Below are 54,520 nucleotides of genomic sequence, written 5' to 3' on the forward strand. Positions count from 1 at the left end.
AGAACAGAGGCTGATTTGAGAGGAAGGGTTGGAGTGCAGACAGAGACAGGGCAATACCTCGGGTGGAGCTGCTTCTGTTCAGGGGCTCACAAAGGGCTCCCTCAGTGAGCTTCTGTGCTACTGCAGTGCATGGGATCACCCCGGTGAAGCTCTGCAAAGTCCAGTTGGAAAAGAGTCCAGACATGTGAGACGTTTTCATTTAGAGTTTTGCTGCTGACCAAACCAGCCCAGGTTTGATGCAGAAGTCTCTTTTGGAAAATCGTAACCTTTTCCTCTGCTGCCGTCGCATTATTTTTAAAGTATGATGCAACCCTCATACGCAAAATAAAGTCTAGCTTATAAGCATTTCCGTTCATATGTACAAACCCCAGTAAAAAAAGTTGAACACAATATATACACTGGGAAATATAATCCTGGAATACGTGTCAATAACGTGATTGTTCTGTAAAATAATCCTGCCCACGCTTCCCTTCAGAGATCTCTTCAGGCGAGGTGTGTCCGCGTTGGAGATGTTGGTTTGACTTGCCCTGGTCTCATTCTCCTCACAGGGGTCTGGGAAGGGAGGCAGCTCCATGTCCACATCCGTGTCGTGGAAGCAGCCGTCGAAAGCCATCGCTTGCACTGCGTCCATGCTGTACATTCCTGAAGCCTGGCAACAAAGGAGAGTTACTCTGTGTCGAGCAGGAGCCATTCTGGCAAATCACAAATGAATGAAACAGAAGGTAAAGAAAGCTTTCCCCTCGGTGTTGTTCTCTCTGCGGAGAGCATGTGGAGAACAGGGCTGTCTCACAGCATGGCTCTCTGTGGGGCCTGCCCCTTTGAGCGGGACATGAGCAAGGAAATGTCATCAGATGTCATAAAACACACTTGTCTGCCTGATTATTGCCAGCTGCTGGCTGGCAATTCGTGCCTCAGCTTCTGAAACAGAAGAATCAAACTCTCTCCTGTAGGTCTGTGGTGCAGGAGTTGTGGGAAATGACTTCAAACATTTCTGGGAGTAGGTTTTTGATGGGTTTATCCAGTCATGTGAGCAACTTATGCATCGTTTCTGTGTTCTTCCCCTCATGATATTCCAGCAAACGAGTTTACAGAGGGGATATTCTTCAAGCAAAGGCTTTAAGTGAGAGCTCCACAGAAAGCAGATGTTTAACTCATGACTATTTCTGCTTCAGGCACACTTTTCTAAAAGTGACCTTATCATTCATCTGATCTTGGGACAAAAAAGAAACAGGAAACGGGGAGGGATATCATATGAGGGCATGCTGAGGTCTAATTCAGAGAGAGGAGAAATTCCTTGATTGATAGGCATTTGAAAATAGAAGTTATATTTCTCTGAGGGGGAAGAAAGGGGACAAAAAAATATCCCTAACCTCTGCCACAAGAAAAGGGAGAGGAAACACAGACTTCTCAGGATCTCAGAGAGGAGGACACATTGTCTCCCTCCACCCAAGTGAAAAAAAAAAAAAAAAATAAGTGAGATACAGAGTGGAGAGAGGGAGATTGTTACTGTTCTGTTATCACAGTGGTGTATCAGGACTACTCTGGCTTCCCTGATGCTTTCAGAAGGCAACAAAACACAGAGGGTTGTACCTTGCCCCTTTTTTTGAGTTGTTTTCTCTCTTCAATTGTGGTGAGATAGTTCACTGCTGCGTACTCGATGACTGACAGGAAGACAAAAAGGAAGCTGATCCATAAATACACATCCACAGCCTTTATGTAAGACACTTGAGGCATTGAGGCACTTACTCCTGTCATGATGGTCGACATTGTCAGCACTGTAGTTATACCTGCCAGAGAGAAAAGACAGGTTATCACAGCTCTGGCCAGCTGGTTCTGTTTAGCTCATCCCCACTGCCTGGACAGCGCAGCTTTGTGAGGGCACGTGATTGACACCGCTTTAACTCCCTCACACAGGCTCTGAGAAGGGGAGTGAACCATGAAGGACCCATCACACACAGTGCTGAGAGCACTAAATCACCTCTCTGCTCAGAATGGCCATTGAGCAGCATAAGGAACATGTTTCTGTGACAGCTTTGGGCACTGCCACACACAGGTGAAAGCAGGTTTGTGGTCGTCCTTCACTCCCCAGAGCCAGGGTCGCCAATGAAAATCCTCTTGTCCAAGAAAGTCACTAAAGAATCGCCATTATCCCTCCCACCCCTTTCTCAAATTGTACTTCTTGAGAACATATATCAGCCTGTATGTCCCTGTTGAGACTCTCTGGCTCTCTAAAAATAACCTAGCATAAAAATGCTACAGCCACTGAAACTAAGAAAAAATTACTGTTTGCCTGAGCGTGACCAGAATTTCACCCTCATCTTTTCAATCTCTGCCCTTACATCAGCTATTCATCTCATTTTGGTTTGCTCCAGCTCAGGGAAAAAAACCAACACCAACTCAGGCTCTGCTTTTAAAGAAATCAGTGTAACTCTGGAAGTGAGAACATCTTGGCATCTGTGAGACAGCACTGTCAGCTGGGTCTCTGCAGCCCTTCTCCAGTTCTACACCAGCTCAAGTCCACTGGAACACAGAGTTCCAAGAGTTTTCCCCCTACCTCTCTGCAGCTTCTTTAGGTTGAAGGATGGAGTTTGAAATGCACCATTTGAGAGGAAATCAAATTACTTTATATAAATATACTCTAGGCTAAGGAGCTAGGCTTATTAAACTTTGTTGTTAAGGTTTCCTATAAATTATGCATGATTATGCTAATGAAATGTGCTTTATTCATGGAACTCCTGATGCATAACCTTCTGCAGAAATCCATACATAAAGGACATGATCAGCAAAACCATCTTGACAACATTAAAAATTGCCTGCTGAGAATTAAAAAGTTACTTTTAAAGATGAAGTTAAATTTCTTCTAAATAAAAGGAAATCATAGGTGCATTAATAAAAGTAGGTAGGAGGTACCAAAATTTGTTTACAGATTAACAAATAGATTTATATCTCACATATTAATAGCTTTAGGCTGTGCCAATAGAAAGGGACATGAGTGGCTACAGTACATTTTTTTCTAGATTGATGTAGTTACAGAGAAAAATGAGGGCTTTTTCTCTCTTTTAAGGATTATGGCAACATACAGTTGGCTTCTGGGAGCAGCATCAGTGAGAAAAAAGAACGGGAGCTTCTTTATTTTAACCTGACAGTTGCAGCACTCAGGTGCATTATGGTTGCCTTAGGTATCTCAACAAATTCCCATCTGATCTTCAGAGAGCCTGATTTTTTGAAAAAAATGTACTCATTCCAAGGAAATCAGCGTTATATTCACCATGAAGCCTTGGAGTGGCATCCACTGATTCGCCAGTGAGGAAAAAAAAAATAAACTTCTATAAAAAACCACAGTAATAGGTCCTCTTCTCCTGAGCTGAGGTGTCCAGAACTGACTTTTTGGCTTCCACAGAAGATGGTGTGCCTTGCACCGCTTCGACACCAAAGCAAACATTTCTAGGGTGTCCCACAATGAAAAGCTTTGCCACACAGGCAACTCTTTCCAGGCTGGTGGAAAGACAACAAATGTTTCTTGAGAAAAAAGAAGAGCTGCAGAGCTTTTCCATTGATTGGGCTACATTTGGTGTATGGATTATGATCCATGGATTTGGGGAGGGATCTGACTGCCTGTTCCTACCTGTCACTTTGCTGGGAAGAGGGAAGGAAAAAAATTGCAAAACCCAGGTTTTGCAATTAAGTAAAATCTATCAGGAAATCTGCAGAATCATCCCTTTTTGCTTTTGTGGTGTGCGAGCTGTTTCCAAAAATAGCAAAGCCAGTCTGAACAAACATTCCCTTTCCAAATGTAGACTGACTACAGGTAATGACAACAGAGGTAATAATGATGTTGTTCAGGCGGTTACCTGATGGTTTTGCTCATGTCCTGTGTAAATAAGCCAAGGTAACTCCAAACCCTCCCCTCTCAATTCTCTGTTTCCCAAAGAATATACAGCAAAGATTTACCTAATGACACCCTGGCAGGAACAGCTCTTCTATCAATCCAAAAGGAAACCCAAGACAGCATCACCATCAGCATGGCTGGGAAATAGGATTGTAGCACAAAAAAGAAAATATGTCTGCGGAGTGCAAAGTTGATAAAAAGTCGATTGTACCAACCTATTAGGAAAAAAAAAAGCGAGAGGAAGGGGTTGGGGGAGAAAAGAGAGAAGAGAAGAGAAGAGAAGAGAAGAGAAGAGAAGAGAAGAGAAGTAGAGGCAGAAGATCGAGAAGAAGAGAATGAGAGCAGAGGAAGCAAAGGAGAGAGATCGCGATCCTAAGAGACAAGCCGAAGTGAGAAGAGAAGAGAAGAAGGCAGAGAGCCGATTCTCCCTCGGCGAGACCGACTAGAACGTCGAGCGGAGAAGACTCCAGAGAGAAGAGAAGAGAAGAGAAGAGAAGAGAAGAGGTGTTATTTGTGAGCTCTGTTTGCTGGCTCCTCCTCCTGGCAGGAGCTGTGTATCCGCAGCGGGAGCAGTAAATGCCTGAGAACTCTTTGCCACCACCTTAGTTTTAACTAACTGTCCATCTTCCCTCATTTATGTGAGCGAAGGGTCACGGCTGCGTGTCTAAAATACTCTGTTACAACTGAGGCTGGGAAGCTGAAAAAAATTAAATAGACTTGAAGTGAACCTGCCAGGAGAATACAGACAGGATACAATTGTCCAGGGGTGTCAACACACTGCTTTCCTTGAAATACCTTCCTTTTTTTTCCCCTGGTGGGAGCTGACTGCCTGCCGGCCCGGCACTCACTTTAGAGGACAGGGTGCCATCTAGTGAATTTTGGGGCGTGCTCTGCCTGTGCAGCCCTGCATCCGTGCTGGCATTTCGTGCCACGGCAGGGAAACCAGGTTACAGGGAGGTAAAAGGCGAAAATGGGTGGCTGCACAGCATCTGCCTGGCCAGGACAGACAGAGGCATCCGTGAGCCTGTGATGGAGCAGTCCTGCCATCACAAGGAGTGACTCTATAAAGAAGAACGTTCAAAATGAACCCCAAATAATATTAAACATTCTCTTGTGTTTCAGTTGCGGAGAAGGGTTTTTTTATTATTATTATTTTAAAGACTGTTGTCTCTAAAATGGATTTAAATGGTTGCTCCTCTGGAGGTCTGGGGACTCCAAAAGCCTAAACACCACAGGTGTTGTTTACTGAGATTCACAGGAAAGGATATGCAGAACCTGAAATGCAGAAAGCTGCTTTATGGGAATGATGACTCTCATTAGAGAGGTGCTGTTTGTTCCTCCACTATTATTTACTTGGAGGGTAAATTTGCTTCCAACAAGAAACAAAAAAAAAACAAAAAAAACCAAACCAAAACAAAACAAAACAAAAAAAAAAAAACAAAAACAAAAAAAAAACAAAAAAACAAACACAAAAAACGCAAAAAAACCACAACCCCAAGAGAAAGTGGAACCTCCTGAGCAAAACAAAACCTCAAAGCCAAAGACAAGTGCAAGCCTACAAAGGACAGCATTCTGATTACCATATGTGCTACAAGCATTATTCAGGCACTTCCCAGTGGTCCCTGAGACTTAAAAAAAGTCTTTGCTTTCCCCTTCATGCTGCTGAATAAGCTCACCATCAGAACCTGTGCATGTTAAGTGCAGAGCAGTGACACTCTGCAAGGTCAAAGATGCTGTGAGGGTGCTGCAGAGCCCTGGGTGCAGGGGCATTGTGAAGGTGCCCTGCTGTGCACAAGGCTCTATTTGCTTGGCGTGAGTGGTTTTTTGATGAGAATAGCAAGGCAGAAAGAAGCTAGATGAGCTCCTGGAGCCCAGTCTGGTGGAAGATATCCCGGTCTCCTTCCTGCAACAAGGACAAATTTAATGTAGCTCTCAGCAAGGCACAGTTATCATAGCAGGGTATCACTCGCCCTCTTCTCACAGGACAGTGGCTCTTGAAAGGTGGAGCTCTGTTCTTAGCTGCTACAGGAGCAGGAGATAAGGGTGAAGAACCTTATCAAGCTGTGAATTCCTCACTGCTCAGGCTGCATCATAATTTAAACTGGGATTGCTGCACTCAGGATCAGCCACCGCAAGCTTGAATGGCCCTCTTGTGAATGCTAAAAGGAAACAACCTGTAAATAAAATACACCAAATAAATCTGTCTGCTGCTTACCTTAAAGGCTTTTTTTCCAAAGTGTTGTGCACGTCACGTATTAAATTGAATAATTTCTCCTTTATTCATCTGTTCTGATATAAAGGGCAATAACCAAACTGAAACGAATTGACTCAGGCTGTGAAGTGCACTAGCAAGAGTGCTGTGTTCTTTGGTTAAAAACATATGGTAAGGCCACTTACATAGAAAAGTGTTTCAAAATTTACAATTTCACGTAAAATACAAGGAAAACAAACCCCACCCTGCATGAAATCAAGACTACAATAAACTCCTAAAGCCTTGGGCACTTTGCCAGAAAGTATGGAACAAGATCTACAGGGAGAAATAAAAAATCTGTCTGGGGCAGATTAACCTGAATTTAAACTATATTGCACTGACATAAAGGGATTTTTTTTTCCCCTGCAATTTAATGTATAAACAAGAAAAATTAAGCAAATAATGAATTAGACCTGAACAGGTAATAAATAGTCTCATATGAAAATCCTCCAGTTAGCAGATTTTTAGTAATGTTACACAGCTCCAAAAGTGAGGATATTTTAGCCAATAAAACACACTGGAATCCCTCTTGTTTGGTTCCTAGTATCTGACCCTTTAGGATTTCCATTTTCAAGCTTTATTATACAGCCAGGACATAAAGATTCCTGTAAATTCGATACTTCAGTGGCTTTCAGAGAAGCACCATGATTTTGCAAGAGCTCATAACAGCATGGTTTTGGTTGTTGTGCATCTTTTTTTTCAGGTTCTTAATGCCAGATATGAAGTTACAAGTATTATTACGGCCTTTTTTTCCCTAAAACAAAGTTTTATATTGGTAATGCAAAGAGAACCAAGGCCCCAGACTGACAAACCTCATTTTACTTGATCTCTCGGCAGCCACTGTCATTTATTAGCAAAGAATTTGAATGTGAAAGACATTCTGCATGATTCTATCCTGTGCTTCTCTCTTCTGAGGAGAAGGGCTTACTATACCAGTACTGCTGTAAAAAGCAAGTCCACTGGAAGCACTGAATTCCTCAATGAAGAACTGGGAGAGGGAGATGTGCTCATCTGTGCTCAGGGACTTGTTGCCATGTTTCCAGTACAACATCAGGTCGTCTTCATTGTACGCATCTGTGAGAAAGCAGAGACTGAGGTCATAAAGTTACTGAAGTAAATCACTTCCTCTTTCCTTTCTTAGGGAGAGGAGACCACTCAACCAATCTGGGAAAACCCCAAAGAGACATTTTTTCACACCAATTTGTCAGTTGACATGGAAAAAGTTCGCAAAGACCATGTTCCATCTTGTTCCAAGAGCAGCAGCTTACAAGTGAGGCAGGGGTGAAACAGCAGATGTTTCACAGTAACACAAGCACCCATTTTCATTTCTCCAACAAGTCAAATATTGACATTTTATTTTACTTTTAGTCTGCACTTATTTTTTTTTTTTTCTCTGAGGGAAAAACCCTCCTGCTTTTTGGCAGATTTTTAGCTTTAGGCCTTGGAATAAATACCCAGTGGGAATAAAGCAGGGTGCATCATGGTTTTTCCACCTTCCCAAAGCTCACTGAGGTCTGGAAAGATCCCAAACTGCTTACAGTTCAATAAGTACATGCTGAAGGGTTCAGGGCACACATCAAAGTAAGTGAAAGAGGTATCATGCACAAGATGGAGCGCTGGTAAGATTGTACACGTGAAGAACAATTAGGAATTAAACTTACAGCTTTCCAGTTCTAAAGAACAGTTCTGTGTGTCCAGAGGAAACCTACTGAAATCCATGAAGCACATAGCAGAAACTGTTATTCTGCAGAAAGGAGGAGAAAAACAGAAATAAAATGAAAAAATTCACACTTTCTTAGCTGTGCACACAACTTAGTGAGATCCCCAACCAATCTGCTGTTTAAAATCCTATTGACTGAGGTTTTTTGCCCTTTTAGATGTTCTTAAATAGCTTCAAGATGGTGAAATAAAGTTAAATCAGTGAGAGATTATAATTTTTTTAAAAAAACTTAAATAGTCTTTATTATTAAATACATTAACTTTGATTTTTAAACCCTGTATCCGGCCTGATCCTTCATTAGCCTTTCACACATTTTCTTTGAAGGTTTACACCTATGAAGATTAACAAAGGGAGCTCACATTTCCTGACTTGATTTCTCATAGACTGAAGTAGATAAAATTACAGATTAGAGCAAATATTATTTCAAGTGCTGTTTTCCCAGCTGGAATGGTTATAATATTTAACTGTAAAAAGAGATTAGCTGCAATTTCTGGAAGATTACTCTCATCTTACTTGAAATGCTTTATATTGTAAAAAGCTTAAGGAAATCTGGGGAAAGGCTATTTCACATTCAACCTGCTTTTTCACAAATGTTTAGAGGACAAATATCCATTTGTATTTAATAAAGAACAACAAAATTGAACGTGCTAGGGGAAGCAGCTTAAATATGGTAAATATTGCCAAATTCCCCTTTCCTGTCACAGCTTGCATGTCATTTGACGGTTTAGTTCAATTTTTCTGTTTTGCACAAATGGAATCCCACAGGAATTTCAGTGGGGGTTGTACTAGTTATACAAGTGCCCTTTGAAAATTTGTGAACAGTAACCACCCTGTAGCTGAGTTTTTACAAATGCAAGACTTCACTGCCTTGAAATGAGATCCTAAGAGTGGGACATGCATAGGACTTCCAACATGGATGTTGTTTCCATCCTTCAGCAGTTGAGTAAAGGACCAGGGGAACAAGAAGAAAAGAAAGACTATTTTAGCAAGAGATCTGGATTTTTGTTTCATTTTACTTCAATAAAATCCTGGATGCCAGGGACTGAAGAAAAACTGTGAAATATGCAGATTTCTTGCATGTAAGTATTTGGAATATAATCTACTTACTACATGTAAAACTGGCAATACAAAAAGGTGTTTTAAGGCACATCTAAGGAACATTTCCTACTTCTCACTTGGAGAATCACTCCCCTTAGTGGAGGGGTATAGTTCCTCTGATCCCTCCTTCTCAGGAATTCTGGAAGTTAATAAAGCAATGGAAAGCACACTTCAACTCGTTGTTCCTTACTGTCAGTGTGACTCTTGAACAGACACTGCTTTAAAGTGGTGTACAGCTGTTGTTGCAAGGATTTCTGCAGTCCTCATGACAGAGGAGATAAATTCATTAATTGTTGGAACAATTATTACACAGCCACAATCTCAAATGCTTCCATAAATCTTCAAACTGTCCAGATTGGATGAAATATCACCTCTGTGCACACAGCTAATTAGTAACAAACTCTATTTCTGCAACGCACAGGCCTCAGGTTCCTTACCCTAGGGGGGAAATGCCTCCATTGAAACTATTTCTGCCACATCCTCCAAATCTCCTTCATAAAGCAAAACATTACCATGCAGAGGGAAGGGAGACACATTAATGACCTTGCTATTCCAGTTCTGGAATTGCTTCACTTTCCAGTTCCTTTTAGTCCCACAACACTGCTGGTATCAGCACCAAAAATCTGCTCTCTGTGCCTGTCTGGAGCCCTGGTTTGTATCACTGGCGTCTTAACTGGTAACTGGGAAAAAATAGCTGGGACAGTTTTAAAGGACTCAGGAAAAAAACATAAAACAACCAAACCCATGGTTTTTCCTTTGTAAATATTTTTTGGGCTTTACTGGACTCAGTAGCAATACTGCTAGAGCCGCTGGCAAGGAATTAACACTTGGTAAACTCCCTTGACAGGAAACAATATCTGAATGATAGGAAAAAATTACATTTTCAATCCTAAATTTATTTTCCCACTGGCACACTGGCCACCAGTTTCCCATTATGTGCTGCCAGGGGAGTAATGCCAGCCCAGTATGAGAATCATATGTGCAAGTATTTCTGGTCACTTCAATTACAGCCAATCCGTGACAACTGCAGTCATGGATTTTCTTAGGGAAGGGTATTTCCACACCTCAGACTGAAGAGGACGTTGCCATCGGGGTACACTCGGAGCATGATGTTCTCCACAGTTGTATCATGGATGAAAGATCTTTTGGAGTGCACAAAAAACACGTCAGGCACCCAGATCCTTTTTATCAGCCGGCCGTCGAAAGTCATGCTTTTGTTTTTGTTGCTACGGAATGAGAGTCTCTCGTCCTTCCAGTAGTGTCTGAGGTACAAAGTCATGGTGAAGTCCTTTGTTCCATTCAAAATAAAAGGAGACAATGTTTGTTATAGCCAAGTGCAACAGAAAACACTACAAATTATTTATGCAAAGGATCCATTTCTTCTCTGGACGTTATCTGAAAGATCCCTAATGAGAGGAAATCAAGTACAACTCATTGAGTTTGAATGTGAATATTGCTGAGATTTTGGTTGTTTGTCTTGTCCCGGATGTCTGAGGCTCAGACTTCATTTATTCTTAGATAAAACTTTTACATATTTCAGTGGTCTTCTGGACTGGGCCAGCTGTGCAGTGATAAAGAAGCTTTAAAACCAGCCAAAGGTAAATGGAAAAAAAAAAAAACATTTCCTCTGGAAATCTTCACCACCTTTTCCAAGAATGGACTGTGGTTCCTTTAAGTTTCCTTTACAAAGAGATTAATTTGAGTTCTTCATGAGCACTCGGTCAACTTTTAAAGATCTGTATATTTTGTCCAAATATTGTACAGGGGCTAAATTAGCACATTTATTAATGAAATATGTCATAAAGAAACAATATAATGAACATCATGAGAGCGAGCAATTAGATTTTACAACAATCACAGTAACTACAGTATTTTTAAATATAAAATATTATTACTGATATTTTATGATCCTATTTAGAGAAACATCACAATTGCAAATATACATGTGGGGAGAGATGGAGTGGATGTTGCAAAGCCAAGTGTGAGCTTCTGCACAGCCTGACTGCTCTGTGTTCACCTGCATAAATTTTGCATTATTAGGCAGACACCATTTATCTCAGCAGAACAATTGCTTCTGATAAGAATACTGTGAAGGGAGTATTAGATCTTCCCCTGAAATAGGATTTTATGGCCCTGTGATATGATTTTATGATTTGGGTAGGTTTGTAAAGGAGTTCATACTGACAATATTAGTGACAATTTGGGCTGAAGAACGAACAGCCTGCATTCCAGTACCACAGGCCCTAACTGCAGTGTCTCCTCCCCAGGACCATTTCTGGAACTGATGTTTCTCTTTCCATTTGTTATGATCACAGCTCCCATGCCACAATTACGGACTATTCAGATTTGCATGGGCAAAAGAAGCAGAGGACATGAAGCCTCATCAGGCAATGTGCAGAGTTCTGAGAAGTCCCAGGATGTTTATTGAATAGCTGGAGTTTTCAAACCACAGCACTGCCCACTCTGAGCTGTTCTCTGGTTCTCTGGCCCAGGGAGAAAAATCAACTCACTAGTTTGAATGCTCTTTAGGGTTTGCGTTCTTTAACTACAGTATTGTCTATCATCCATCTGGCTGTTTCTGAACCTCTTGTATTTTTAGTGACATTCTTTATTCCAGCTCCACTCACCATGTCAACTTCAGATATGCTGTCAATGCTCTCCACCTGCACATCAATGCCCACAGGTATTGGCGACCCTGCATGGGAACAGAAAGAGGGATGAGGAGCAAAAATCCCTATTTTTAAAGGGAAGACTGTGCAACACCAGCAGCAGGCAGAGAGCGCTCCATGCCAGCGTTTACTGCATTCTCTCCACCTCAGAACACTGAATGATAAAAGGCAACAAAGTGAGTCAAAATACATCAAAGATTGCAAAGCTTTCTCACCACTTCCAATGATTATTCACAAACAAGGTACTTACTATGACTCTTATTATCTTTAGTTACTGAACTGTTTAAGGTTTGGTAAAGCTGTTAATGAAAAAGCATTGCTCGCTCACTACCTCACAAGGGAAAAGCTGTACAGGCACTGATTATGTTCTGTGTTGGGCATTTACTGAGTGCATTTTTAGGACGAAGTTACTCCAAATCAATTAAAAATTGCAGCCAAATATGAAATTATTTCCTCTCTTCTCAGTGTGAAATATCTAGAAAGAAGGATCTAGTTCTACATGGGTTATGTCGTTCCACTAATTGATTAATCACTTCCTTACAGGGGAGGAAGGGAGGAGCATGCATATATGCATATACACACCACCATCCCAAGGGTATTCTGCATTTGCCATGAAAATCGGCAGTAATTATTGTACACGGGATTCCAATCACTTTTGTCAAAAAATAGCCAGCTAAAATACGTTTAAAGTACACATTTCAAAAAACAGGTTAAAAACATGAATACAACGAAGTCTGAATAGCAACAGCTTTTCTAACTCGTCTTTTTCTTGTCTTTTCCTTTTAGCCCTGTCAAGCCAAAATAGTCCAGGAACGTCACTCTTGTGATAACCAGCCACAAAACTGTGTCCCTTTTTGGAATTATCCTTAAAATAGCAGCCTTCGAGGATTACACAGCTGCCTCCAGTTCTTACCAGTAAAGATCTTGAACTATTTTAGAGGTATTTTTAAATCTGGCTCTGTAATCTCTTGATTTTACTTGTCTTTTTTTAATGGGGAGTCTGTCCCTGCACAGAACCGATGAAGATGCATTGTGCATGGGAAAGCAAGGTGAGATTTACTCAGAGTTAGCAGGGCACACTAGAAAATATTTAGGCACTGACAAGAGCGGAGCTCTTCGGCTCAGAAGTCGTGTCTCTCTCTGAGGAATGCTTCCCTCAGCCTCTTAGCCAAAGCCCAAAATAAGATTCACTACTCCAGACAGCAAAGTTTGTTAGTAAAACACCAGGCAGCACTTTGGAAAATGCTGCTGCTTCTGGAGAACAGAGACAGCAAAAGACAGCTGCCCCAGAGGTGGATGAACAAGAGTATCAATGAATATATTCAGCCAGACTCCTTCACACAAAGCAACAGAAGTTTTTATATCTCTTTTAAATGAGTTTTGCCCACTTCTTGCTTTGTCTTGATCGCAACACACAAATAGTTTACTTACACTAAATACTAGCTTGGACCAAACACTGGTACAAGAGTGCCTGGCTGTAATCTGAGTGGAGTCATCTTTTCTGTGTTCCACTGAAATCTGAATAATAAACTAAACACGGGTTTTAACCAAAGTAGAAGTCATTGTGGAATTTATATCTGATGTGAGCAACGTTCACTAAAGGCATTCACACATCATTTAAATGCAAACAATTTATGTTGAATTATGTGGGTGGAACAGGAGGAGAGGGAGGAGCAGCTCTCAAGGCCAAGAAAGGTCTTACCAGCTCCTGAGCCAAGGACAAATCTAAAGCACATAAAGTTAAATGTTCCCATCAACATTCTTCAGGCAAACAGGGAGCTACACACAGATCGAATCCCAGAATCAGACATCTGACTTTCTAAGCCATGTGTCACGTGTAGTGAGGAAAAGGCTTTTCCTAGTGACAGCTTCTCCAAGTGTGATGACAACAGTTCTAGTATTTCTTGGAATTTCAAAAATTACAGACAATTTCTTACCCAAACAAACATTATTCCAACGTGGGCAAAATTGCCATCAACAGTTCAGCTCCTCTGGGCAGATACAAAGGGAACTGATCACAGAACTAGAAATCAGTGGCAGCTTATGGTTATGTTGGTTGTATTCACACAAACCAAAGTGCCACTTATTCATAAATACACACAGAGACACTTGATTCTTTGAAAGGACAGCTTGTACTGCACTGGGAACTACTATAAAAACATGCTGGTGGTGACAATGAACAGCATAAAAGAAATCAAAACCTATGGCCAGGAGAAATACAGGGAACAATTCTAAAGTGAATTGAATAAAAAGAGAACTGTTACAATCAAATTCGTTCCTGATTAGGTAGAGATGCAAGAACTGCGAAACAAACTTCTTGAGCAGAGATTCCTCTTCGCTGTCTGAAGAAAGACAAAGACCTTACCCCTGATGCTTAGTGAGAAAACACTGTCCAGTCTAGCATTTACCTCAGAGAATTATTAAAGCATTATTATTAAATCCTGACCCGTTACTAACAGATCAGAGCAGCTGCGAACATTTCCTTCCTATTCTGACTCTACTTTGGCAACAAATGCAAGCAGATAATAAAGACAGTAAGCACTGCACATATAATGCAGCCCTGATCACTGTGCTGTTCAATTTTCTACTCTGGAGCACTTCTATATCGTTGTCACTAACGCCCCCAACAAGATACCTATTGGCCTCAGTCTGGTTTAATCCTTCATGGTTTTTGGGAACATTTCTATGGGTGATTAAAAATCAACTCCACTAGAAACAGGGATAATTAGCTATTGGGAAAATGCTGCTGGGAACTGTCATTTCTTCATCCCTTGGATTTGTTTTGTCACAAAACGTTGTTTTTAGAAAAAAAAAAAACATAATTGCAGTAAGATTTGAAAAGGTTCCTAAACCAGCCAAAATAGGAGAGCAATTCATCTACCTCTGTGTCTGCAGCACAGCTTTCTCCCTGCTAGACTGAGAATTTCAGTCTCTGGCTGACCATCAGACAACAGCATCAAATTCACTTTTAAAAAATAGCAACCAGAGCAAAGCTGTGGGTTTTATTTCCCAGTTTGACAAAACTGGGGATGGCAGAGAGGATTTTGTTATTAAATTGAGCAGCTTCAGTTGCTTCTCAAGGGTCACTACAAATCATTATTTTAGAGGGATTAGTTATTTTCACAATGGAGGCTCCACAGATTTTCAGGATAATTACTCCTCAGCAGAAAAAAAACAGCATTGTTTTCAGACAGGCTTATCTTCACACAAGCCATTTCCAGTCTTTTATTTTAAAGGTTTAAGCACAGCAAAAGAATTCCTTAATGAGCATGGGATTTTATTAATAGATAGTACATCAAGCAAATTCTGCAGTACCCTTTTTAGAAGGGATATTATGTTAAAAGGCTATCCTTTTAGCATTTTTAGGACCAATATCTACAGTAATAATGACTGGTTTAGTGAATTCTATAATATTTTTATAATAGCCAGACCTTTGGGCACGCAACAGATTGCACCTGAAGATCTATGGGATAAATGTTGAATTTAGAAGTAGCTGTATCCAGCTGGCTTTGTAAGAGTGTAAACTGGAAAAAAAGGGAAGGTCTAGAGAAAACTGCCAGTAGGAGATAGAGACCAGGGGAAAATTAAGATCTGTAGGTGGGCTTTGTTCTAAAAAAGGCCTGTGGGCCTGTAGAGGAAGAAAACTGGAGAGAACTGTAAACAAGCTCAAGGGAGGTGAAGCTTTGTGGATTTACTGACTTTCTTCCGGCAATGACAGGTACAGGAGAAGTACTGGGAACAGTATTCTTGTTACTACTGCATTTCTTTCTTACTTAAGTAAGAAATTGAAAGTGGTCTGGTATGAGCAGTAACCAGCTCTTGGAATGGAAGATTTAGCAAGGTGAAAGAAAAAAAATCCAGAGGAAGAATATTGTAGGTCTTGCCAATAATCAAAATATTTCCCCTCCCCTCCTGTCCTGGGCCCCCAGCTACTCCTTCCAGTAAGAGAGGTTAAAAAGCCATTCCACTTTTATCCATGAGAGTCTTCACCACAGTGAGAAGACATTTCTCATCTTTCCGGAAGAGCTGTGGTGCAAAAGAGAAAACCTGGTGGCAAAGAGCTGCTGGAATTGCAGCACTTTTTGAACATACACTGGGCCATATTTTCTTTCCTTTTCCTCCCCTTTTACCTTCATATGAATGTAAATGTTACTAATTTATTTTGAAGAGGGAGGAAGCATAAAGGGGGAGTGATATAACAGGAGTTCTGATCCTCTGAAATTTCAGAATGAAGGTTATGTTTAATTGCAGACTGAGATGCAAATTTTTAGTAAAGACTTCTAACTCTTGACCAGCTAAATGCTGTTAAATTATTTTCATCATTTCTAATGCTTGCTTGTGTTGCTATCTTCTATATTGGCTGAAAAAGAAGAGATCATCAATTTTAAAACTTTAACACACTTGTAGCATAGGAAACTACAGGTCCTTAAGACAAAATGTAAAAGAAAAAAATATATATATACATATATGCAAACACATACATACATCATGTGTTACTTCAACCAGTACTATGAAATAGTATGAAATAAATGATATGAAATAAATACTATGAATATAAATACTATGAAATAAGATAGTTCAGAAAATAAAAGTATATAGATAAATAGATGTACATTAAAAAAAAAGAAAAAAAAAAAAAAGATTTAAAGCATTTCTAAGGATTTGCTCTAAGACCTCTCTCAACATGGAGTTTTGGCTGCTATAACAGCCTGCATTGTGGCCCTCAGACCTGAGGTGTTACAAGTCAGGATATGCTGAGAAGTCTCATTCATTGTCTGTGCTCACCCTTTCTTGCTGAGTTTAAAACTTGGGGATAATCATTCCAATAAGTGCTGGCAGCATGATTTCATTTCTTGCTCCTTCTCCACTCCCAGTTCAAGCTGCCTTCTCACTTCCAAACTAGACCATGACATTACACAGAAGGCAACAACCAAACAACAACCACAACAAAAAAATTAGGAAAGAAAAAAAATCACCACCAACTTCCATCAACAATTCAAGAGCCTGGCTTAGGGAGTAAGCACGATGCAACAATGCCAAGTTTAGATTTTTAAAGTTTGGGTGTACTGAATTGTTGGTTTGTCTCGTTTAACCTCACTGTATAATGAACTGCAAAGTCACATTTTTAAATGTTATTTTAAACAGTAGGATCAGGTTGCCAGCAGCTTGCTGGGTTTGCTTCATCTCAATGCTCTGTGTTTCTGTGGCTTTGATCTCTAATCTGCTAATAAGCGGCCAATGTCAGGACTAAATTTTAAAATCTACTGCCAGAGAGTCCAATTCTGATTGTGCAGCTGGAATGGCACTGCAATCAACAGAAGAATGCCAAAATGCACTCAAAAATGGCAGCAGAGTTGTGTTCATTTGGTCAAAAAATGGATCTCTCACCTCCACAATTATTTCCAGTAACCCTGCCGCCAGTAGCATCAGCATCCAACAGCTCTACATTCATTTCCCCCCAGGATTTTACCTGTGCATGCTTGCTCAGTTTACAAATCAAATTCAGCATGTTTTTTCCTTTGTAAGTTAAATAAGAACACTAAAAACTCTGGGTCCTGTGGTCTGCCCATTTACATTGCAAGTATGGGGCTAGATGAAATCAAACAAGGCGGACTTAGGTGTAAGAGTTCCCTGAACTGAGGAATCTCCAGGAGGTTCCAAACCGCATGAATTTTCTAGCTGCTTTGTCTCTTAAACTGGTGCAAAGGGTGACTGACCTTCTCAGGCAAAGGGGCAGAGTGGAGCCAGAATAACAAAATCTGTCATTCCAACCCCCTGACATACCCACTATGGTGTCTATAGGAGAGGGGGGAAAAAAAAACCATCCCTCTTCTACAGGTAAAGAATAAATAGTTGTTTTTTCATCCAGTTTTTTCTGATCTATTTTCTGTTGTTGCAAACTGATGCATTGTGCTGAGCTGAATAAACCATGTGATGTGGCACATGACAGATACAAGCCCTTCATGAGCCACAGTCCAGAGCTGCTTCATTAAATCTGATGAAAACAAACCCAAAATTTCACCTGTGTTAACTGCACAAAGCCACACTGCTGTAAGTCTCAATGCAGTTCAGGGTTATGTTGTAACTGCTGGGGCAATGACTGTAGCAATAACATCTCTAATTTCACCCTCTCCTCTAGGTTAGTTTCCTTCTGCTGCACACTTCATCATCAGTTCTTCAGAGGAACCCACTCCCCATGTCTGCTGTGATAAAATAATCCCGAGGATGTTATTCAGATTCATGTTTCAGCAGAGAAATTTGTCCACTGATGAGGCCACAACTGTGTGCTTAATCTCTGCTGCTGCCTTATGAATGCCAAATCACTCCTTACTACTGCAACACCACTGAAATCAATGGTAGAACAGGAACTCTGGAGTATAAATTCGGGATTGACACTTGTTTCACTGTGACTTATTTCATTCTTTGGTGTAAAAATGCCAGTGGATCTGTTCTAGTCTAAGAGAGATTCACATTCCGCATACTAAGAGAGTTCTGAAAATCTGGAAGTGTGTGAAGACAAAGGTGCTTCCCATTGCCACTGTGGCATGTGGGTGACAGAGGAGAAGCAGAGCTGTGGCACTCTCCAGCTGAAAGCTATTTCTGAAGTCAGGAGTACAGCTGCAATCACACACAGGTCAGTGTGATGAGTGAGAGGTTTGTGCAGTGGAAAAACTACAGCTGGCTTCAAGAGGAACTGAATGGGCTCCATGAGGAGTTATCTACAAAAAAAAAAGGACAAGGAGAAAAAACCTGGGTGTAAAAAATCCTCACTGCCCATGGAAGATTGCAACTGCCAGATCGCAGGGTATGTTCTCAAAGCTGCTTTTATGCACATCACCACTGTTGTTTTCTGGGATGATCCAGTGATAAAGGACATCCCAAACCACTGTCTGCTTTCATGGAAATGCTACCTCCTTTCTGAGGTGACACTCTCAAAAATTTAAATTCCTTGTGAGGTAACATGAAGATGTGCAGATTAACAGACAGGATAGGTACTAGGCAGGAGGTAATCTGAATTTCTGTTGCCAAGAAACAGACTGTATCTCAGCTATTCAAAATCAGGCAAGGTTTTTGCTGTTTGACAAGACATTATTTCTATGGTAACAAGAAACCCTTTCCCATTCTCCCAGTGCATCCAGAGATGCTTTCCTTACCCATTCTCCCTCTTGGAACGATCAGCAGGCCCCAGATCCTAGCAGGTGGTGTCAACGAGAACAGCTCCTCAGACCTCAGCTTGCCTCTCAAATCTGTGTTTGTCTACACAGCTGATTATTGGTCCTCATATGTTTTATTTTGGCCTCATAATCCAGAGCAGGGCAGTCCATTTTCATGATTCATGAAAAGGGAACTGGTGAAGCAAAGGCTCAGACAAAGCTTATTAGTGGGGCAGCTTTCTCATTTTCCCTTCCATGAAGGAGAGTCAAAATTGAATCCAAACTGTGAACATCCCATTGAATACTCCCTTCATCCAGATGCAATTTAGTTAAATGAACAAATAATCATCATAGTGCTCAACAAGACAGAAACAACATGATAATAACCTGAAGGCCTGTGGGTGGTTTGTTTGTATTAATTTTGTACAGAGCAAACAGATTTAGGAACTTATGGATCATTTCAATCTCTCAAAACAAATCTGATGACTAAGTAATTTGCTAATTGCTACTGGGCTGTGCAGTTTACCGGGATACCTTAATCACTGTTCTCAGAGAACCTTATTCTAATACTATTTTTCTGCCTAGTTCTGTAAAGCAGACAATTTGAACAGTTTCTCCTATTGATACACTAAACACAGAGATGCCCCTTGTCTTTGACCATTTCTGCATTTCTTGCTTATCTCCTGAAGCACAACTTACCTCCAAATCCCGGTCTCAGTGCAAAGTCGTGGTCCTCTATGTGAAGAAGCTGCTCAGTCTTAAGTGGTCGGACCTTTGTGCTGTCAATTTTCCTCATTTTAATTTCTCGTTTGCTATGTTTAAAAAAAAAAAAAAAAGTGAGAAACTTAATTTATTTCTCCTGCCCTGACATTCACAGTGCTAGTGCAATGAAGTGGGGACTTGGGAAAAATGGGCAGCTGAATCTGGAATGTTAAGGGTAATAACTGTGCTAATAAAGCTGGAGAAAGATATATTGGAAAAGGTTGGGAAATGAGGTATGAGGGTGCCCAGGTCCATGAAGAACACCAAAAATTTATAAGAAGTCCCAGGAAGAACTACTAGATCCCCTTCTGCTCTCCTCAGAGATTGTAGCTATCGTGATGCAAGAGAATAGAGCTGTTTGAAATTATTATTCACATAAACACTTGCAAATCAACTTGGAAATAACACCACATGCCCATGGTTTAACCACTTCATACATTATCCATACTACAGAGTCAATTATTCCTTTTAGTATAAATGTGGTTTTTTTCCTAGGAGCTCAAATGGGTCAATAAATTTTTAGAAGGACTGAGAAAGGATGATCCTGGATCTAGGAACTTGCAGGGGGGCTGGCTTTAAGTGGAAAAAGAGTAGGCTTAGATTGGATATCAGGAAGGAGTTCTTTCCAGTGAGGGTGGTGAGGCCCTGGCACAGGTTGCCCAGAGAAGCTGTGGATGCCCATCTCTGGAAGTGTTCAAGGCCAGGTAGGATGAGGTTTGGAGAAACCTGGTCTAGTGGAAAGTGTCGCTGTCCATGGCAGGGGGGTTGGAGTGAGATGATCACATGATTTTATGTTTTATTGTACACATTAGGAATGCCTTTCTCACAGAAGTGTTGTCATGGTGAGGACAGCGAAACATTGGAACGTATTTCTTGGGCAGGTTTTGAGACTCCTTTCACTCAGGCTATTTTAGAATAGGTCAGACATTTATTTGTAGGAATGAATTGAGTACAGCTGCTTTGCCACCGGCAAGGGACTCTCCCTAGACACAATTTCTTTCATGCCTTCTGTGATTTTCTGGGACTTTGCTGCAAGCTACTCTAATTATTACTTTTGACTGAATGATAGAAATGTCTTCTGAAGATTGGCCTTGTAGTCAAACACTGCTTAAAGCAAGGTATGAAATACCTTAGGATAAGGTGTATGCCCCTATTTACTTATTTTTCTCCTTCTCCCCTTTTTTTCCTTAATAAAGAAGCCCAAAAAATCACTTTCACGTTACAGGAAGGATGAGGTGGCTGCCAGGCTACTCAGAATTGTTGGGCTTGAACAAATTCATTTAACTTAGTATTCTTGAATGTCTCTGGCAGTGCTGTCTGAATCAAATTACCAGGACAATTAGAAGGTCCATGAGGCATTTCAAATACTTTAGACTTTAGTTTTCTAAGTATGAAAATCATGTGGATGGTGAAATGAAAGCCCACGCTTCAGAGAATTAAAATTACCACAGAGCAAGCATGCATCAGGGTAGAATGGGCAGCAGAACTGAACAGCTGCAATGTTTTACGTGAGGAAATTCTGCTGCTTGGGATCCAGCAGAGGAGAAGATGATGAATTATGTTCAGAATGCCATGGCACAGCTAATAAAGTTGAGAAGCATGAGGTTATTTGTCATCTGATGTGCCAAGGAAAGTGCCTGTTTGATGCTCCGAGGATTTCAGAAGGAAGAAGGAGGTTGGAACTGATTCAGCTATTACAACTTCTCATAGAAGCAAGTCTGTGGCTGAGGAAGATATTCCCTGGACAAAAGAGGCAAAACATAAGCTACCAGGGCAGGAATTTTCTCATTAATAAGCCACTGGGAAGAGATCTTATGGGATTTTAAACCACAAAGCTATTTGGAAGGAATGTGGCCTGCTAACTTCTCAAGGTAATGAGCTTAAGCATGCTGGCCAGATTCTTGCACTCCTGCAAAGTATTTGGAAGCCTGTGGAAGTGGCTATCGTGCACTTCAGAGATCATCAAAAAGGGAAAAGAGCCCCAGAAATGAGAAATCACTTTGCTGATGAATCAGCAAGAGGGGTTGCAGCAAAGGGCATTCTTGTAGTGGTACCACAGAAAGAAACAGATTTGTCGGAGTTCACCCCAAGATACGATCAGAGGGATCACAAATGAATTAAGTTTCTTAATGCTGAGATCAAAGAAGGTGGGTGAGCTGTTACCCTGGCAGGACAGGTTGTAGTTTCACCCTTGCTCCTTTGAGAAACAGCCCAACGAGAGCATGAGAGTACCCACTGGGGAACAGAAAATCTTTTAAAACATCTGAAGAAAATAGTAATAGGGAGAAGAATGATCTATAACAAGCAAGTGTAAAACTTGTTGTACATTCCAAAGGAAAGGCCATTCCTACTTCATATTGTCATAAACCAAATTTCAGAGAAATAATTAGCCCAAAAGTTGCAGCAAAGATGAAATTGACCGGGTGGAGACTGGCTCCACCATTTGAGACAGGGTTGTATTGGATATGTGATGATAAAGCCCGGAAAGTCCTGCTCGGGATAAAGATCAGGCTTGTGCCCTTGGGGCTGTGCTCCCGAATATAACAACATTTGATCATCTTGAAAAACCAAACGGGAGGAAGAAAAGATCTCTTTAATCCCCTCACTGAGCATCCCACACTTTTCCATAATACAGCCAGAACTCTCCTTCCCTCTTACGGAGTGGTTGAACTGGAGAGAGCGATTGTAAGCATCTCAGCTGTCGTTGAACCTATTGAGTGGCACGCTGCAAATGCAATTCCAGCCTCACGAGAGGAAGCTGACAGTCTGTCCCATGCAGTTAGACAGGATAGCTCTCAGTTCCATACTTGCCACACAGAGAGGTGCATGTGCTACTGTCAACACCACTTGTTGTTCTTATGTAGACCAGTGTGGGAAAGTTAAGAAGGATGTGGATGAAATGTGGAAGGGGACTCAAATTTTACATGAAGTAGCTTCCACAAATGAAACCTTGAAATTTGACCATATCTTCCACACCCTCCCCTCCTGGTCACCAAAGTGGGCCTGGATAAAAGAAACATTTATAATAGCTGTAATTGTAGTTATCATCTGTGTAACAGCCTGTGGGTCAGCCAGTTGTGCAAACTGGTACTGTGGGTAATATAGAGACTAGACAAAGTAGAGTCTTGTTAGTCTCTAAAAGGAAAAAAAAAATATGCCAAGATGATTTTTTGCCTTTTCTTTTCTAAGTTTTATGTATCCTCAGTATTCTTAGCATGCATACTTGTAATTCCTCAAGTCTGATAACTCAGCATAGCCCTCGTATTTTGTTAGGCCAGAGGACCAAACATCCTAAAGGTCTCATAGTAGGAGGCTGGAAAGCCCAATGCTGTCTTGACAAACCAAGGCCTCCTCTAGAACATACCCTGCAAACTAGAGATTTGGCCCATCCAGGAGGAAATTCCTCATATGGGGGACTATCACACCATTCATCCAGGCCTCCCATCGGGGCATCCTTGTTAGATATTTGCTAATTTGTAAGGTCTGTCAATTGTGAATGTGATCTATCGTCTGTGTGCATTGCAGCGCATCCCACCTTGGCGAAGTGGTGCCCCAGTAAGGACCCTTACTAAAACACTGAGGTAAAAAACCCTTATCCTTTAACTGTGCCTGGTTCTCAATTTTCTAAGACCAGAAAAAGGCATCAACAGAAGCACAGCAATAAAACAGATTATATTTCAGTGGCCTCTCTATTGTGCTTTCATCAGCACACCATGGTCTAGGAATCTGAATACAGCCATGGATTCTGCACATTCATGATACACCAAATGTCAGGCTGCATTTGAGAGGAAAAGCCCACTCAGAATCCCAGAACTATTTAGGCTGGAAAAGACCCTTAAGATCACTGAGTCCAACCGTTAACCCAGCCCTGCCAAGTTCACTGCTAAACCATGTCCCTAAGTGCCACATCCACACATCTTTTAAACACCTCTAGGAATGGCAGATGAAGCAGTCCTTTCCATGGACAGCCAGGACTTGACAGCCCTTTTGGTGAAGAAATTTTTGTGAAACCATTAGCAGATGGTTTTGTGAAACCATTAGAAGACATATGCACCTAAGGAGAGGAAATCTCTCTTTACCTATCTGAAGTAGTAGTAACAAAAGAGAATTCTGGTACTGGTGTAGATCTAGGCAGTGATAAAAATTCATTGGTCTCAGGGAGGCACATGCTCAATAAACTACTGCTTCCACTTATAGCTGTGCTTTCCACAGCTGTACTTCAGGCAAGGGTCTACATTATGTAAATTAAATGGCAATCTATAATTACATTCCAAAAGAGGTCATAAAAAGCACTTGAAGTGTTTCAGATCACATAGGGAATTCACTTCTATATTAAATTCATGGGAGCACTAACTTTCTGGCTGAAAAAGAGTGAGGAATACCGTTTTGACAATTCCCTACCCAATACTATTGCATGGACCTTGGTATTTGCCAGAGATCTCAAAGAGCAGTCACTGCCTACAAAACCAAATTCAGAATTAATTAACAATGGACAAAGATGTGTCAGGCTTTTAAAGACAAATTTATCTGCTCCTACCTAGCCTTAAAAACCATTAGTGAATGAAAAGTCAAAGGTCTGCTCAAGGGTACTTAGATAATTTTTGGTTAAAGCATTTAATCACTTAATGCCATCATGCAGCTCCATAAACCAATGGCACGAGTGGGATTGATGTGGTTCGTGTCCCATCTGGTTGTTTTTAACTTACCAGGCTATCAAAAGTTTACGCTGGTTCAAGGAGGAATTGGACAAGTTCATGGAAGAGAAATCCACTGAAGATCACTAAATCTGCAGAAATTACGTCCAGCACAGGATGTTGCTGGAGAAAATCTGGTGACTTGGTACAGCTGCGAATATTAGGGGAAGATATCTTATTTGCCCTGTCCTTATTCACCCAAGGTTGTGCTTGCAAGCCCTTGTTATAAACTCAGTGTAGTACAGGGATCCCTGGAAAGATCCTGCTTGGCTGTTCTTCTGTTTTAGAGCTCTGCTAACGATGTGGTAAAAGTTCTTGTAGGAAACCAGAGAAAGGGGTTTTTTCCCCTGCCATCCTTTCATATTCAGAATGAAACTAGGTAAGTATATTAGAAGGATACTATTGAGGTGCCATTTATGAAAATAATACCCTGGATGCCATGGCTGTAAGTTTCTTTCCAGTGTTGTGTCCCCAGGGTACTCTGGCTACTACTAAATCAAAGGTATCCAAAAGGTAGAAGTTACAGAAATCTTATTCCAAGGGGAGTCTGTGGGGTAATCCAGCAGTGTGACCTCTTAAATGTTTTAAAACATCCATCAGGCCTTGAAACCCAGATAAATGAAATAATCAAAATTGCACAGTTCACTCTCTCACACAGACATGAAAATGCATTTCTAATTGTTCAGTAACATCAGCAATATGTACTGTCAAAAAACCCTAATATTTTGACAATCAAATGTTGGGGTTTTTTTTCCTTTGCTGTAGGAAATGGGACCACGAGAATAATCGCTTTCTCATGTACTTTTGGTTAATGCTTTAAAATCTTCTTTACAGGAGAATGCAGACAAACAGCTTTGGAGGGAGAATTGGGTTACTCTATTAAAACAGTGGAACTTGTAGGTTAAGTAACATTTTCACATGGGATTCTTTTTAAAAGGCCACACATTTAACCAAGGCCATCTGTCAGCTGTGTCCCTAAGAACCCTAGTGCTGGCTGAAAGATTGTTCCCCAGAAAGAAAAAGATGCTGGTGGAAAGTCAGACTCTGATGCAATGTACTGGAGGATAATGCAGCCTTTAGAACAAAAGTGGAGAATGAAACAAAGAGAAATTAAACACATCTGGATCCTTTGCAGAGAAAAGCTGATTTGCTGCTGTTAAGCTTTGGGATCCTCTGTGGCTCAGATTCTGCAACCTTCTTCCCAGGTCAAAATCACCAGGACCTTGGAAAGGAGGATGTGGGGTGCCAAAGCTTGCCTTGTGTAAAGAAAAGTGCCACACCAGGCAGCAGCAGCAGGATTCCTCCTTGCTCCTGTTCTTCCTTTCTGATAGCACACTTGTGCCTGTCTCACAGGATTGTCACAGGGATCCATTTGCACATACCAGTACAGATCTGTGATGATGGAGAGGACACTGTGTCGCAAGAGGATGTTCATCAGGATGCCACACAATTTCCTGTCTCCTACCACCAGGTTTGTGATTTTCTATGTCAACGATGGAGCAACTGCTCTCAGCTAAGGCAGAACAGGATAAATGCAAACAACAGCAGCATATGCTCCCCTCTTACAATAGACAAAAGTGTACCAGCTGAGCTTAAAATAGACCTTCATTGCCACTACCACTAACAAAGTATTTTGTCTTAACTGCTTCCTGCGACTGGCAAAGCGCCAGATGAAATCCTATGTTGATACTGGGGCTAGTTCTGTTTATTGTCCTTTGTTATTACAAGTAAATGTGCACCAGCACATGTTTGAAACAGCCTGCTGAATAGCTGAATAGCCATGCTTTTCATGAGCTTTTGGCTTGCACCGAACTTGGACCCATAACTTTGAACAGAAACCCAGAAGTCCTGAGTGAAATGGCACCTCTGGGCACCTCTGTTGTGTCGTCTGTGACCTTGCATTGCTGAACAGGATTTTATCGAGATGTGGAGGGTTCCAGAGATCTTTCACTGCTGGATGATTGCATGAAAAGTGATACAGGAGGTTAACAGCTGTGCATGCTGTAAAGCATGCAACTTGAGGGAAAAAAACCACCCAGTTTTAATACATCAGAGGAGTCCAGTTATGTTACTTTTCTTCAAAATGTGATATTGTACAAATAAATTCTGAGCTCCCCTGCTCATTTGAGTAGGGGGTCAAGCACGTTTTAAAATCTAACAGTTGTATCCCTTCTTCCTTAAACAAAGCTAGATATTCCTAAGAAAGAGGAATTTTTCTTGGATTACCACTGGCAGCCATTGGTCTGTTCACATAGTGTCAGATTAATCTGGAAACAGGTTGAAATAACCTCACATGGCAGATGTGAGCTGCCTTCCTGGAGGAAAGCACTGACACTTTGCCCAGAAATTTACAGGTAAAAACCTCTCTGTCATTATTCATTTTCAAACAGCTACTTGATTGAAAGGCCAAATACAGAGACAATCTTCAATGTCTAAAAGCATTAAATATAGCCCAGAAAGGGAACACGCTGTGTCATCACTACTAATAAGGTGTCATTCACCTCATTTAATGCCATAAAGAAGTCTTCTGTAGCTTTTTAGTGTATCTACTCTGCTGTTTAGGTAATGGAAGTCACTTTGTAACACTGGCATAGGACTTTGGAAGGCATTTTTGCTTCCTGTGATTTGAGTTAAAGGGGAGCAATACTTGGAGCATCACAGAGTAGTCTGGTAGCCTTGTATCACACCAGGTAAAAGAGCTGCCTGTGAGTGTGGGCGGGTACATAACTGCATATTTATCAGACATTCATAAAATCACAATGTGAAAGGCCTGGTTGTGAAAAAATTAATTAATACTTCACCATTTCTGTTTTGAGAACATCCTATCAATACTTAGGCATACTACAGATCCAGAAACTGGGAAAACAGGACAGTGAAGCAAAAGGGTGTGTTGAAAGGTGGCTGACAGCATGAAGTCTACCAGATGAACAGAGACAGATGAGGTCTATTTCTTACCTGTTATGTTTTCTCGAGAGTGGCATTTGTTGTCGACGATGAAGACGGTGATGCTGACTGTGAGAACTGTGCAGCACTGCTGTTGGCCATAGGCAGGTGAGGAACAGAAGTTTCATGACCAGGACCATCTCTCCCAAAAGAGAAATGCACCTGATCACCCAATCCACCTCGCTGACTTCTTATTTTTAGTGTTTTCCCCGTTTAGAAACAGCATAGCAGACAAAAGTTGCATGTGAAGCAAGGCATCCCTGAAGAGAGAAGACAGGGGCATCCCAGTTCTGATGTCCTCGCTGAGTTCCCCTCGTCTTTTGGCAAATCATAAATATTCCCTCAGCTCAACATCCCTGCAGCATCTGCTGTCCGACCAGGAGCACCTTGTTTTCAGCACTGTGGTAGGCAGGGCAGTTTGCTTGGCCAGGCTGCTTTCCTCTGATCCATTGCTGCCTCTCTTTCAGCAAAGGCGCGTTTTTAAATTCTCCATCACCCGCTCAGTAACCTCTTCAACATAGCCTGTGCAGGCAAAGTGATGTCAAACATTTAATCCCCCTTAAATCCCACACAAAACCATACAAAAATCTGCTTTAATGACAAAGGTCTCCAAATTAATCTTGCTTTCTATATATGTGTGTATCTGCTCAAAATCATCTTCTGCACAGATCGAGCTCCTTTGTTAACTGGCTACATTGCCCTGTCTCCCCAACCATTAACATCAATTCTGGCTCCGTCAGCTGCCAGCATTTTGTCAGTACACACACACTTCCTTCTGAACAGAACAATATCACACTACAAGCCCAAACTAAACATGAACTCCTGTTTTGATATTCCCCAACACCAGAAAATACAATTTCCCCCCTCTCCTTTTTCTTCTTCTTTTTACTAAGCTCTGCAGCTATTTAATTTGCCCTGAATTTACAAGGTATGTGCTTGTCTAAGATCCAGTATCCTTCCACCAACCCTCATTTTATCTTTATTTCATTTAGCCCTACCTGCTCAACAGAAGGTTGAATTGCAAAACATTTCACTGACAAAACGTTGTTTAAGCAGAAACTTGCACATGGCAGCTAGAAATGATGGTAAGATTTCTTACGGGCCTAAAACTGGACCATACTGGGGACACATCTTCTTAGCTGACACGGGCAAAATTTATCCTTTTCAAGCCATCAGCAAGTTCGGTCGTTATTAAAAATGATAGCATACATTTATTTTTCTATATATAAAAGATAAAATCGGAGAGAAAAATCAGAGATTTGAGACTGAAAGTTTAGGAAATGGAAATACCCCACCCCTATCTATAACAGCTGGAGGAGTCTCCAAGCAGGAGGCTTCTCCCTAAGTAAGACAAACCCAGGAATAAAAACAAGTCCAAGACTGTGTCTGCTGAGACTGTGAGCACCTGCACACCCTGGGACAATAATCCTGTCATGTGGGCATCCGCCTCCTCAGAAGCTCCCTGAGATTTCCAACTAACTTCACCTAGGCCAAGGGGATTTCCAGGTGGAGGTTACCAATGGACAGCTAATTCCCACTGTTAGATTGAATTGGGTGGCCCAAGATCAAAGGCTCTCAACCCTACTGTCCACCTGATTCAGCTGTTTAACAGTTTAATTCTTTCCTGTTCAGCAAACTTTGGGAAGACCATTTGCAGCCTGGCCCAGGGATAAGTCAGAGAGTGCTTCTGGTGAATTCACAGGATGGAGTTTCATGGCAAACATGAGCTGCAGCTAATAAAAGCTGCAACAGGTTCCACCGTTAATTTGCAGTATCATTTGGGTGGGAAAGGGAAAATAAAACAATAACTCTTATGGGAATTTATTCGAGGTGGAGATAAATAGGAGCTCCTGAGCCAGTCTGGTAAAGTTCTCTAGTGTCACCCAGCCTAGATATATCAAAGTATTAGCCCACTGATTAAATTACATGTAAGAAAAAATCCAAGAGCCTTTGGATCCTCTTCTTTCCCCACCCAAGCACAGGCCCAAGAGTAGCAGCAAATGAAATAAAAAGCAAACTGCACTGCAGGCTGTGTGATAAATATGTTACCACATTTCTGCACGTCTGGCTACCTGCACATCCATCAGAGTTAACTAATTTCCAGCCATTTTCCTCAGCTATAGAAGAATAACGTTTACATCCTGTCTTCCCTGCTAATTCCAGTTCCCATTGTTTCCAGATACCGTGGAGAACGCCGTGTTTTGGCTGTTAATGTAATCCTTAGCTGAAAGCACTGGCAGATGCTCTGGGTGCTGAGGTTTATCCACCAAGAGCTCTGTAGGGGAAGGGTGGTTACATCATGTCATGCTAATGTAGAGACATGATGATTTTGCGTGCTGACCTCAAGGAACTCAAAGGAGTCCATTAAAAATAAATAAGTAAAAACTGCTTTGTGGATTTATCTTCCAGCCGGAAAAGGGAGTGCTTAGAAGTGCTGCTTCAGGGATCTGGCTTTGCAGAAGGACTGGCACGTCCCTGGCCAAGCTGCACATGGCTGTGCCTCCGTCCAGGAGAGGGGAGTCTAACAGAGACACAGGAAATTAGAGGCTGTTTCCACTGAGCTATCAGCACCCTGCTGCTTTATTACTCCTGGCTGTAGCACCAACTTTACCACTAAGCTGTGCTGCCGAAAAGACTGCTCCGTGGAGGATTTCCAAAACATGCTGAATGCTCCTTTCACCATCCCTCCTAAAATCAGCTTTAGTCAAACAAACAAAAATTTTTTAAAAAGAGAAAGGCCTACATGCATTGACATATTCCACCACCTGCACCCATCTAATGTCATAAATGCACATTGGGAGGCCTTGCCTAAGCACACTGAAAATCTAAGCATTACCCCTCTATCCTATGGTGTATTTCCAGAAACAGTCTAGCCCACACGCATGGAGGGGCATTCTCTCCTGCAGAGGGGAATCAGAAACACTTCCACTGATGGGTGGAATATCAGTGGAATATCACTGAGGGCAAACCCACAGCAAGACAGTTTCTTCATGCTAGACCTGTTTTCATTTCCTCTGGGGAAGGGAGCATTACACAGAGCAGATTATAATATCACTATAAATTACCATTAAGAGAACAGGTTAATCTCCTAAGCATTTGTGAGTAATAAATTTCAAAAAGATCCCTCTTTGGAGAAGAGTAAAGACAAGATAATACACTTTGCTGGCACTGGGCAAGTTGCTGATCAGTTCTTGTGTTTAAACACAGAGCACTGTCACTTTGCTATCAGTAAAATTATTTCTTTAAAATGTTCTGTAGCCTATTAAATGTTTGCCATGCTTATCTTCCTGGGACTAAACCTGGCACATGGTAACAGTGCATCAGCTCATTGGAACAGTTTGCAAACAAGCAAGCAAGGAAAAGAAGCAAAGGTGAACACACCACCTGGTTTCAGAAAATGAGATGCCTTCTTTTAGTCAGCAAAATAAAACCCTTCTGGTAACTGCAATCTGCAGCTACAGACCCCTCTCTACCACAGATCACAGAGCAAAGCAGATTGACAACAGCTACTATAAAAACAAGAACAGAAGAATACCAGGGATGAAGAAATGCTTCAGAGGCTGGAATTTTGCAGAAGATCTGATCCCAGCTAAAGGCCATTTTAAACATATGGAGATGAAAGACCACAGCACACTAGCGCTTTTCAATCTGTAAATTGGCTGCAGTGAGAAGAGATGCAATGTGGAACGGGGAGTGTAGGTTTACATGGCAAGAATGTTTTTACTCTCCTAATCAGAGAATGAAATACAAGGAGGAAAACATTAATAAGTCTCCTAAGAGGCACTCACTCCTTACAAACAACCAGCAAATCACAGAAAGCAGATTAACCACATCCATGACTCTGACAGAGTGTGAATGCAACGCAGCAGCACAGGAATAGGCAGCATTTTGCTTTTCTATGGTAACAGACTCAGTGCAGAGCACTTAGCATCATATTATGGGGACTTACAAAATTAATGCTAGAATGAAGGACAGCTTGTCCTGCTTATATTAACACCAATGACAAACCAAGTTTCCAGAATTAAGATATCCATTCACATTTCCCAACAGGATGAAGTGGGAGGAAAGCAGGGACTGGGAACTATGATTCCAGTTTGCAGATCTCGGAACAGAGCAAGCGCCTTTTCTTCTCATTACAGAACAACCAGCTGTTATTTTCCACTAAGGTAAAGGGCAGTTCATTAAAAAGTACAGGTTATCTGAACAATTTCCTGAACACAGCTGCTGTGTGATACGAGGTCTCCTTGGGTGTCCAAGAATCTGGTCACAAACAGGGCATGGGGCCTGTACAAAGTTTGTTGGTTTTGAGAGCAGAACTGGACAGTTCCCACTAAAATAGCCAAAGACTGAAGACCAAATTCCACTCCGGAGACTCGTCCAGTTTCCTATTGTCTCTGTCCACTGCCCATTCATCCAAAGGACTGTTTTAAAACTGCTGTGTGGGATCCTCACAAGACCGCAATCCACCAAAGGCAGGTAGATATTTTCTCACATAAAACAGCCTCTAAATACCAGGCTTGAACAGGTGACTCTGTTTGGCACAGAGGGTCTTTCCTGCTTTTCCTTGAATTCACAAAACTCAGGCTTCTCTTTGCTCTAGAGCTGTGTTGGCTACATACTTTTTTGTACAATCAGACATTTGGTTTAAAAGAGTGACAAGAAAGACAAAGAAAACTCATACACTTCCCCTAACTCTTTGCATTCCCCATTTCCAGAGCCTCTAAATCAGGGATTCTTTCCCTTTCGTGGTTCTGCCCCGGAGAGAACAATCACTGAATTAATTTCATCCCTAAATCCCTTTACTTAGCTTCTACAGCAACAACCTTGAAAGCAGAACAATCAGTTTTGCTGCCTCTGGTTAAGGAACATCTGCATCTTGAGGGTGATCTCTGACAAAACAAGCGGATACGTTTTTCCCAGATTTACACTTCTCACAGCCTCAGTGGCAGAAAACTTTGCCTTTCTGCCACCTCACGCTGATCACAGGCATGGGATACAGCTACTCCTACTCATGTAGGAGTATGTCCATTTTTTTTTTTTTTTCCAGGAGCAGTTTCTAGAGTTTGTTTCTTTATTTCTGTAGGATTATTATTATTATTTTTAAAATCTTTTAGCTTCTTTCCCAAGTCAGGGAGGATCAAGGGGCTGACCCTTAAGCCTGAACAAGCCTCAGAAAGCTGTTTGCAGCAGCACAGTGTATCCCCAAGAAGAAGGCTACTTTGCCATATGTATGGCCTCAACACTGTACTTAAATCCCAAAAGCAATATACACTGCAGGAGATTTTTTTCCCCCTGATTTCCTTGGCAGTCTGGCCAACAGCACAGTCTCTCATCAGCGCTTACCAGTCAGATCCTAACTGCTACCTGAAGTTCTTGTGGCTCTTTTCCCCCCACAGACTGAAATAAAACAATTCAGCAAGTGTGTTTACTCTTTTCTTGCTGCCAAGCTGATGTGCATCGAGCGTTTTCTCCAGCATTCCCCATTTGCTGTCCAGGAGTCAACAATAGGAACTGATTTACAAAATGTATTGCATCTCTACAAAGCTCCTTTTCTGTCACCAATGAACATGGAAAGGAAAAAAAAAAAGTTGAATAGTGGGAAAAAACCTGGGCCTTTAAGCTTTGTCACTGCAAACTTTTTTCATCTTACAGTGAAAATAGAGACAGATTTATTGATTAAAGTCTGATCTCTACAGGTTGCAAAACAGCTTCAAAAGCCATCAGGAGCAACTCTCAGTGGCCGTTTTCCAAGCTTTTCTTTCCCACTGATATCTTCCAGAGAAACATATGTTAATATCACAGAGCAGGTGCTCATTTCAAACTGGGAAGCCAATTTTTACTGCAACTGTAGTCTTAAGTAAATATATATTTAAGTTTACATATATTTGAGGTTTAAGAGGAGGTAAGTGTATTTGTGTTTTCTAAGGCTTTACAACTTCTGTTTTCCTAGTGGCTGACAAAACAATGTAGCTAGAAATCAATAAATATCTGAACAATTCACGTTAAAATCTTGAAGGAGATGGAAGCTAAGTGATGGAAGAGCAGCAGAGAAGGTTGGTTGGAATTTGCTCACTGAATGCTTTGGGTTGAAAGTGACCTTAAAGACAATTTTCAAAACCCCATCCAACCTGGCCTGGAGCAATTCCAGCGATGGGGTATCAGCCCACCTTCTCTGGGCAACCTGTTCCAGTGCAGTCCCTGCCCTCACAGGGAAGAATTTCCTCCTGAAGCTCTAGCGCTTTCCCAAGCTCCCGTGCTCCTGTTCATCATTTCCCTGTTAACGTAAAGGTAATGCCCTACACACATCTGGGCTGGGAGATACAATACAGGTATGCTGGCTACACCATGTTCCGCCCCTAAAAGATACACGAAGCACAGCCGAGATCCCCAACAAAATGGAGCACCTGCACGGCAAGATCACCCTGCCGTGATGCCTTCAGTGCAGGAATCCTGATCTGGTAATTGCCTTCAGATGCAGGAAAAGCTGAGAGGGACTCTGGAATGTGTCAACATGGATTTCTGCAAGACAAAAAAAGTCACCCAAAGTGACAAGTCCTCCAGCTCTGCCTCCTCACCCTTGGGTGCTGACAAAGGACTCAAGACAGACTAACTCTCCTTTTGTCCTCCTTTTATTTTTGCGCGGAAAAAGCCCCGGGGCTGCTCACTATTTCACAAACCCCTTTGTTGTCCACGAAAAACAAATTCACTACACTGTGTGCAACACAGCAATGAGAGAGAGACGAGTGTTCACTTCAGGCCTGGCTGCTCCCAGGTATTCCACAAATCAAGCACCCAGACTATCAAAACTTTTTAGTATTTATGCATATTAGCAAACAAAGGAATTAGTGTTCACTGGCTACAAGTTACACAGTTCTCTTACTAATTAGCATTCTGTCTTCTCTTGGTTAGTGATCCTCTCGCTTCCAATGCTAATTAGTCCATATGCTCAGTCCTTCCCTTCTTTTGGGTCGGTGGTCCCTGAGCCAGTGGTCACAATCTGCAGGGATTGCCTTTTATCCAGCTTGAGCTGCTTCCGTTCAGCACAATTGCTGAGTTGGCTTTATTGCTTTCTTCCTTATCTTGCGGGTTCTGCCAGGTGTTCATGTGGCCTGTAAATTCTGCATTCTCTGCGTCCGCTGTCAGTGGCACATCCTTCCTCCCGAGCTTTGTTAACCTCTCCCCACACCCCAGAGCATCAAAACACGCCGAGCCCTAAACCTGAACAAGGCGATTCCACCGACAATTCGCATCACTTGGCGCTTGTTGGCCGCCCTGTTTCGCCGATTTGAGCAGCCTTGCAAGTATACAAAGACGAAACATCAACGAGCAGCCCTCCGTAAGAAAATTTTTACACGTTCCCCATTTTCCAACGCTTTCCCGCGGAAACGCGGCTGAACCGCAGGTGTCCCCCCCAGCGGCGCCCTCAGGCAGCCGACATGGCGGCCGTCCCCTCACGGCGGCCGTCCCCTCACGGCGGCCGCGAGATGGCAGCGCCCGCCGCCCCGACCGCAGCCCCGCCGGCAGCCGCGGCTCGGGGCTCCCTCCGGGAGGGGAGAGGAGGGTGAGGGCGGAGGGGAGGCTCTGTCCCGCCCGCGGCTCCGGTGGAGAGGGTGGTGAGGGGCGAGAAGGGCGGAAGGAGAGAAAATGGCCGCCGCAGGGAGAGCCCGCTGGAGGGGGGGGGGGCGCAGCGGCGAGCGCACCTGAGGGAGCGCGGCGTGGGGCGAAAGGCCAGTGAGCAGCAAGTATGAGATGATAAAAAGCGAAGGGGCAGCAGAAGGGGGAAAAAAAGTGATTGTGAGGCTGGCCGAATATCCAAGATGATCCAAAAGGTTCCTGCTTCACGAGTCCGTGTCCAGCAGCGTGCTGTTCGCCACAGTAGTTTTCCCTGATGTTCCTTACAGAGATGGACTTCCAGCCTCTCAGCACAAGAACAAAACAGGCTCTGGTGGCTGTAATCTTAATTCCTTCAGTAATCCTCGCTGTATTTTATGGTGTGAGAGACCACTGGCAGTCATTTAAAACTGAAATAAAGATAGCAGCTTTGTAAAGTATGAGAAGAAGATAGGGAAACCAATGTCGGACTTACTGGGAATGAGACCACTAGAAAAAGGTGAAGGCGTTCATTACTAAGAAATGAGCACACGCACACAACCCCTCTCCCCAAATAATTAATTATTGGGAATAGCCTGTTTACTTTGTGTACACTAGGAGTGTTTTAGTTCATAGTACACAGGAAGAGTCTGCTCCTGGCAGCAGCATCCATAGGACCCTGCAGCTGCGAGCTCCACAGCCTCCTTACCCAGTGCAGGGATGAACACCTCCTTCCCTGAACTCGTCCTGAACGTGCTGCTGCCACCACCTCTTACTGCCATTCTTTGTGCTTTGGTTCCATCCTTATTTACTTGAGGGTGCTTGTACTGGAAACCTTACAGATTTTAATCTGTTGACGGCAAGAGGTCCCAGTTCCTCCGAGTCCGTGTAATTCACGTTGCACGGAGGGTGACGGAGGCCCCAGCTCAGGTGCTGGGTTGTCCCATCAGGCTCAAACACACCCTCCACAGTTGTATAACCTGACCCAGACACGGTGTCCTAGTATCGTATGGCCCCTGCCAGGTTACATAAGGTGACACACCATCTGCACTGATGTCTGTGACCTGATGCAGGTGGCATCACTCTGCAGCACGTGTTAAGAAGGGGAGGAGGCTCCTTACAGCCCACATATTTTTTTCTGTTTTTTTCCCCCACGTTTAATCTGCTCACCTTAGCACAGGGCATTCCTAAGCGACTCAGCAATGGCCTTCATCTGTCACCAATACTAGCAGGAGCGATAAATATATAAGCTGTATATGGTGGAAATAAACACTACAGATTTGCCGATGTAGAAATAATTTGAGGGCAAACACAGCGGGCGTTTTGCCCCCAAATTTCAAAAGTTGTCAAATGCAAAAATTCTTCAGGTACGAAATGCTATTTTGCTGGCCTCCTACTTCATTAGTCATGAGTGCTCACGTCTAAGATTTTCCACTAGACTGGAAAAGTAAGGGTAAAAAAACCAAGAGTAAACAAAGTTTTGTTTTACAGGGAGTGTGGGTCTGCCAAGTATTAAATTACAGCCTGTTCTAGTCCCAGTGTTCAGAAAGGAAGGTGGTAAATTTGCTAGCTATTCCTGTGGCGGTCACCACAGTGTGTGGACTTGGAGAATATGAAGGGAAAGAAAAATAAACGCTTGGGAAATGCAGAGGTACTCCAGCACCCTGAGATGGCAGGAGTGTGATTAATACTGTTCTGATGGAGAAATGCACCTGCAGACTCTGGCTGAGACATTTCCAGAAGTTTGAGCTAACGGAGACTTGACCTTGAGTCCTTGTGAAAAATAAGGCTAATTTTTAAAGTCTTTATGCCTCTTTTAGAATTAACACCGAGTTGATTAAAACCTGTAGCAAAGCCCTGGGTTTCAGAGGCTCAGGTATTCACCACCTAAGAAACCTCTCCAGTATTTCTGAAGCGAGGGTTTTTTTTTCTTCCTGTAACAAAGGAGCTTCTCTCGGCACACGGAGGACAGCGTGCAGCTGTTATCAGTGCACACCGCCGTGTAACTCACTCGATCGGCCCCGGGCAGCAGGAGATATCTCCCAGCCCCAGGGCAGGCAGAGTCTCCACCACACCCAGAGTTAAAAGCAGCAGCCTCAGTCCACAGCCCGCGACTCCCAGCCCCCGCCGGCGTCTCACAAACACATCCCACAGACTTGCATGATGGATTGATTACTGGGGATGTGGGTGCCTCCCCCAGTGGTGACAACGAGGAGCTTTTTAATTCATAGGTGTTTGAAAAAAAAAAAAAAAAAAAAATCACGCTGCAAATACGTGTGGTGAGAGCATCCCCGTCTGCATCATGCGAGTCTCTTTCTGCTGCACCCCGAGAGCTCTGAGCAAGAGGCAAGAAGCTCCGGGCTCCATTTTGCAATTTGTGAAATGTTAAGGAAAATAGAAACGGATTCTGATTGTCTCACAGGGGGAAAAAAAAAAAAAAAAATCTCTCTTTTCTGCCTTTCACAAAGCTGCTTCTACCTCTTTGTTTTTCAGGCTGCAGATCAAGGTGTTCAGCAATAGAGAAAAGGGCAGTGTGGAGAGTCCGCCATATCATGATTCAATGCAACAGAGAGACAGGGGCAGTTATTAAACCCTGGGCAGCCTGCAAGGCTTTCAGCACTGGGTAAGGAAAGCTGTCTGAAAAGCTACTTTCTCTCCTGCGGCATTAAGTGAAAATGTATAATTTGTGGGTTTTAGGGTACTTAATAGTTGAGAGCATTAGGTAAACATCCACTGCTTGGTGTCCACGGAGTTTCCAGACCTTCTGTTGTCAGTTCCCTGACCCTGCAGGGATCCAGCCTGTATAAAACCAGTGTAATAAAGATAATATTAACACAAGAGCGGGGAAGGCAGCTGTATCACTACTGCTAAATACTTTTTCTTACTAAACTCCTGATCAGCTATGCTTTGATATGAAGCCTTATCCATAGGAGGGAAATATAGAATGTTTAGAAAGATTGTACATCACCTAAAGTCAGCCTGAAAGTGCAACTATGCAAATTGAAGTAAAAGGCAGTCATGAAGCTTAACATCCATTGGCAATGGTTCACACTTTTGTTTACACTTTGAAAATCCTCTTTGCCTTAAATTTTCCCTTGGGTACATGTGTTTTTACAAAACGATTTCTCACTTTTCATCTTCTCCTGCCCAGAACAGGGCTACTCAAGTAAAGGCTGTAACTTTCAGCAAACCCAACCAAGTATAGAAAAGGATTAGGTAGGGATGGTAGTTGCCTCATCATCGCTGAAAATAATGCATCTTCATTACACTGGAATATCCTACTTTTTTAAGATCTTACACAAGACAAAGGGATGATTTGTACCATGCAGGTAAGAGAATTCAAATTAAAATAGGCACTATAGGTCAAGATGTAACAGTAGTCATGCTGAAGTAAAAGCTCATGAATCATCTCCAGCGTGTCTTATATGGTGTCAAAACAAAACATCTTTTCTTTCTTTTTATGAAGACAGAGTAGTTGTTATTCGTGTAAAAATTCAAGAGGAGAAACAAGGGATCCTCAAAAAAATCAATTTAACCCTTTCAGGTGATGGTGGGAGGCTTTAAAACATCCTAAAAGAGCCAAAACAACATTTTGACCACTGGCTTTCATTTCACAACAGATGTAAAATTCTACTTTAGCCCAGTGGATCGAGTAACAGATTGTAAGGGGAAAGGGAAGAGAACAAACACAAACACACTTTGATGAAATAAGTACATATATGCCCAGAAGAATCAAGTATTTCAGGCCAAACCCACTTCCTATTTTCTTTAGGACTGAGTTTTACAGATAAAACACAATGGCTCACAGTTTTTATTGGATTAGAAGAAGGCAAGCGATTTACTTCATGTCCTCAAAGCCCCTTTGAGGGCTTGAAAAGTCTTGATAAAAATTAGTCTTTTGAACCCAGGTAAGTTTCAAGAGACTTTAGTCAAGGACCAGCAGCAGATCAAGATAAAAACCAGAAAATACAATTTTCATGGAAAGGAAAAGCCTTTCTGGAGACTGAACTGGGCTGATGGAAGAGGCTCTTCTCTCAGAAATATCTGATATTAAAGGGTTTCCACCATGAAATGAGTTGTTAAATAAACACCCATCAAAGTAACAACACCTTTTCTAAAGTTATTTGGCTGTAGGGATTAAAAAAAAAAATTAAAAGAAAATAAAGTGGTGTTCTACCACAGATATCATTTTAAATGTACTTTTAATGTCCAGGTTACTTACTTGGCAAGATCAGACATCCACAAGACCTTAACACAAAGAAATTCTGTGTCACAAGCAAAAGAGGTAAAGAAGTGCTCCTCAGAGAAAAGCTGATGAAAGGGAGAACTGCAACATAAAAATCTGGAGGGTATCACAGAATAAAGTGTTCACTTTGGAGTGTATCCTTGGTACAAGCTCTGTTGGTGATAGTGTTTGTTTCTTAAGGTGTACTTAAATCCTGAAAGGAGACTTGGTAGCTCTTATTTGATCAATGACTGGTCTTATGCTGCAGCATCACCAAGAAAAGGAGGCAGAATTTCTACTCCTTCTGAGAAAAAACACGGTTTTTTTTCCTGTGTTGTGAAGAGCAGAGGAGGTTCCAGTATCTCACAGTCTGGCCCTCCTTGTGTCTATACATGAGAGGATGTTATTCCTGAAACCCCATAAAGCAGTTATTTTCTAGTAATTTGTGATCTGGTAGATGGGGTTCCCAGCTTTCAGGAGATTTCAGTTTTCTACGAAGATGGCAGTTGTGCTAAGAGCTTGGTCTTTTCAACAGCTTAGGGGAAGGTAATCCATTTTGCACTCGAACTGTCCCTCTACCTTTCCATGTCCTAATGTTCTCTCCATGATTTTAAATTGCTTCATTTTCTTTGCTTACAAGTGCTCTACTTCTCTAATCTTGGAAAAAATGCCCTTCCTCACACCACCTTTCTGACTTGCAATAAATTAGCTGGTGACTCCAAGACAACAAAATTGATCATGTCTCCTCAAGCTGTCTCGATTTGTCTCAGGCAGGTTTGTAGGACCTCATCTTCTCTGACAGCTCATGTCCTCGTTTTCCTGCAGTACCCTCAAACAGTGACTACTAAGTGACAGGAGACAGTTCTGGTGCTGTTTTACCTGATTGTTCTGCCACTTTCGTGGGCATTTGTTTCCCTGGCTATCAGTGATGGCTTTTTATCCTATTCACCTCACAACCTGACAAATTTAAACGTTTGCAAATTCCTCATTGTTTTTTCAGACAGTATCAGTGCTCCTACTTGCTTCTCATATTTCCCAAGATCATTTATTGCCATTAAATGTTCCATGACAGAGGCGAGTGTCTGGCTGCAAACTTGCAGTAAGGGTAGAGGAGCAGTCATTCCTAAAGTTCAGCTCTCCAGCCAAACCTGTATTTAAAGAGGGTTTTAAGAAGTGTTATTATCATAGGCTGGATACTCTTACCTAGTAGGATCTAGAAAATATGAAGGTAAGCAGACTACCAAAATTCCTGCTAATTAGCCCAAGCTGCCTGCAGTATGAGTGGAATACAGTCTGAAATCATTTGGCTTTGGGAGGCCTGTAAAACTTACTCAAGTGTTTCATTAACTGCCCTGTCCCTTTTTGAACCACAGGGATATAGCTGCTATTTCTGCAGATAGCAGGAATCCAGTAATAATGTCAAGTCAGTAGCGTGGACTAAAACCAGGGATACTTGGGTGGAGCACAAGGAGAACAAAGTTTGTACTCTCTGCATGTAGACCAGAGAACAATCAGGTTTTCTCAGGGGTAACAGGCTCAATTCCTGCAAATTCAGGTTGAAAAAGTCTTTTGATTTTTAGTTTGAAAAGGAGTGATCCCCAGCAAGGTTCTGTCTCCTCACCCACTATGGAGCAATAAATCCTCTAACCCCACAGAGTTAAAAAAAAAAAACAACAGTCCCCCAACTTTACCAGTGACTTTAGTATGTCCCTTCTTCTGAAAGGACTGTAACTTGTTCAAAATTCTGTTTGCAATCAGCTTAGCCATATTCTGCCTGCTCCACACACACGGGAATCCTCACCCACAGCCACCCTGCAAATTCCTTGCCACTCACTGTGCGGCTATCATCAGGTTCTTCATGCTCGAAATAGCTCCCCTGCTCCCAGCTGACATTCCCAGCCCACGGAAATCTCTGTGTTCCCGCGCAGCTCCTCGGTTTGGGAAATCTAGAAATAACACCCTGTTTTACTATTATCTTTGCAAGTTCATGTGAATCTTCTGCAAACAGTAAAGCCAAGAGAAAACTCCTGCATGGGCACCACTGAAATTCAACAATACATGACTGAGCTTTTTAGCTGGGCTCATTTGTCACCATGGGGTTAAGTCCCCAGGATAGCTGGTGCCTCATGTAAGAGGAGCCTGGATAATTTGGCCATAGACTTAGAAAGGTGGCTCTAATTTCAACTAAAAATACATTTGCATTCCTTCTGCCTTATTCTTAACCACACAGCTTCCCTCTCACAGAGGCACAACCCTTGTGCACTCCTTTCTCCCTTGCCCAGGCTTTCTTTACACAACCCTGTATGCCTCTTTCCCAGCTCCAGCTTTCTCCCAGATTTAACTTCCCCAAATCATCCAGAACTTAATTAAATTCTCCTTGTTTAGGCAAAGATAGAGAAGATTTCTGAATATGAGGGTTGTATTACACAAAGTACCTTAGCGGGTAAGATGTTATATTAAAAAAAAAGTCACAAAAAGACAGTTTTATTCCATTTGCACTAAGGTTTAAAATTTTCTGCAATTCTTGTTTAACCAAGACAGGTTTCTTTCTCTAAAGAAGTTAATTACATGAAATTCTAAAGTACATAGTATTTAATCACACAAAAGACAATGAAGCAAAACTTGTTTATTACCAAGTTAATCACAAAGTGTTACTTTTAGCCAGACTTAATCTGGACAGAATATTTTCAGTTTCACTGTCTCAGAAGCACAGTATGACACAGAATTTGCTAACTTCTTAACAAACAAAAGTAAAAGGCTAGATAACCATGACCTTCTTGACATTCCTTCATGTTTCACATCTTCTAGGCAGAGATGCTGGAGATCCATTCTTTCCTTTAAATTAAAAATCAGACTAAACAACCACCTCACCTCACTTGATTAGGGGTTTTTTGTTGTTTTGGTTTGGGGTTTTTTATGCTCTTGCCCTGTCAGTAATTAACAGATCCAAGTAATTTTAACTGGGTAAGTTTTATTTTCTATTCTGTTTATTTTCTTCTATTGCAAAGCCAACCTCATAGTTGGCTGCCAGTTCATTCAAAGCTGTTCAGTATCTTTGCAAGCTTCTTACAAGAATATGTTTTCTTCACTAATTATTCTCGAAGAAGGTAATTTCTATTATTAAATGTTCTTCATGTCTGCTTTCCTGTGGTTTATGAGCTCTTGCTAGCTTCAGTCATCTGGAGAGAAATGAGACATGTAAGTCTCCAGAAAATAGTATTTATTAGGAGCTATAACAAGCCATACAAGGGATATAATTTTGAAATCAACAATAATAAAAAAATTATGTTAAAATATTTCTGAAAATTAAAACTAAAGTCCATTGGGATTTTTTAAGAATGAAAATATTTTTCCTGGTGAAAACATTAGTGACACAGAAAGTGTTGTGTGTTGCCTCTGGGGACCCATTTTACTGAAAGTAAAGATGGGGAGGTGACCAGCTGGATCAGATTATCACTGAACAGGCTTGGAAAACCCTGCTCTTGATGCAGCTGATTTTGGCAGTAGCTTGAAAAGTCTTGGTGTGATCTGGTACCTTTTCTCAGTGGCCAGCCATGACCACAGCGTTTCCATTCCCCACTTTCTGGCAATATTTGTAAAACTATTGATACCTGAGAGTACAGCTGCTGAAAGTTTGAATCAAATGCTGCAGGCCCTGAGGAGCCTCCCAAGAGCACCATGTATAAAATGCCTGCAAAGTCATTATGTGTACATATCTATAAACCCAACCTGTGATTCGTCTTGCTTTTCTCCTGCTGTGAACTTGGTGTTCATCTGCACCCTTCAGTACATAATTATTACTTTTAAGTATGCATTTCCTTACCTATCAGGGTGTACCAGCTTTGACTCTCACAATAGATTTCATATTAGCTGGCCTCTGTGTTTGATACATCGTTTTAGGAACACAATTATTTTTTGCTGACATCTCCACCACTTTGATTCATAAAATGAATTAAAACCATTACAACAGGAGGTAATTTATGAAACACTAAACAAGAAGCCCTCCCCCACCCCCAAGAGCTAAGACAAGAACAAAAGGAGTAATCATGGGTGATAATTGCATTGCCTCATTCCATTTTCTTCTGAAAGCCTATTATAGCTGTCCCAAGAAAACATGCATTATCCAATCCAAGTAATGAAAGAGCAATTCTAAAAGCTAATTGTCTATAAAAATCTAGAGTTGATCCTTTAGTCCTTGGAAATAGGAAGGTAATTGCATTGGTGTGCCAATTCGTGGCCATCATCACTGGATATCACATCCAGCTTCAGAGTACCAACTTCTCCGTTTCATAAGGTGCTGGAAGAAAAAAAAAAAAAAAACAAAACCAAACAACCATTCAAATATTGCAGTGAGACCATTCCAGCACAGATGTGATTTTCATTCATCATTGGTCTTTATCTGAAAGAAAAATGCATGCAAGATCCAGTGGCTAAGAACTGAAGAGAAATTCTGTGGCCTAGAGCAGGAGGATTATCCTGGCACTTTCAAGCTTTAAAATCCTTTAAACTGATACCCAAGTTAGAAAAACACTAACATCTCTTCAATCATTCCTTCCAAGCCACAGGAAACTAGAATGAGAAAAGGAAACAAATCACAAGTGGTTCCATACAAGTAATTTTCTGGTGCTACACTGACCACGTTTCATGGCACAGGAGTTACTGCAGATGGTCTGATCAAAGACCAGACCTGGAAACTGTCTTCACTCAGCAGGACTCGGCTTTGCAGCTACTGCAAAGACGGCAAAAGAAAGAAGAAACATTGCTGGTCCCCAAGGGGAATGAGGACACCAAAGAAAAGGGCCAAAATGCTTTCTGACTGAAATGTAACCCTGTGAACGAAAATGTATCAACTGTGCTTGGGAGGGGATGAAGAAGCCCTAAGAAAGGAACATGAAACAGTTACCAAATTTTCCATTTATTTCCATAGGATTTGTTGTTTTTTGGGGTTTTTTTCTTCAAGAAGAAATAATTAGGAGACTAAATTTGGACACCAATCTGCCACTTACTGCTGCCTCTGGTACTACCATGGCCCCAAGCTGATCACACGACAGCAAGAGGCTGACAGCCAAAATGCATCAGGAATTCAGCTGACATCAACATATCTCTGCTGAATGTCTTGTATCACATGAATGTCTTGGTGTAGATCAGCAGTACAGATATTTAACAGTGACTTTTCTGTGTAGGCAGTGTTTAACAGGCCAGAAACAATACACAGGCATGCAGTAGCATAAACATGAATTTTACAGCAGAAAGAACCAACCAGGCTCATGAACAAGAGGAAAAACAATCCTAAATTCAGCTATTGTAAACATCCAAGTAGAAAAAGGCCATAGTTGTTCATCTTTACAAATAAAAATATAGACTGATAAGTATAATCCCCCCTTTGGATTAAAATTCAAGTCTGCTTGGCACTGAGGTAGAAGAGTTTCAATAAATGTAAAAGTATGTGAGAAAATGGCATCTAGGAATTTATCTCCCTTGATGATATATCATTATGTGTATACAAAACAGTGTATAACAAATAGAAGTTAGAGATTATTAAAAATAAAAATAAACATGCAGTTTCTCAGTGATTTAATGAAATGCTGTAGGCTGAGCATAAAAGTCAAGTGATCCTTTTATGCAAGAGGGCAGCGCATCTCCTGCTAGCCTCAAGAGATGAACAAGTCACACTCACAAAAATTACCAAAAAATGGGGATCCAAATTTATTGTGATTAGGTGTGGGATTTCGAGCCTGTGCCTTTAAAAGCTGGCAGTTTAGCAAAACCATCAAGCTGCATAATTTCCCACTGGCTGGAAGAATACTGCTGATGATCTCTCAAGTGGAACTGAGCAAAAAACCTTATCTCAAACAAACAGTGAGCTGTGTATTTTGGTGTTTTTTTGTGGTTTTGTTTTGTTTTGTGTGTGTGTGTTCCGCCCCCCCCCTCCCCCCCCCCCCCCTCCGTGTTATATAATGAGAAATCAGGTGTGTTCTTCACTCTACATGGAAATACTGATTCCTCATTTCAGCTGCTGGTTTTTAAGAGCTCCCTTCAGTGCATATATTGGTTATGAGACTGAACATAAATCTATAAAAAAGGCCTAGGATTTGATTACTACACACTCAATGCAGATTAATGAATCTGCAGATTCAGCTACACAAGATCCCTGTGCTCATCCCTCAAGCAAGGATGTTGATAAATGAAAAAACCTGGCACATTTATCCTGGACTTTTCGGGTTGCACTGCACAAACAGATGAAATGGAGCCCAGAACAAATGGAAGCGTCCTAAACCCACCATCCCTTACAGCTCAAACCCACCACCTTTAAAAGCAGTGCATCTCTGTCCTAGGTTACAATGTAAAATGTGCCCAAAGTATGTATTCTATCACCATCTACATGAAATGTTGTTGTGCACCACTGTTTCCCGTGCCCCCTCCCTCCAGACTATCTTCTGTTAATGGCCCATCAATACCGTCCTGCATGACTCATAGATAACTCTCCCCAGGAGCTATCTCTGTTTAATAGGCAATCAAGGACCCATTACAAAACTGATAAAATGATATCAGTCCATTGTGAGATGCTCCGCCCAGGGGGAGGAGCCAAGCATTCCCACCTGGATATAATCGGGGCCTTGGGACAGCACAGGCAGCCTTACCCACTGGACTCCCAGAGGACAAGAGCTACCAGACCTTTCTGCAAGAACACTGCTTCAACAAGACCACTTCATCTGGACTGCCACCACCACGGTTTCAGGTTGTATTCTGACTCTGTCAGTGATCTTTTGTACCATTGCATGTGTTTTATTTTATTTTACTTTTTTTTCCTCTCCTATTAAATTGTTTTTTCTGACTTGGAGTCTCTCGCTGGTTTTGCCTTCAAGCCAGCACATATATTTTGGCGCCCAACGTGGGGCAGGAGGTACTGAGAAAAGTCAGAATTACAATTTTGTAGTGAGGAAAAAAGAAACAGCTGTCCGCTATGATGCTCAACATGCTTTCATATATCTTATACCTAGCTCTCTACATTTTCCCACACATGGGGCAGTATTTGCCGGTCTTAATGCTCATGTGTAGACCAGGGTATGGTACCAGAATTGCTGTATTGGTCTATTATGTTTATTGTATGATAACCTCTGAGGCAATGAGCATCATTCGGAATATATACTCTATTTTGTGTTCTTGTCCTGGTCCAGAATGCTACATCTGGGCTCTCAATAATCGCACCCAGCCCCTGTGGGGAGGGGTAAAGAATGATTTTTTCCAGTCTTTTAGGTATGGCACAGCAGTTTTCAAAAGTATTGAGTTCTCTCTAGGTGCCAAGGACAGCATAATATTGTTGTTAGTTCTGCTTTGCCTTCTCTGCACGGCCTGCACCATGTTTAGAAATCAAACACTACATGGGGTGGTGCAGCGTCTCCTTGAGGAGGAGGGAAAAAGAAACAAATGCAAAACAACGGCATCCGTGTCTACACAAACTGTCGTAGAGGAAACAGGAACCGCATCTATGCAGACTGTCACAGAAGAGAAAAGAACCAAAAACAAGGCAACAGTTTCTGCATCTACTCAGACCATCACAGAAGAGAAAAGAACCAAAAACAAGGCAACAGTTTCTGCATCTACTCAGACCATCACAGAAGAGAAAGGAACCAAAAACAAAGCAACAGTTTCTGCATCTACTCAGACCATCACAGAGGAGAAAGGAACCAAAAACAAAGCAACAGTGTCAGTGTCTACACAAGCTGTCACAGAGGAGAAAGAAACCAAAAGTGCCATCAGCATCTCCACACAAACTGTCACCGAAGCAGAACAACCTAAACCAGTGGCAGTTGCCCCTGTTCAGAAGAAGAAATCAAAGAGCAAATCAGTCCGCATAATGACTGATGAGGATGTGGCAGGACCTTCGCACCCAGCAGAAGAGACAGAGCCAGAGATCATCACCCGCTCTCTATCCCTGGGTGAACTGCGTGACCTGCGGAGGGAATTCACCCGCCAGACAAACGAGTCCATCCTAACCTGGCTGCTCCGCATCTGGGACGCTGCAGCCAATGACACCATTCTGGATGGAAGTGAGGCCAGGCAACTGGGATCGCTGTCTCGGGATGTGGTCATTGACCAGGGGATCGGGAGAACCCAACAAACTCTCAGCCTCTGGCGGCGACTGCTAACAAGTGTGAGGGACAGATACCTTTGTAAAGAAGACCTCCAGGTGCACCAAGGAAAATGGAGCACAATGGAACAAGGTACCCGATGCCTGAGGGAATTGGCTGTGCTGGAGATCATTTTCTCAGAAGACGAGAGATTTCCTAAAAGCCCAGATGATGTCCAGTGCACATCGCAGATGTGGTTGAGATTTGCACGGCTTGGACCAGAGATGTACTCCCGTTACCTGGCAACGCTGCAATGGAGGGAAGGTGAGGACAAGGTGGGCGTCTTGGTCAATAAACTAAGAATTTACGAGGATACTGTCACCGCCCCATTTCGTACCCATGTCTCATCCGTGGAAACAAGGCTGGCTGAGCAAGTCCGGAGCTTGATTGAAGAGGGCCATCAGAAACTAAAAAAGGAACTTAAGGAAGAAATTTACCACATCTCGCCAGAACCAACAAGAGTCTCTGCCATTAGGAGCAGGTACCCACCAGCCAGGGAGAGAGCATACACTCCACGGGGTAACCTCTGGTCTTTTCTTCGGGAACATGGAGAAGACATGAGGAATTGGGATGGAAAACCCACCTCCTCCTTAGCAGCCCGGGTACGTGAACTGAAGAGAGAGACACCTACCACGAAGAGCTCATCTAGAGCCAACATTGCTCCAGTCTCAAAGGCACAGAACCCCAGACAGTATAAGAAGAATGATATGACTGATCCACTTGAAGGGACCTCAGGAACATATTTACAGGAAGAAAGCAACGTGTACCATGACCAGGAATAGGGGGGCCCTGCCTCTAGCCAGGTAGAGGAAAGGGACAATCGGATCTATTGGACTGTGTGGATCCGATGGCCTGGCACATCTGACCCACAAAAATATACTGCTTTGGTTGACACTGGTGCCCAATGTACCCTGATGCCATCAAGGTATGTAGGAACAGAATCCATTTCTATTTCTGGAGTGACAGGAGGGTCCCAGCAGCTGACTGTATTGGAGGCCGAAGTGAGTTTAACCGGGAATGGATGGCAAAAACACCCCATCGTGACTGGCCCAGAGGCCCCATGCATCCTTGGCATAGACTACCTCAGAAATGGATACTTCAAAGATCCAAAAGGATATCGCTGGGCTTTTGGGATAGCTGCTGTAGAGACAGAAGACATCAGACAACTGAGTACCTTGCCTGGTCTCTCAGATGACTCCTGTGCTGTGGGACTACTAAGAGTTGAAGAACAACAGGTACCAATCGCCACAACAACAGTACACCGACGGCAATACCGCACCGACAGAGACTCTGTGACTCCTATCCATGAGATGATTCGGAAACTGGAGAGCCAAGGGGTGGTCAGCAAGGCTCGTTCACCTTTCAACAGCCCTATATGGCCAGTGCGTAAGTCCAGTGGAGAATGGAGACTGACTGTGGATTACCGTGCTCTGAATGAAGTCACCCCACCACTAAGTGCTGCTGTGCCAGACATGTTGGAGCTTCAGTACGAGCTAGAGTCCAAGGCAGCAAAGTGGTATGCGACCATTGATATTGCCAATGCCTTCTTCTCCATTCCTTTGGCAGCAGAGTGCAGGGCCCAGTTTGCCTTCACCTGGAAGGGCATACAGTACACCTGGAACCGACTGCCCCAGGGGTGGAAACACAGCCCCACCATCTGCCATGGACTGATCCAGACTGCACTGGAAAAAGGTGAGGCTCCTGAACATTTACAGTATATTGATGACATCATTGTATGGGGGAACACAGCAGGGGAAGTCTTTGAGAAAGGAGAAAAGATCATCCAGATTCTGCTGAAAGCTGGTTTTGCCATTAAGCGAAGTAAAGTGAAGGGACCGGCCCAAGAAATCCAGTTCCTGGGAGTAAAGTGGCAAGATGGACGGCGGCAGATTCCCACTGAGGTCATCAATAAGATCATCGCCATGTCCCCACCGACCAGCAAGAAGGAGACACAAGCTTTCCTAGGCGCCATAGGTTTCTGGAGGATGCACATTCCTGAGTACAGCCAGATTGTGAGCCCTCTCTACCTGGTCACCCGCAAGAAGAACGATTTCCACTGGGGCCCTGAACAGCAGCAAGCCTTTGCCCAGATCAAGCAGGAGATCGCTCATGCGGTAGCCCTTGGCCCAGTGAGGACGGGACCAGAGGTGAAGAACGTGCTCTACTCAGCAGCCGGGAACAATGGCCTGTCTTGGAGTCTTTGGCAGAAGGTGCCTGGGGAGACTCGGGGCCGACCACTGGGATTCTGGAGCCGAAGCTACAGAGGATCTGAAGCCAACTACACTCCCACAGAGAAGGAAATCTTAGCCGCCTATGAAGGACTTCAAGCTGCCTCAGAAGTAATTGGCACTGAAACGCAGCTGCTTTTGGCACCTCGACTACCAGTGCTGGGATGGATGTTCAAGAGAAAGGTTCCTTCCACGCATCATGCCACTGACACCACATGGAGCAAATGGATTGCCCTCATCACACAGCGCGCCCGTATTGGAAACCCGAATCGCCCTGGGATTCTAGAAATTATAACTAACTGGCCTGAAGGTGAGACTTTTGGACTATCTTTTGAAGAAGAGGAAGAACAAGTGACACGTGCCGAGGAAGCCCCACCGTATAACGAGCTACCAGAAACTGAAAGACAATATGCCCTTTTCACTGACGGTTCCTGTCGAATTGTAGGCGCTAACCGGAAATGGAAGGCTGCAGTATGGAGCCCCACACGACGAGTTGCACAAGCTACTGAAGGACAAGGTGGATCAAGTCAAATTGCAGAACTTAAAGCCATCCAGCTAGCTTTAGATATTGCCGAACGAGAGAAGTGGCCAAGACTCTATCTCTACACCGACTCGTGGATGGTAGCTAATGCTCTGTGGGGATGGCTGAACCGCTGGAAAAAGGCCAATTGGCAGCGCAGAGGGAAACCCATCTGGGCTGCTGAGATTTGGCAAGACATCGCCGCCCGAGTAGAGAAGCTGACCGTTAAGGTTCGACACGTGGACGCACATGTGTCCAAGAGTCAGGCTAATGAAGAGCATCACAACAACGAGCAGGTGGACAAAGCCGCCAAGGTGAAAGTATCACAGGTAGATCTAGACTGGCAACACAAGGGAGAAGTATTCTTAGCCCGTTGGGCCCATGATGCGTCTGGTCATCAGGGGAGAGATGCAACATACCGATGGGCCCGTGACCGAGGGGTGGACCTTACTATGGACAACATCTCACAGGTCATCCACAACTGTGAGACCTGCGCTGCAATCAAACAGGCCAAGCGGGTAAAGCCTCTGTAGTACGGTGGACGATGGTTGAAGTACAGGTATGGGGAGGCCTGGCAGATTGACTACATCACCCTTCCCCAAACCCGCCAAGGCAAGCGCTATGTGCTAACTATGGTGGAAGCCACCACTGGATGGTTAGAGACCTACCCTGTACCTCATGCTACTGCTCGGAATACTATCTTAGGCCTTGAAAAGCAGGTCTTGTGGAGACATGGCACTCCTGAGAGAATCGAGTCAGACAATGGGACCCATTTCAAGAACGGCCTTATAAACACCTGGGCTAGAGAACATGGCATTGAATGGATATATCACATCCCTTATCATGCACCAGCTGCCGGGAAAGTTGAACGGTGCAATGGGTTACTTAAGACTACCCTGAAGGCGCTCGGTGGGGGGACTTTCAAAAATTGGGAACTGAACTTAGCAAAGGCCACCTGGATGGTCAACACTCGAGGGTCAATCAATCGAGCTGGTCCTGCCCAGTCTGAACCCTTGCACACAGTGGATGGAGATAAAGTCCCTGTGGTACACATGAAAGGCATCTTAGGAAAAACTGTTTGGATTAATCCCACATCAAGCAAAGGCAGACCCATCCGTGGGATTGTTTTTGCTCAAGGACCTGGTTCCACTTGGTGGGTAATGCAGAAAGATGGGGAAACCCGTTGTGTACCACAGGGAGACCTAATTTTAAGTGAGAACTGAGTGTAGGGTTTCATTCTGTATATGTGTATATTTATCTATCTAGCTGTAAGAATGTATTAATTTAGGTATAATGTAGATGGTCATAGAATAAGGGGTGGATTATGTCCTAGGTTACAATGTAAAATGTGCCCAAAGTATGTATTCTATCACCATCTACATGAAATGTTGTTATGCACCACTGTTTCCCGTGCCCCCTCCCTCCAGACTATCTTCTGTTAATGGCCCATCAATACCGTCCTGCATGACTCATAGATAACTCTCCCCAGGAGCTATCTCTGTTTAATAGGCAATCAAGGACCCATTACAAAACTGATAAAATGATATCAGTCCATTGTGAGATGCTCCGCCCAGGGAGAGGAGCCAAGCATTCCCACCTGGATATAATCGGGGCCTTGGGACAGCACAGGCAGCCTTACCCACTGGACTCCCAGAGGACAAGAGCTACCAGACCTTTCTGCAAGAACACTGCTTCAACAAGACCACTTCATCTGGACTGCCACCACCACGGTTTCAGGTTGTATTCTGACTCTGTCAGTGATCTTTTGTACCATTGCATGTGTTTTATTTTATTTTACTTTTTTTTCCTCTCCTATTAAATTGTTTTTTTCTGACTTGGAGTCTCTCGCTGGTTTTGCCTTCAAGCCAGCACAATCTCCCAGCTGGTAACTGCATTTTTCTGGCCATGACATGACCATGTGTTGTTCACAAGGGCAGAGCCCAAAGTGATGCACAGTGAATTATGCAAGGAAGTGAGAAGCCTCCCTGTGCTGCTGCTATTATGGGGTCGTTTTTGTTCATTCACCTAGAAGAAGGGCTGCTTTTAACTCTTCCCTTCTCTGCCCTCTCCTGTGTTCTCTCTGCTTTGTCCATTAGCAAAGGATCTTCCTGGTTGTGCCACTTTGGAGCTGGCACTCTTAAAACCCCAGTTCAGAGATGAGAAATTTCAGGTAACACTTGGCAAATCCAGAGGATGCTGGTGGAAGCTGCTACTAAGATTTCAGTGTTCATCCATCTACTGCATACGGAATATAAGGAAAAGGACTCAACTCCAAGGTTTCTGAAGCTCATTATATTTTTATCAAGTAAACATAAAAGATTCTTTTTCCCCCTGAAGGGTGAATTAACTTCTTCATAGTCTGATTTTTTTTCAGCAAATGAATTGAATCTGATGGGGTTTTAATGTTCTTGTAAAGCCAGGAAATTGTATTAGAAATTGCTAACATTTATCATGCTCCCTGGTAGAATAGATACTTTGGTTAAAAAGAAACCCCACACTGATTGTCTCTCTTGAATAAATACTTTTAAGTAAATAACTAGGGCAGTTGAACAAATTAAAAATTAACAAAATAATATTTCTGCAAGGAAATTGTGTCCAAATTTAGCTTGTGGAGTTTTTTCAGAAGTGAGAAGTTAAAATTATCTCCAGCAACACCAAGGCTCTTGTACACTTGTCATTTAGGAACTCTTTCAGTGACATGCAGGCAAAGATTAGAACTGACAATTATTTCAACAGAAAAAAAGAACAACAAAATGGAGGTTAGAGGACGTGTTATTTATTGTGCTCATCTGACAGCCCAAATGCAATGAGATGAGGCAGAAGTGCCCAGGCACTGTTTACAGGAAGAATCATCTCTTGGAATAGATTTTCATTTCGCTTTGCTCTGTCATAATTAGAAATGTCAAGTTTCTTTGGGGAGAAAAAAAAAGAAAAAAAAAAGGCAAGGGAAAAGGTTTTGCTTCCTCCTTAGAAAATTAAAATATGAGTAAGAATTGAAATATCTCACTGCAATAAACATTTGTTTGCTCAGCGTAAAACTTATTTACATTTTTGGAAGTGTGGAGTGCATTGTTCACATTCCAGTTAGTTCATCAAATGTATATTCAGATATGAATTCTTTACCTTTGAATGATGACAAATCTGTTATCCAATGAACTTAACCTGGAGATATCAGCAAACCAGGAAGAATTTAAGCAGTGCTGCATGTAGAAAGCAGCAGGATAGCTGAGCAGTGCAAGAAAAAGTGGCACACACAAGTTGTTCATGGATACCAAGGCATGTCATGTTTCTGAAAACAATCTTGGAAAATTAATTTAGTTTTACAACAGATCTATTATAGCGAACGTACCACGGCACCCAGGATAAAGGAACCACAAAAAATGTGCTTCACAAAACCCCCCAACCCACAGCAGTAGTTTTTAAAAACTAAGTTGACTTTTGCTACACCAGTGATGCTGGTTATTTTGGCTGGTTGGCTGCTTTGTTTTTCTCCTGATTTCTGCTCTTAGATCCAGGAGGTTCCCAGGTCCTGTACACTCCAGGTGGCTGACAAACCTTTACAAGAAATGTTCCTGTTCAAACATGGTCCTGTGCCATGTTGGAACAAGATGTTTCTTCTTTCTTCATTTCAAATTGTTTTGTGAACTGAAAATTCTAAGGTCATTCAGTTTTCCAAACATTTCTGTAAGGAAATACACTGCCTGTGTTTGGAGAGGGGTGCAGTGACTCCAGTAACATCAATTCCAGCTCGCAGCTGCGTTTGGATCCCGAGTCCTTGGTTCTGGGTGTGTGTCAGGCTGCCAAACAGCTCAACTTCCCAGCAGAATGGGAAGCCCTCCCCGTCTCTGCTGGCTGCCCATGAGAAAGGGCTGTGGCTTCATGGAGTCCCTTGCTCAGGGCAATCCAGAAGGCTTTCAGGCAGGTTTGGATTACACGGGAATTCATCTAGCTCTACATGTTTCACAGCTCAGTGAGCAAATCTGGGAACAAATTGATGGTTTAAATTAAATTTTGCTTCTGATGTGCCAAATGGACCACCTGGGTAGATTCCTAAATCTGAATGTCTGGCTGTGGAGTACCACCCTCTGAGGCAGCTGAATCCCATCCATCTGCCATCCTCCAGCCCACAATTTAGCCCAGAAGTTGCATTTTCCTGAAGTGCACCCTTCCTAGGGGGTTACCATGGCAACTGAGGGACCGGTTGGCAGGTGCCCATCCTGCCACAACTCCGCTTCTGTCAGGAGACAGCTAAATCCCTAAAGGTCTGGTTTATGGTCTTGGTTGTAAGACCTAAGGTGATAGAAGAGCACAACAAACCCACCCCATTCAGAACTGTTACTCCCGTGTCAGTGATAAGTAATTCCATTTTTTGTACCAGCCTGTTCACTATTTTGAGAAAGCCCTTGAAGCACTCAGCTTTGCCGTCACACAGCTCACCAAGCAGTGCAGCAGCAATGCCACTAATGGTTTACTAAAAAACACATGTGCTCCCTTTCCTCAAGAGGTTATTGTGAAGCTGCCAGTGTGGAGGAACTTGTTGGAGGCCGAGTCACCTCCTATTTTTAAAAGGCTGGTGAAGGGGACTCACCTCAGAAATGTAAAGGCTCCAAACCCTGCTATTATTATTAGGCTGATAAGGAATGAT

General features: G+C 42.6%; 1 protein-coding gene across 1 annotated transcript; it reads right to left on the minus strand.

The window, feature by feature from the left end:
• Positions 1-352: 352 nt before the first annotated feature.
• Positions 353-27,482, minus strand: GABRR3 (gamma-aminobutyric acid type A receptor subunit rho3). The gene is made up of 9 exons (XM_040057046.1): positions 27,193-27,482; positions 19,481-19,593; positions 11,586-11,653; positions 10,023-10,246; positions 7,802-7,884; positions 7,074-7,214; positions 3,952-4,104; positions 1,591-1,787; positions 353-649 (listed from the first exon to the last, which is right to left on the minus strand). The coding sequence occupies exons 1-9, from the start codon at positions 27,318-27,320 to the stop codon at positions 353-355; spliced, it is 1,404 nt and encodes a 467-aa protein (XP_039912980.1). The 5' UTR covers positions 27,321-27,482.
• Between the last annotated feature and the right edge of the window lie 27,038 nt (positions 27,483-54,520).

This window comes from Hirundo rustica, chromosome 2 (genome assembly GCF_015227805.2).
Source record: "Hirundo rustica isolate bHirRus1 chromosome 2, bHirRus1.pri.v3, whole genome shotgun sequence".
Taxonomy (NCBI): domain Eukaryota; kingdom Metazoa; phylum Chordata; class Aves; order Passeriformes; family Hirundinidae; genus Hirundo; species Hirundo rustica.

What these genes read in the sequence shown, in the direction of transcription:
- GABRR3 (XM_040057046.1), bottom strand. Translation starts at nt 27,320, where the DNA reads ATGGTCCTGGTCATGAAACTTCTGTTCCTCACCTGCCTATGGCCAACA. An exon ending in CTCTCGAGAAAACATAACAG is followed by an intron (nt 19,594 to 27,192) that starts GTAAGAAATAGA and finishes TTTTAAACATAG; the next exon opens with CAAACGAGAAATTAAAATGA. An exon ending in TCCTGCCAGGGTGTCATTAG is followed by an intron (nt 1,788 to 3,951) that starts GTAAATCTTTGC and finishes TCTCTCTGGCAG; the next exon opens with GTATAACTACAGTGCTGACA.